This window comes from Scyliorhinus canicula, chromosome 5, assembly GCF_902713615.1.
Source record: "Scyliorhinus canicula chromosome 5, sScyCan1.1, whole genome shotgun sequence".
Classification (NCBI taxonomy): domain Eukaryota; kingdom Metazoa; phylum Chordata; class Chondrichthyes; order Carcharhiniformes; family Scyliorhinidae; genus Scyliorhinus; species Scyliorhinus canicula.
Genome location: NC_052150.1, coordinates 232351753 through 232422894, shown reverse-complemented (window position 1 = coordinate 232422894; position 71142 = coordinate 232351753). Strand labels below are relative to the sequence as shown.

General features: G+C 51.8%; 1 protein-coding gene across 3 annotated transcripts; it reads right to left on the bottom strand.

Moving 5' to 3' along the window:
• Positions 1-23465: 23465 nt before the first annotated feature.
• LOC119966675 (protein scribble homolog) lies at positions 23466-61972 on the bottom strand. 3 transcript variants are annotated; one of them, XM_038798737.1, is made up of 6 exons: positions 61826-61972; positions 57446-57483; positions 56418-56492; positions 31002-31053; positions 30833-30853; positions 23891-24024 (listed from the first exon to the last, which is right to left on the bottom strand). In XM_038798737.1, exons 1-5 carry the CDS (start codon positions 61962-61964, stop codon positions 30837-30839), a joined length of 321 nt encoding a protein of 106 aa, XP_038654665.1. In that variant the 5' UTR covers positions 61965-61972; the 3' UTR covers positions 23891-24024; positions 30833-30836. The 3 variants fall into 3 exon arrangements, with proteins under 3 accessions (XP_038654662.1, XP_038654664.1, XP_038654665.1); XM_038798734.1 differs by lacking the exon at positions 30833-30853 and having other exon boundaries at positions 23466-24024; XM_038798736.1 differs by lacking the exons at positions 30833-30853; positions 56418-56492 and having other exon boundaries at positions 23466-24024.
• Between the last annotated feature and the right edge of the window lie 9170 nt (positions 61973-71142).

The following is a 71142-nucleotide window of genomic DNA, read 5'->3' as shown; positions in this document are numbered from 1 at the left end:
CAGTACTGAGGGAGTGCCAGGGTCTGTACTGAGGGAGTGTCGAGTGTCTGTACTGAGGGAGTGTCGAGGGTCAGTACAGAGGGAGTGTCGAGGGTCTGTACTGAGGGAGTGTCGAGGGTCAGTACTGAGGGAGTGCCGAGGGTCTGTACTGAGGGAGTGTCGAGGGTCAGTACTGAGGGAGTGCCGAGGGTCTGTACTGAGGGAGTGTCGAGTGTCTGTACTGAGGGAGTGTCGAGGGTCAGTACTGAGGGAGTGCCGAGGGTCAGTACTGAGGGAGGGCCGAGGGTCAGAGCTGAGGGAGTGCCGAGGGTGAGCAGCTGAGGGAGTGCCGAGGGTCAGTACTGAGGGAGGGCCGACGGTCTGTACTGAGGGAGGGCCGAGGGTCAGTACTGAGGGAGTGCCGAGGGTCAGTATTGAGGGAGGGTCGAGGGTCAGAGCTGAGGGTGCCGAGGGTCAGTACTGAGGGAGTGCCGAGGGTCAGAGCTGAGGGAGGGCCAAGGGTCAGTACTGAGGGGAGGGCCGAGGGTCAGTACTGAGGGAGGGCCGAGGGTCAGAGCTGAGGGAGTGTCGAGGGTCTGTACTGAGCGCGCCGTACTGTCAGAGGGTCAGTACTGAGGGAGGGCCGAGGGTCAGAGCTGAGGGAGTGTCGAGGGTCTGTAACTGAGCGAGCGCCGTACTGTCAAGGGTCATTACTGAGGGAGTGCTGCACTGTCAGAGGGGTCAGTACTGAGGGAGTGCCGCACTGTCAGAGGGTCAGTACTGAGGGAGTGCCGCATTGTCGGAGGGTCAGTACTGAGGGAGTGCCCCACTGTCAGAGGGTCAGTACTGAGGAGTGCCGCACTGTCAGAGGGTCAGTACTGAGGGAGTGCGCACTGTCAGAGGGTCAGTACTGAGGGAGGGCCGACTGTCAGAGGGTCCAGTACTGAGGGAGTGCTGCACTGTCAGAGGGTCAGTACTGAGGGAGTGCCGCACTGTCAGAGGGTCAGTACTGAGGGAGTGCTGGCACTGTCAGAGGGTCAGTACTGAGGGAGTGCTGCACTGTCAGAGGGTCAGTAATGAGGGAGTGCTGCACTGTCAGAGGGTCAGTACTGAGGGAGTGGCCGCACTGTCAGAGGGTCAGTACTGAGGGAGTGCCGCACTGTCAAAGGGTCAGTACTGAGGGAGTGCTGCACTGTCAGAGGGTCAGTACTTGAGGGGAGTGCCGCACTGTCAGAGGGTCAGTACTGAGGGAGTGCCGCACTGTCAGAGGGTCAGTACTGAGGGGGTGCTGCACTGTCAGAGGGTCAGTGCTGAGGGAGTGCTGCATTGTCAGAGGGTCAGTAATGAGGGAGTGCCTGCACTGTCAGAGGGATCAGTACTGAGGAGCGCCGCACTGTCAGAGGGTCAGTACTGAGGGAGTGCTGCACTGTCAGAGGGTCAGTACTGAGGGAGTGCCGCGCTGTCAGAGGGTCAGTACTGAGGGAGTGCTGCATTGTCAGAGGGTCAGTACTGAGGGGTGCTGCACTGTCAGGGGGTCAGTACTGAGGGAGTGCTGCACTGTCAGAGGGTCAGTACTGAGGGAGTTCCGCACTGTCAGAGGGTCAGTACTGAGGGAGTGCTGCACTGTCAGAGGGTCAGTACTGAGAAAGTGCCGCACTGTCAGAGGGTCAGTACAGAGGGAGTGCTGAACTGTCGGAGGGTCAGTTCTGAGGGAGCACCATACTGTCAGAGGGTCAGTACTGAGGGAGCACAGCACTGTCAGAGGGTCAGTACAGAGGGAGTGCCGCACTGTCAGAGGGTCAGTACTGAGGGAGCGCTGCACTGTCAGAGGGTCAGTACTGAGGAAGTGCCGCACTGTCAGAGGTCAGTACTGAGGGAGTGCTGCACTGTCAGAGAGTCAGTACTGTGGGAGTGCTGCACTGTCAGTGGGTCAGTACTGAGGGAGTGCTGCACTGTCAGAGGGTCAGTACTCAAGGAAGTGCTGCACTGTCAGAGGGTCAGTACTGAGGGAGTGCTGCACTGTCAGAGGGTCATACAGAAGGAGCGCTGCACTGTCAGAGGGTCAGTACTGAGGGAGTGGCGCACTGTCAGAGGGTCAGTACTGAGGGAGTGCTGCACTGTCAGAGGGTCAGTACTGAGGGAGTGCTACACTGTCAGAGGGTCAGTACAGAGGGAGTGCCGCACTGTCAAGGGTCAGTACTGAGGGGCCGCACTGTCAGAGGGTCAGTACTGAGGGAGTGCCGCACTGTCAGAGGGTCAGTACTGAGGGAGTGCTGCACTGTCAGAGGGTCAGTACTGAGGGAGTGCCGCAGTGTCAGAGGGTCAGTACTGAGGGAGTGCTGCACTGTCAGAGGGTCAGTACTGAGAGAGTGCCGTACTGTCAGAGGGTCAGTACTGAGGGAGTGCTGCACTGTCAGAGGGTCAGTACTGAGGGAGTGACGCACTGTCAGAGGGTCAGTACTGAGGAGTGCTGCACTGTCAAGGGTCAGTACTGAGGGAGTGCTGCACTGACAGAGGGTCAGTACTGAGAGAGTGCTGCACTCAGAGGGTCAGTACTGAGGGAGTGCCGCACTGTCAGAGGGTCTGTACTGAGGGAGTGCTGCACTGTCAGAGGGTCAGGACTGAGGGAGTGCTGCACTGTCAGAGGGTCAGTACTGAGGAAGTGCTGCAATGTCAGAGGGTCAGTACTGAGGAACGCTGCACTGACAGAGGGTCAGTACTGAGGGAGTGCTGCACTCAGAGGCTCAGTGCTGAGGGAGGGCTGCACTGTCAGAGGGTCAGTACTGAGGGAGTGCTGCACTGTCAGAGGGTCAGTACTGAGGGAGTGCTGCACTGTCAGAGGGTCAGTACTGAGGGAGTGCTGCACTGTCAGAGGGTCAGTACTGAGGGAGTGCTGCACTGTCAGAGGGTCAGTACTGACGGAGCGCCGCACTGTCAGAGGGTCAGTACTGAGGGAGTGCCGTACTGTCAGAGGGTCAGTACTGAGGGAGTGCTGCACTGTCAGAGGGTCAGTACTGAGGGAGTGCTGCACTGTCAGAGCGTCAGTACTGAGGGAGTGCTGCACTGTCAGATGGTCAGTACTGAGAGAGTGCTGTACTGTCAGAGGGTCAGTACAGAGGGAGTGCGGCACTGTCAGAGGGTCAGTACAGAGGGAGTGCCGCACTGTCAGAGGGTCAGCACTGAGCGTGTGCTGCACTGTTAGAGGGTCAGTACTGAGGGAGTGCTGCACTGTCAGAGGGTCAGGACTGAGTGAGTGCTGCACTGTCAGAGGTCAGTACTGAGGGAGTGCCGCACTGTCAGAGAGTCAGGACTGAGGGAGTGCTACACTGTCAAGAGGGTCAGTACTGAGGGAGTGCGGCACTGTCAGAGGGTCAGTACAGAGGGAGTGCCACACTGTCAGAGGGTCAGACAGAGGAGTGCTGCGCTGTCAGAGGGACAGTGTTGAGGGAGTGCCGCACTGTCAGAGGGTCAGTACTGAGGGAGTGCCGCACTGTCAGAGGGTCAGTACTGAGGGAGTGCCGCACTGTCAGAGGGTCAGTACTGAGGGAGTGTCGAGGGTCTGTACTGAGGGAGGGCCGAGGGTCTGTACTGAGGGAGTGTCGAGGGTCTGTACTGAGGGAGTGTCGAGGGTCAGTACTGAGGGAGGTCGAGGTCAGTACTGAGGGAGGGCCGAGGGTCAGTACTGAGGGAGGGCCGAGGGTCTGTACTGAGGGAGGGCCGAGGGTCTGTACTGAGGGAGTGTCGAGGGTCAGTACTGAGGGAGGGCCGAGGGTCTGTACTTAGGGAGTGTCGAGGTCTGTACTGAGGGAGTGTCGAGGGTCTGTACTGAGGGAGGGCCGAGGGTCTGTACTGAGGGAGTCGAGGGTCTGTACTGAGGGAGGGCCGAGGGTCAGTACTGAGGGAGTGTCGAGGGTCTGTACTGAGGGAGTGTCGAGGGTCAGTACTGAGGGAGGTCGAGGGTCTGTACTGAGGGAGGGACAGGGTCTGTACTGAGGGATGTCGAGGGTCAGTACTGAGGAGTGTCGAGGGTCTGTACTGAGGGAGGGCCGAGGGTCTGTACTGAGGGAGGGCCGAGGGTCTGTACTGAGGGAGGGCCGAGGGTCTGTACTGAGGGAGTGTCGAGGGTCAGTACTGAGGGAGTGTCGAGGGTCAGTACTGAGGGAGGGTTGAGGTCAGTACTGAGGGGGGCCGAGGGTCAGTACTGAGGGAGGGCCGAGGGTCTGTACTGAGGGAGGGCCGAGGGTCTGTACTGAGGGAGTGTCGAGGGCAGTACTGAGGAGGGCCGAGGGTCTGTACTTAGGGAGTGTCGAGGGTCTGGACTGAGGGAGTGTCGAGGGTCTGTACTGAGGGAGGGCCGAGGTCGTACTGAGGGAGTATCGAGGGTCTGTACTGAGGGAGGCCGAGGGTCAGTACTGAGCGAGTGTCGAGGGTCTGTACTGAGGGAGTGTCGAGGGTCAGTACTGAGGGAGGTCGAGGGTCTGTACTGAGGGAGGCGAGGGTCTGTACTGGGGGTGTCGAGGGTCAGTACTGAGGGAGTGTCGAGGGTCTGTACTGAGGGAGTGGCGAGGGTCAGTACTGAGGAGTGTCGAGGGTCAGTACTGAGGGAGTGTCAGGGTCTGTACTGAGGGAGGGCCGAGGGTCAGTACTGAGGGAGTGTCGAGGGTCAGTACTGAGGGAGTGTCGAGGGTCTGTACTGAGGGAGGGCCGAGGGTCAGTACTGAGGGAGTGTCGAGGGTCTGTACTGAGGGAGTGTCGAGGTCAGTACTGAGGGAGCATCGAGGGTCAGTACTGAGGGAGGGCCGGGGTCAGTACTGAGGGGTGTCGAGGGTCTGTACTGAGGAGGGCGAGGGTCAGTACTGAGGAGGCCGAGGGTCTGTACTGAGGGAGTATCGAGGGTCTGTACTGAGGGAGGCCGAGGGTCTGTACTGAGGGAGTGTCGAGGGTCAGTACTGAGGGAGGGCCGAGGGTCTGTACTGAGGAGTGTCGAGGTCTGTACTGAGGGTGTCGAGAGTCTGTACTGAGGGAGGGCCGACGGTCTGTACTGAGGGAGTATCGAGGGTCTGTACTGAGGGAGGGCCGAGGGTCAGTACTGGGGGTCGTACTGAGGGAGTGTCGAGGGTCAGTACTGAGGGAGTGTCGAGGGTCAGTACTGAGGGATGTCGAGGGTCTGTACTGAGGGAGGGCCGAGGGTTTGTACTGAGGGAGTGTCGAGGGTCAGTACTGAGGGAGTGTCGAGGGTCTGTACTGAGGAGGGCCGAGGGTCAGTACTGAGGGAGGCCGAGGGTCAGTACTGAGGGAGTGTCGAGGGTCTGTACTGAGGGAGTGTCGAGGGTCAGTACTGAGGGAGTGTCGAGGGTCAGTACTGAGGGAGGGCCGAGGGTCAGTACTGAGGGAGTGTCGAGGGTCTGTACTGAGGGAGGCCGAAGGTCAGTACTGAGGGAGCATCGAGGGTCAGTACTGAGGGAGTGTCGAGGGTCTGTACTGAGGGAGGGCCGAGGGTCTGTACTGAGGGAGTGTCGAGGGTCAGTACTGAGGGAGTGTCGAGGGTCAGTACTGAGGGATGTCGAGGGTCAGTACTGAGGGAGTGTCGAGGGTCTGTACTGAGGGAGTGTCGAGGGTCTGTACTGAGGGAGTGTCGAGGGTCAGAACAGAGGGAGTGTCGAGGGTCAGTACTGAGGAGTGTCGAGGGTCTGTACTGAGGGAGCCGAGTCTGTACTGAGGGAGTGTCGAGGGTCAGTACTGAGGGAGTTCGAGGGTCTGTACTGAGGGAGGGCCGAGGGTCAGTAATGAGGGAGGGTCGAGGGTCTGTACTGAGGGAGGGCCGAGGGTCAGTACTGAGGGAGTGTCGAGGGTCTGTACTGAGGGAGTGCCGAGGGTCTGTACTGAGGGAGGGCCGAGGGTCAGTACTGAGGGAGCATCGAGGGTCAGTACTGAGGGAGGGCCGAGGGTCAGTACTTAGGGAGTGTCGAGGGTCTGTACTGAGGGAGTGTCGAGGGTCTGTACTGAGGGAGGGCCGAGGGTCTGTACTGGGGGAGTATCGAGGGTCTGTACTGAGGAGGCCGAGGGTCAGTACTGAGGGAGTGTCGAGGGTCTGTACTGAGGGTCGAGGGTCTGTACTGAGGGAGTGTCGAGGGTCTGTACTGAGGGAGCCGAGGGTCAGTACTGAGGGTGTCGAGGGTCTGTACTGAGGGAGTGTCGAGGGTCAGTTCTGAGGGAGTGCCGAGGGTCTGTACTGAGGGAGTGTCGAGGGTCAGTACTGAGGGAGTGCCGAGGGTCTGTACTGAGGGAGTGTCGAGTGTCTGTACTGAGGGAGTGTCGAGGGTCAGTACAGAGGGAGTGTCGAGGGTCTGTACTGAGGGAGTGTCGAGGGTCATACTGAGGAGTGCCGAGGGTCTGTACTGAGGGAGTGTCGAGGGTCAGTACTGAGGGAGTGCCGAGGTCTGTACTGAGGGAGTGTCGAGTGTCTGTACTGAGGGAGTGTCGAGGGTCAGTACTGAGGGAGTGCGAGGGTCAGTACTGAGGGAGGGCCGAGGGTCAGAGCTGAGGGAGTGCCGAGGGTCAGAGCTGAGGGAGTGCCGAGGGTCAGTACTGAGGGAGGCCGAGGGTCTGTACTGAGGGAGGGCCGAGGGTCAGTACTGAGGGAGTGCCGAGGGTCAGTACTGAGGGAGTCGAGGGTCTGTACTGAGGGAGTGTCGAGGGTCTGTACTGAGGAGGCCGAGGGTCAGTACTGAGGGAGTGTCGAGGTCTGTACTGAGGGAGTGTCGAGGGTCAGTACTGAGGGAGTGCCGAGGGTCTGTACTGAGGGAGTGTCGAGGGTCAGTACTGAGGGAGTGCCGAGGGTCTGTACTGAGGGAGTGTCGAGTGTCTGTACTGAGGGAGTGTCGAGGGTCAGTACTGAGGGAGTGTCGAGGGTCTGTACTGAGGGAGTGTCGAGGGTCAGTACTGAGGGAGTGCCGAGGGTCTGTACTGAGGGAGTGTCGAGGGTCAGTACTGAGGGAGTGCCGAGGGTCTGTACTGAGGGAGTGTCGAGTGTCTGTACTGAGGGAGTGTCGAGGGTCAGTACTGAGGGAGTGCCGAGGGTCAGTACTGAGGGAGGGCCGAGGGTCAGAGCTGAGGGAGTGCCGAGGGTCAGAGCTGAGGGAGTGCCGAGGGTCAGTACTGAGGGAGGGCCGAGGTCTGTACTGAGGGAGGGCCGAGGGTCAGTACTGAGGGAGTGCCGAGGGTCAGTACTGAGGAGGGTCGAGGGTCAGAGCTGAGGGAGTGCCGAGGTCAGTACTGAGGGAGTGCCGAGGGTCAGAGCTGAGGAGGGCCAAGGTCAGTACTGAGGAGGGCCGGGGTCAGTACTGAGGGAGGGCCGAGGGTCAGAGCTGAGGGAGTGTCGAGGGTCTGTACTGAGCGAGCGCCGTACTGTCAGAGGGTCAGTACTGAGGGAGTGCTGCACTGTCAGAGGGTCAGTACTGAGGGAGTGCCGCACTGTCAGAGGGTCAGTACTGAGGGAGTGCCGCACTGTCAGAGGGTCAGTACTGAGGGAGTGCCGCACTGTCAGAGGGTCAGTACTGAGGGAGTGCCGCACTGTCAGAGGGTCAGTACTGAGGAGGGCCGTACTGTCAGAGGGTCAGTACTGAGGGATGCTGCACTGTCAGAGGGTCAGTACTGAGGGAGTGCCGCACTGTCAGAGGGTCAGTACTGAGGGAGTGCCGCACTGTCAAAGGGTCAGTACTGAGGAGTGCTGCACTGTCAGAGGGTCAGTACTGAGGGAGTGCCGCACTGTCAGAGGGTCAGTACTGGGAGTGCCGCACTGTCAGAGGGTCAGTACTGAGGGTGCTGCACTGTCAGAGGGTCAGTGCTGAGGGATGCTGCATGTCAGAGGGTCAGTACTGAGGGAGTGCTGCACTGTCAGAGGGACAGTACTGAGGGAGCGCCGCACTGTCAGAGGGTCAGTACTGAGGGAGTGCTGCACTGTCAGAGGGTCAGTACTGAGGGAGTGCTGCACTGTCAGAGGGTCAGTTCTGAGGGAGTGCCGCACTGTCAGAGGGTCAGTACTGAGGGAGTGCTGCACTGTCAGAGGGTCAGTACTGAGGGAGTGCCGCACTGTCAGAGGGTCAGTACTGAGGGAGTGCTGCACTGTCAGAGGGTCAGTACTGAGGGAGTGCCGCGCTGTCAGAGGGTCAGTACTGAGGGAGTGCTGCATTGTCAGAGGGTCAGTACTGAGGAGTGCTGCACTGTCAGGGGGTCAGTACTGAGGTAGTGCTGTACTGTCAGAGGTCAGTACTGAGGGAGTTCCGCACTGTCAGAGGGTCAGTACTGAGGGAGTGCCGCACTGTCAGAGGGTCAGTACTGAGGGAGTGCTGCACTGTCAGAGGGTCAGTACTGAGGGAGTGCTGCACTGTCAGAGGGTCAGTACTGAGGGAGCACCGCACTGTCAGAGGGTCAGTACTGAGGGAGTGCCGCACTGTCAGAGGGTCAGTACAGAGGGAGTGCCGCACTGTCAGAGGGTCAGTACTGAGGGAGTGCCGCACTGTCAGTGGGTCAGTACTGAGGGAGTGCTGCACTGTCAAGGGTCATACTGAGGGAGTGCCGCACTGTCAGAGGTCAGTACTGAGTGAGTGCTGCACTGTCAGAGGGTCAGTACTGAGGGAGAGCCGCACTGTCAAGGTCAGTACTGAGGGAGTGCTGCACTGTCAGAGGGTCAGTACTGAGGGAGTGCCGCACTGTCAGAGGGTCAGTACTGAGGGGGTGCTGCACTGTCAGAGGGTCAGTACTGAGGGAGTGCTGCACTGTCAGAGGGTCAGTACTGAGGGAGTGCTGCATTGTCAGAGGGTCAGTACTGAGGATACTGCACTGTCAGAGGGTCAGTACTGAGGGAGTGCTGCACTGTCAGAGGGTCAGTACTGAGGGAGTGCTGCACTGTCAGATGGTCAGTACTGAGGGAGTGCTGCACTGTCAGACGGTCAGTACTGAGGGAGTGCTGCACTGTCAGAGGGTCAGTACTGAGGGAGTGCCGCACTGTCGAGGGTCAGTACTGAGGGTGCCGCACTGTCAGAGAGTCAGTACTGAGGGGTGCCGCACTGTCAGAGGGTTAGTACTGAGGGAGTGCCACACTGTCAGAGGGTTAGTACTGAGGGAGTGCCACACTGTCAGAGGGTTAGTACTGAGGGAGTGCCCACTGTCAGAGGGTCCGTACTGAGTGAGTGCCGCACTGTCAAGGGTCAGTGCTGAGGGAGGCTGCACTGTCAGAGGGTCAGTACTGAGGGAGTGCCGCACTGTCAGAGGGTCAGTACTGAGGGAGTGCTGCACTGTCAGAGGGTCAGTACTGAGGGAGTGCTGCACTGTAAGAGGGTCAGTACTGAGTGAGTGCTGCACTGTCAGAGGGTCAGTCCTGAGGGAGGGCTGCACTGTCAGAGGGTCAGTACTGAGGGAGTGCTGCACTGTCAAGGGTCAGTACTGAGGGAGTGCTGCACTGTCAGAGGGTCAGTACAGTACTGAGGAGTGCCGCACTTCAGAGGGTCAGTACTGAGGGAGTGCCGCATTGTCAGAGGGTCAGTACTGAGGAGTGCTGCGCTGTCAGAGGGTCAGTACTGAGGGAGTGCCGCACTGTCAGAGGGTCAGTACTGAGGGAGTACCGCACTGCCAGAGGGTCAGTACTGATGGAGTGCTGCACTTTCAGAGGCTCAGTACTGAGGGAGTGCAGCACTGTCAGAGGGTCAGTACTGAGGGAGCGTCGCACTGTCAGAGGGTCAGCACTGTTGGAGATCCGCACTGTCAGAGGGTCAGTACTGAGAGATTGCTGCACTGTCAGAGAGTCAGTACTGAGGGAGTGCTGCACTGTCAGAGGGTCAGTACTGAGGGAGTGCCGCACTGTCAGAGGGTCAGTACTGAGGGAGTGCCGCACTGTCAGTGGGTCAGTACTGAGTGAGTGCTGCACTGTCAGAGGGTCAGTACTGAGGGAGAGCCGCACTGTCAGAGGGTCAGTACTGAGGATTGCTGCACTGTCAGAGGGTCAGTACTGAGGGAGCGCCGCACTGTCAGAGGGTCAGTACTGAGGGAGTGCTGCACTGTCAGAGGGTCAGTACTGAGGGAGTGCCGCACTGTCAGAGGGTCAGTACTGAGGGGGTGCTGCACTGTCAGAGGGTCAGTACTGAGGGAGTGCTGCACTGTCAGAGGGTCAGTACTGAGGAGTGCTGCATTGTCAGAGGGTCAGTACTGAGGGAGTACTGCACTGTCAGAGGGTCAGTACTGAGGGAGTGCTGCACTGTCAGAGGGTCAGTACTGAGGGAGTGCTGCACTGTCAGAGGGTCAGTACTGAGGGAGTGCTGCACTGTCAGATGGTCAGTACTGAGGGAGTGCTGCACTGTCAAGGGTTTGTACTGAGGGAGTGCTGCACTGTCAGAGGGTCAGTACTGAGGGAGTGCCGCACTGTCAGAGGGTCAGTACTGAGGGAGTGCCGCACTGTCAGAGTGTCAGTACTGAGGGAGTGCTCCACTGTCAGAGGGTCAGTACTGAGGTGCCACACTGTCAGAGGGTCAGTACTGAGGGAGTGCCGCACTGTCAGAGGGTCTGTACTGAGGGAGTGCCGCACTGTCAAGGTCAGTACTGAGTGAGTGCTGCACTGTCAGAGGGTCAGTACTGAGGGAGGGCTGCACTGTCAGAGGGTCAGTACTGAGGGAGTGTCGCACTGTAAGAGGGTCAGTACTGAGTGAGTGCTGCACTGTCAGAGGGTCAGTACAGTACTGAGGGAGTGCCGCACTGTCAGAGGGTCAGTACTGAGGGAGTACCGCACTGTCAGAGGTCAGTACTGAGGGAGTACCGCATTGTCAGAGGGTCAGTACTGAGGGAGTGCCGCACTGTCAGAGGGTCAGTACTGAGGGAGCTCTGCACTGTCAGAGGGTCAGTACTGAGGGAGCGCCGCACTGTCAGAGGGTCAGTACAGAGGGAGTGCTGCACTGTCAGAGGGTCACTACACAGGGATCACGGCACTGAACAGACACAAATACAGGCATTGGAGTTTTGAGAGTGAGCGGGGTCATAGAAACGTACTAAATTAGGGTGTCGCAGTGGGTTCGCACGTGAGGGGCCTCACGGTAGCATGGTGGTTAGCATCAATGCTTCACAGCTCCAGGGTCCCAAGTTCGAGTCCCGGCTGGGTCAATGTCTGTGTGGAATCTGCACGTCCTCCCCATGTGTGCTCCGGTTTCCTCCCACAGTCCAAATGTGTGCGGGTTAGGTGGATTAGCCATGCTAAATTGCCCGTAGTGTAAGGTTAATGGGGGGATTGTTGGGTTACGGTGTACGGGTTACGTGGGTTAAGTAGGTGAGCATTGCTCGGCACACATCGAGGGCCGAAGGGCCGTGCTGTACTGTTCTATGTTCTATGCTGCCTCACCGAGCTGAGATCCCGTGTTCGGTACCGGCTCTGGGTCACTTCCGTGTGGAGTCTCTGTGCGTCTCACCCCCACAACACGAAGATATGCAGGTTAGGTGGATTGGCCACGCTAAATTGGCCCTTAATTGGAGAATAAAAATAATTGGGTAATCTAAATGTATAAAAAAAAGAACTTACAAAATTCTAACAGGATTAGACAGGGTAGATTCAGAAAGAATGTTCCCCATGGTGGGAGCCCAGAAACTAGGGGCCATAGTTGAGGATAGTGTGAGGACAGCTGAATGTTGGAGGATATAGATGCTTCAGGAGAGATAGAGGGGGTGTAAAAGGGGTGGGGGAGTAGCGTTACTGGCTCAGGAGAATATTGTAGCCGTACTGTGGGAGGAAACCTCGGAGGGCTCATACAATGAGGCATTCTGGGTAGAGCTCAGGAACAGGAAGGGGGCAATCACAATGTTGGGGTTATTACAGGCCCCCCGACAGCCAGCGAGAGATAGAGGAACAGATAGGTGAGAGATTTTGGAAAGGTGCCATAGTAACAGGTGTGGTGGTAGGGGTTTTAATTTCCCCTAGATTGACCTAGACTCACTTAGTGCTGGGAGTTTGAACAAAGAACAAAAAGTACAGCACACCCGTGCCGACCATGCTGCCCGTCTAAACTAAAATCTTCTACACTTCCGGGGTCTGTGTCCCTCTATTCCCATCTATTCATGTATTTGTCAAGGTCCCTTAAATGTCACTATCGTCCCTGCTTCCACCACCTCCTCCGCAGCGATCCAGGCACCCACTACCCTCTGGGTAAAAAACTTGCCTCGTACATCTTCTCTAAACCTTGTCCCTCGCACCTTAAACCTATGCCCCCGAGTAATTGACCCCTCTACCCTGGGGAAAAGCCTCTGACTGTCCACTCTGTCTATGCCCCTCATAATTTTGTAGACCCTATCATGTCGCCCCTCAACCTCCTTCGTTCCAGTGAGAACAACCGAGTTTATTCAACCGCTCCTCATAGCTAATGCCCTCCATACCAGGTAACATCCTGGTAAATCTCTTCTGCACCTCTCTAAATCCTCCATATCCTTCTGGTAGTGTGGCGACCAGAATTGAACACTATACTCCATGTGTGGCCTAACTAAGGTTCTATACAGCTGCAGCATGACTTGCCAATTCTTATACTCAATGCCCCGGCCAATGAAGGCAAGCATGCCGTATGCCTTCTTGACCACCTTCTCCACCTGTGTTTCCCCTTTCAGTGACCTGTGGACCTGTACACGAAGATCTCTCTGACTGTCAATACTCGAGGGTTCTACCATTCACTGTATATTCCCGACCTGTATTAGACCTTCCAAAATGCATCACCTCACATTTGTCCGGATTAAACTCCATCTGCCATCTCTCTGCCCAAGTTTCCAAACGATCTAAATCCTGCTGTAGCCTCTGACAGTCCTCATCGCTATCCGCAATTCCACTAACCTTTGTGTCGTCTGCAACTTACTAATCAGACCAGTTACATTTTCCTCCAAATCATTTATACTACGAACAGCAAAGGTTCCAGCACTGATCCCTGCGGAACACCACTAGTCACGCCCTCCAATCAGAAAAGCACCCTTCCATTGCTACTCTCTGCCTTCTATGACCTAGCCAGTTCTGTATCCATCTTGCCAGCTCACCTCTGATCCCGTGTGACTTCACCTTTTGTACCAGTCTGCCATGAGGGACCTTGTCAAAGGCCTTACTGAAGTCCATATAGACAACATCCACTGCCCTACCTGCATCATCTTTGACCTCTTCAAAAACTCTTATCAAGTTAGTGAGACACGACCTCCCCTTCACAAATGTGCTGCCTCTCGCTAACACGTCCACTGTCTCGAAGAATTCTCTGCAGTTTCCCTACCACTGACGTAAGGCGCACCGGCCTGTAGTTCCCTGGATCATCCTTGCTCCCCTTCTTAAACAAAGGAACAACATTGGCTATTCTCCAGTCCTCCGGGACATCAGCTGAAGACAGTGAGGATCCAAAGATTTCTGTCAAGGCCTCAGCAATTTCCTCTCTTTCCTCCTTCAGTATTCTGGGGTAGATCCCATCCGGCCCTGTGGACTTATCCACCGTAATATTTTTCAAGACGCCCAACCCTCGTCTTTTTGGATCTCAATGTGCCTCAGCTTATCTACACATCCTTATCCAGACTCAACATCCACCAATTCCTTCTATTTGGTGAATACTGATGCAAAGTATTCATTTAGTACCTCACCCATTTCCTCTGGCTCCAGACATAGATTCCCTCACCGATCCTTCAGTGGGCCAACCCTTTCCCTGGCTACCCTCTTGCTTTTTATGTACGGTTAAAAAGCCTTGGGATTTTCCTCAACCCAATCTGCCAATGACTTTTTGTGACCCCTTCTAGCCCTCCTGACTCCTTGCTTAAGTTCCTTCCGACTTTCCTTATATTCCACACAGGTGTCGTCTGTTCCCAGCCTTTTGCCCTGACAAATGCCTCCTTTTTCTTTTTGACGAGGCCTACAATCTCTCATTATCCAGGGTTCCCGAAATTTGCCATATTTATCCTTCTTCCTCACAGGAACATGCCGGTCCTGAATTCCTTTCAACTGACATTTGAAAGCCTCCCACATGTCAGATGTTGATTTACCTCAAACATCCGCCCCCAATCTAGGTTCTTCAGTTCCTGCCTAATATTGTTATAATTAGCCTTCCCCCAATTTAGCACATTCACCCTAGGACCACTCTTATCCTTGTCCACCAGCACTTTAAAACTTAGTGAATTGTGATCACTGTTCCCAAAATGCTCCCCTACTGAAACTTCTACCACCTGGCCGGGCTCATTCCCCCAATACCAGGTCCAGTACAGCCCCTTCTCTAGTTGGACTGTCTACATATTGTTTTAAGAAGCCCTCCTGGATGCTCCTTACAAACTCTGCCCCGTCTAAGCCCCGAGCACTAAGTGAGCCCCAGTCAATATTGGGGAAGTTAAAGTCTCCCATCACAACAACTCCTCTTCCAAAATGCTGTTCCTCTCCAAAATCTGTCTCCCTATCTGCTCCTCTATTGGCTGTTGGGAGGCCTGTAGTAAACCCCAACATTGTGACTGCACCCTTCCTATTCCTGATCTCTACCCATATAGTATCGCTGCCCTCTGAGGTGTCCTCCCGCAGTACAGCTGTGATATTCTCCCTAGCCTGTAGCGCAACTCCTCCACCCCTTTTACATCCCCCTCTATCCCCCTGAAACATCTATATCCTGGAATGTTTAGCTGCCAATCCTGTCCTTCCCTCAACCAGGTCTCTGTAATGGCAACAACATTATCGATCCTAGTACTAATCCAAGCTCTGAGTTCATCTGCCTTACCCATAATACTTCTTTACATTAAATATATGCACTTCAGGCCACCAGACCCGCTGTGTTCAGCAACATCTCCCTGTCTGCTCTGCCTCAGGGCCACTGGCCCTATTCCCTTGTTCTCCCTCAATGCTTTCACCTTCTGACCTATTGTTCTGGTACCCACCCACCTGCCATACTAGTTTAAATCCTCCGTGTGACACTAGCAAACCTCGCGGCCAGGATATTATGCCTCTCCAGTTTAGATGCAACCTGTCCTTCTTATACAGGTCACACCTGCCCCGGAAGAACTCCCAGTGGTCCAGATAACTGAAACCCTCCCTCCTACACCGGCTGTTTAGCCACGTGTTTAGCTGCTCTATCTTCCTATTTCTAGCCTCACTGGCACGTGGCACAGGGAGTAATCCTGAGATTACAACCCTCGCGGTCCTGTCTTTTAACTTTCTGTCTAGCTCCCTGAACTCCTGCTGCAGGACCTCATCCCCCTTCCTGCCTATGTCGTTAGTACCAATATGTACAACGACCTCTGCCTGTTTGCACTCCCCCTTCAGGATGCCTGCTACCCGTTCGGAGACATCCTGGACCCTGGCACCAGGGAGGCAACATACCATCCTGGGGTCTCTTTCATGTCCACAGAAGCACCTATCTGTGCCCTGACTATAGAGTCCCCTATGACTATTACTCTTCTGCGCTTTGACCCTCCCTTCTGAACATCAGAGCCAGCCGTGGTGCCACTGCTCTGGCTGCTGCTGTTTGCTCCTGATAGGCTATCGCCCCCGACAGTATCCAAAGGGGTATACCTGTTAGAGAGGGGGACAACCACAGGGGATTCCTGCACTGACTGCCTGCCCCTTCTGGTGGTCACCCATTTCTCTGCCTGCACCTTGGGTGTGACCACATCTATATAACTGCATTGCCTTCCTAACTGCCGACTGAACCTGCACCTTAACCTTAAGGTTCTCTTAACCTTAACCTTAAGAGAATCGTGAACATAGACTCCCAAGTCCCTTTGTGCTCTGATTTCTTAACCATTTCCCCATTTAGAAAAGTCTATGCTTAAATTCCTCCTTCCAAAATGCATAACCTAATTTTCCACATTGTATTTCATTTGGCACTTCATTGTCCACTCTCTAGCTTGTCCAAGTCCTTCTGCAGCCCCCTTGCTTCCTCAATCCTACCTGTCCCTCTACAGATCTTTGTATCACCTCCGCACTTAGCAACAGTGCCTTCAGTTCCTTCTTCCAGATCATTAATGTATATTGTGAAAAGTTGTGGTCCCAGCACAGACCCCTGAGGCACACCACTAGTCACCGGCTGCCATCCTGGAAAAGACCCCTTCATCCCCACTCTCTGCCTTCTGCCAGTCAGCCAATCCTCTATCCATGCCAGGATCTTACCCTGAACACCATGGGCTTTTAACTTATTCAACAGTCTCCTCTGCAGCACCTTGTCAAAGGCCTTCTGGAAATCTAAATAAATCACGTCTGCTGGTTCTCCTTTGTCTAACTTCCTTGTTACTTCCTCAAAGAACTCTAACAGTTTTGTCAGACATGACATGACCTCCCTTTGACAAAGCCGTGCTGACTCAGTCCTATTTTACCATGCACGTCCAAGTACTTTGCAATCTCATCTTTAAGGAGTGGTGATCCTGTGGAATTCATTACCACAGGAAGTGGTTGATGCTAATAACGCATGAAAAGCCCTGACCTGTCTACCTGATCCCATTTGCCAGCACTTGGTCCATAGCCTTGAATTTAAGACGTGCTAAGTACTCAAAGGATGTGAGGCACCCTCCCAGGCAGTGCATTTCAGACTGTCACCACCCTCTGGGTAAAAGCATTTTTCCTCAAATCCCTCTGAACCTCCCACCCCTCACCTTGAACTTGTGTCCCCCTTGTAACTGACCCTTCAACAAAGGGAAACAGCTGCTCCCTACCCACCCAGTTCATGCCCCTCAGAATCTTGTCCACCTCGATCAGGTCACCCCTCAGTCTTCTCTGCTCCAGAGAAAACAACCCAAGCCTATCCAACCTCTCCATAACTTAAATGTTCCACCCCAGGCAACATCCTGGTGAATCTCCTCTGCACCCCCTCCAGTACAATCACATCCTTCCTATAATGTGGTGACCAGAATTACACACAGTGCTCCAGCTGTGGCCTCACCAAAGTTCTCCAACTCCAACATGGCCTCCCTGCTTTTGTAATCTATGCCCCAATTGATAAAGGCCAGTGTCCCACATGCCTTTTTCACCCCCCCCTATTAACCTGCCCTTCAGCCTTCAGAGATCTATGGACAAACACACCAAGGTCCCTTTGTTCCTCAGAATTTCCCAGTGTCAGACCTTCCATTGAATATTTCCTTGTTAAATTGCTCCTTCCAAAGTGTAACACCTCACACTTTTCAGGATTAAATTCCATCTGCTACTTTTCTGCCCATTTGACCATCCCGTCGATACCTTCCTGTGACCGAAGACTCTCACTGTTACCCACCCGGCCAGTCTTTGTGTCATCTGCAAACTTACTAGTCATAGATGTTTACAGCATGGAAACAGGCCCTTCGGCCCAGCTTGTCCATGATACCCTGTTTCTATCACTTGCCGCATTTGGCCCATATCCCTCTATACCCCCCCTGCCCATGTAATGGTCTAACTGCTTTTTAAAAGACAAAATTGTACCCGCCTCTACCACTGCCTCTGGCAGCCCGTTCCAGACACTCACCACCCTCTATGTGAAGAAATTTCCCCTCTGATCTCTTTTGTATCTCTCCCCTCACCTTAAACCTATGCCCTCGTTTTAGACTCCTCTACCTTTGGGAAAAGATGTTGACTATCTACCATATCTATGCCCCTCATTATTTTATAGACCTCTATAAGATTACCCCCAAGCCTCCTGCGCTCCAGGGAAAAAAGTCCCAGCCTATCCAGCCTCCCTGAACAGGTTCCGGAATGTGGCGACTAGGGGCTTTTCACAGTAACTTCATTTGAAGTCTACTTGTGATAGACCATCAAGTCCTGGTACCATCTTTGTAAATCTCTTCTACACTCTTTCTCGTTTAACAATATCCTTCCTATAATAGGGTGACCAGAACTGAACACAATATTCCAAGTGTGGTCTTGTACAACTTCAAGACGTCCCAACTCCTGTATTTAATATTCTGACCAATAAAACCCAGCCTGCTGAATGCCTTCTTCACCACCCTGTCCACCTGCCACTCCACCTTCAAGGAGCTATGAACCTGTACCCCTAGATCTCTTTGTTCTGTAACTCTCCCCAAGTCCCATTAACTGAGTCGGTCCTGCCCTGATTTGATTCGACCAAAATGCAGCACCTGACATTTATCCACTTTTCCACATTGTATTCCATCTGCCACTTCTTTGCCCACTCTCCCAGCCTGGCCAAGTCCTTCTGCAGCCCCCCTGCCTCCTCAATGCTACCTACTTGTCCTCCTACAGATCTCTGTATCATCTGCACTTAAACAATTTCCTCAGTTCGTTCTTCCCGATCTTTCATGTATATCATGAATGGTTGTGGTCCCAACGCTGACCCCCTGTGGAAAGCTAGTCACCGACTGCCATCCTGAAAAAGACCCCTTTATCCCCACTCTCTGCCTTCTGCCAGTCAACTAGTCCTCTATCCATGCTAGTACCCTGTCCTTAACACCATGGACTCTTATTTAGCAGCCATCTGTATGGCACCTAAATAGACCACATCCACTGGTTCTCCTTTGTCTAACTTCCTCAAAGAATTCTGATAGATTTGTCAGGCATGACTCCCCATGTCGAATCTGTGCTGACTCAGTCCCATTTTATCATGCACCTCTTAGTACTCCGCAATCTTATCCTTAATAATACTCTAAAATCTTACCAATGACAGAAGTCTGGCTAACTGGCTTATAATTTCCTGCCTCCCTTCTTAAACAGCACTGTTACATTAGCCACTTTCCAATCCTCTGGGATTCCTGCCTCCAGTAATTCCTAAAAGATCATCACAATGCCTCCACAATCTCCTCAGCTATCTCTTTTAGAACCCTGGGGTGCAGTCCATCCGGTCCAGGTGATTTACCCACCTGTTTCCCCAGCACCATCTCCTTTGTGATGGCCACTATGCTTACCTCTGCCCACTGGTTCTCCTGGAGTTCTGGCATCCTACTGGTGTCTTCCACCGTGAAGTCTGACGTAAAGTAACTATTCAGTTCCTCTGTCATTTCTTTGTTTCCTATTATTTCTCTTCCAGCCTCATTTTCCAGTGGTCCAATGTCCATCCATGCCTCGCTTTTACCTTTTCTATATGAACAAACCTCTTCCTATTTTCCTATATATAACTAGCTAGCTTGCACTCATCTTTCATCTTCTCCCCCTTATTGCTTTTTTAGTTGTCCTCCGCTTGTGCGTCGGTGGTGGAGGGTTTGAATATTTGTGAAAGGAGGAGTAATCAAGTGGGCTGCTTTGTCCTGGATGGTGTTGAGCTTCTTGATTGTTGTTGGAGCTGAACTCACCCTGGCAAGTGGAGAATATTCCATTCCACTCCTGCCTTGTGCTTTGTAGATGGTGGACAGGCTTTGGGGGTCACGAGATGAGATACTTTCCGTAGGATTCCTAGCCTCTGATCTAGTTTCCTGATTAATTTTAGTTACTATAAACGACGCTTACTCCGCAGTAACCTGCTCACTGATGCGTATTTTAGGTGCAAGTGGACCTTGGCTCCAATCCTCATTTCAGATTTGGTCCAAACGTGGAGAAAAGAGAAGTGAGAGTGTCTGCCCTTGATATAAACACAGCAGCAAATCTGGTATAACATCGAGGAGCTCCAATAAAACTGATTGGGGATCAGTGGGAAACTCCACACTGATTAGGGTCATGCCCGGCACAAAGGAAGATGGTGTGGTCATTGGAAATCATCATCTCAGTTCAAGACATCACTGCAGGAGTGTCAATGACCTCCCTTCCATCATTAGGCAAGAAGTGGGGATATTTGTGGATGGCTGCACAATGTTCAGCACCATTTGCAACCCCTCAGATAATGAAGCTGTCCGTGTCCAAATGCAGCAAGACCTGGACAATATCCAGGCTTGGGGCTGACAAGGGGCAAGTTACATTCATGCCACACAAGTGCCAGGCAATGACCATCTTGCTACAAGAGAAGATCTAACCTCCACCCCTTCAATGGCATTCCCATCGCTGAATCCCCCACTATCAATATCCTGGGGGTTACCATTGATCAGAAACTGAACTGGACCCAGCCACATTCATACTGGGCTACCAAGGCAGTTAAGAAGCCGGAAATTTTGCAATGGGGAACTAACCTACTGACCCCCCCCCAAAGCCTGTCCAAGGCACAAGTCAGGAGTGTAATGGAATACTCTCCACTTGCCTGGATGAGTGCAACTCCAACAACACTCAAGGAGCTCGACGTCATCAAGGACAAAATAGTCCGCTTGCTTGGTACCCCCTCCACCACTAACATACAGTAGCAACAGTGTGTACCATCCACAAAATGCACTGCAGGACTCCATAGAATCCTTATGGTGGAACAGTAGGCCATTCGGCCCATCAGGTCTGCACGGACCCTCTGAAAGAGCACCCTACCTAAGTCCACTCCCACCACAGTCCTATAGCTCCACCTAACCTGCACATTAAAGGGTTGCCAATCCACCTAACGCACACATCTTTGGACTGTGGGAGGAAACCCACACAGACACGGGGAGAACTTGGAAACTCCACAGTTACCCGAGGCCGGAATTGAACCCGGGTCCCTGGCGCTGTGAGGGAGCAGTGTTATCCACCTTACTCATCAAGGTTCCTTCAACAGCACCTTCTAAATGTACGGCCACCAGGACAGAGGACAAGGGCAGCAGACACACTGCCTACCAGAGATATACATGGTAACTTGTGAATCAATTCAGATGTGGAAAGGCTTTTTAATGAGTACTTTGGATCTGTCTTCACTGAGGAGAAGCATCATTCAGACATTCTAATTAAAGAGGGTGTGAAATATTAGATAGAATAAGCATAGTGACAGAGGAAGTACGGGCAGCCTTGAAGGTGAATAAGTTACCAGGGTCAGATGTATTGTATCCCAGGCTGTTGAAGGAAGCGAGGAAGGAAATAGCAGATGCTCTGAGAATAATTTTCCAACCCTCATTCGATACAGGCGAAGTCACAGAGGGTGGAAGGGTGCGAGGGACAGGCCAGAAAACCATAGGTCGGTCAGTCTGACTTCACTAGTAGGAAAATGATTACAAACGATTCCGAGAGACAGAATAAACTCCTTCAGTGCTCCACAGGGCTCAGTGTTGGGCCCTTGCTGTTGCATATATTAATTCAGACTTAAATATCCCGGCCTTTTGGCTAAGATCGAGGGTGAGGTCAGGTGTGGTGTCTGTCTCTCTTGTGGGGACCATGAATTGGATTCAATTTGAATTTGAATTGATTTTTGGAGCAGGCAAGGAGCTGGATTCGGAGTTTGCCCCTGTCCATTCTGCGCTTTGACTTTGTAACTCTGAGAAAGGAATAAAAAGTTTTTTTTTAAAATATGGGCGGCAGAATTGGGAAGTTTGAAGATAAAATTGTCCGTGTAATTGATAGTGAAGAGGATAGATTTTTAAATAAATTTAAGAGGACCCAATTATTTTTCTTTTCCAATTAAGGGGCAATTTAGCGTGGCCAATCCACCTACTCTGCACATCTTTGGCTTATGGGGGTGAGACCCACGCAAACACGGGGAGAATGTGCAAACTCCACAAGGACAGTGACCCAGAGCCGTGATTCGAATCTGGGTCCTTGGCGCAATGGGGCAGCAGTGCTAACCACTGCGCCACCGTGCTGCCCCTAACTTGGAAATATATCGGTGTTACATAGGCGGCACAGTAACACAGTGGTTAGCACGGTTGCTTTACAGCGCCACAGTCCTGGGTTCAATTCCCTGCTTGGGTCACTGTCTGTGTGGAGTCTGCACGTTCTCCCTGTGGGTTTCCTCCGGGTGCTCCAGGTTTCCTCCCACAAGTCCCGAAAGACGTGTTGTTAGGTGAATTGGACATTCTTAATTCTCCCTCTGTGTCCCCGAACAGGCACCGGAGTGTGGCGACTGAGGGGATTTTCACAGTGACCTCATTGCCAGCTGGCAGGGGCAATGCCAGGTTGGCATTTTTGGCACAGCATCTTGACTTGGAACTATATCACTATTCCCTCACCAGGCGGGCTGCCGCGGTTCATGAAGACAGCTCACCATCACCGTCTCAAGGCTCCCGGCCTGTTCAATTTTTTCTGATATATATACCCTTTGGATTCTGGGACCATCCTTGTTAAATCTTCTTCACATTTTCTCCAGTGCCTCGATAACTTCATTCATTTTTGAGATGTGAACGTTGTGGGAAGGCATTTCCATTCCTAATTTCAGTCTAAATTGCTGCAGTTCTAACAGCTGCATGTTAGAAGTACTTTTTGACTCAAAAACACTTGTACTTTGGGATGTCCTTGTGAAAGTTGCTATATAAATGCAAGTCACAATCAGATAAACGCAGGGAAACACTGAAAAATGGCACGGTAATTTATAAAATGAAAAGTAAACTTTAATGAACCCTGGAGCACAAAATATACTTCTTTGGTTGTAGAAATTCACTAGTTCCAGTCTGAGGTGAGCTGTCAGCCCAGGGAAGCAGCAAGCTGTTCCTGTTGAATGTAGTGACTGAGGCTCTCTCCTGTTCCAGGGATCGCCACTGATGTCCAAGGATAACTCCGTCCAGTTTCATAATTTATAATCAAACCCAGCGGGAAGATTTTCAGACTGTCCCGATCACTTTCATTCCCCATCCCATTAGTGATTTCAAAAACCCGACCGCAAATAACCCCAAATCATTTCTACCAAATTCACCTCATTAGCAGCACATTCAAAACCTGTGTGGATCTGGGAGAAGGTTTCTACAAAGAACATCAGTAAATATAATTTACACCCCCTCACTGGGAAAGGGGTGATAGGGAGATGGGGGAGGGCGTTGTACAGAGGTCACAACAATCCATTGCCCGTGACGTACCTCGTCAAGAGGGAGGTGTGGCTGCTCCAGGGACTCCGCCTCCTCAGCCCTAATGTCCAATCACTTAGAGGAGAGGATCAGACACAGATCCCAAGACCACCTATCACAACCTGCCCCACCCACTCTGGGAGCAACCTGGACCTCCCTCATTCCCCGTCTCTAGATCCAATTCTCAGACTAAAATCCGTGCTTGTTAAGAGAATTCTCCCCTCTTACCAGCCTGTCTGTCAAGGCCGCAGCTCGGTGACCCCAGTGAGGGAGGTGCCTGTGGGATTGATGACACCCACCCCATTTGTTGCTGAATGCAGACTCTTGTCCCTGATTTCAGCACACCCATCCTGGATAATCTGGGATGTCAGCTTCCTCGGACCCGGGATATGTTTTTAGTGTTAATTTAGTATCTTGCCCACACCCACCCCTCTGTGGAAGACAGACTGCCACAGGTCAGAATTAGTCCGTCCATCAGTTCTCCTGCCCTCCTCGATGCAGAGAGGGTGGGGGAGGGGGAAAACCACTTCCTGGGTCGAATATAATTCCCGATTCGCAGTTCCATCAGTCTCGCTCTCATCTGCTGTTGATTCATTTCTCTCTTTCGGGGTTTGGTGACTTCAACACAAAGTTGAGTCGAATGTTTGGCTGTGAAACCCGTGGTTCATGCTGCCTCCGTTACCACCGTCCTGTCATCACCGTGACTACCCGGTCATCCCCCCCCCCCCCCCCCCCCCCCCCCTCCCCTCCCCACCCACGAGGTTCCAGCTGGGAACCCCCTTCTCCATGCAATGCTTTCATTCCCGACAGTTTATTAACTACACCCCAAGATGCACAATCTGCCACCACTATGAAGCGCTAGGATCAGACTGCAGGTCCACACGCAGCCCCTAACCCTCTGGCAAGCTGAGGGGGGGGATCTGCAGCCCAGTATTTAACTACCAGGGGTGGTTTTGGGCCTGGAAACACCTCCCAGCCCCACCCCACTTTCTCATTAAAAACCGTATAAAATCCTACAGGATTAGTCTCTGCCACAAATTAAAATCCAATTCACCTAAAAACAGAAAAGAACACAGAGTCTGTGAGATGTGAAGTGCGAGTGAAGGCACGGTACTGGGAGGGCAATGGCTCCTTGCCAACACTCTTCTCACGTGGGCACCGTACTCTCTGTGCTCCGCACAGGAGGCTGTAATGAACGTTTGTGGCTGTATGTGGCCGGATTGCCCAGCGCCGTCAGTGTTGGCAACCGCCTGGTGTCTCCCATCCCCTCGCTGTCTTCACCAAGCCGGCTGACTGAGAGAGGGAGAGAGAGAGAATCCGTTAGAGGAGGTCAAAGGGCAAATCAAGTCAACCAGTGGCCAAGGAGCAGGACGGGCCAGCTATGGGATAGAAGGTTCCAGTCACTGACCCTGCTCCCAGAGCACTGTGATTATAAATGTCACTCCAGATTAAACTACAGAATCCATCAAAACATCACACAAGCAATTAAATAAGTTGAAGGTTATGTGATTATAGCAGCCATTTCACAAAGTTAATCAGTCCGTTTAATATCAGGCAGTTGGTAAGTTTTAAAAACAATAAACAAACAGCTGGCATTTGGAGAATTTAATTAAGGATGGGTAAGGCGTCCAGATTAATAAAAGGCATTCCCAACCAATCTCATCCCATTATTAATAAAAGTTTGGAGAACAGAAACAAGGCTCGATCAGGAGGACCTGAGTCAACTTGCTACGAGGACGGATAATTTTTCAGCTTGGACGATGTGGCCAATCCCAGCTCCAGGAGGGTCTAACGGTGGCCAATCCCAGCTCCAGGAGGGTCTGACGGTGGCCAATCACAGCTCCAGGAGGGTCTGACGGTGGCCAATCACAGCTCCAGGAGGGTCTGACGGTGGCCAATCACAGCTCCAGGAGGGTCTGACGGTGGCCAATCACAGCTCCAGGAGGGTCTGACGTTGGCCAATCACAGCTCCAGGAGGGTCTGACCGTGGCCAATCCCAGCTCCCCGAGGGTCTGACCGTGGCCAATCCCAGCTCCAGGAGTGTCTGACGGTGGCCAATCCCAGCTCCAGGAGGGTCTGACGGTGGCCAATCACAGCTCCAGGAGGGTCTGACGGTGGCCAATCCCAGCTCCAGGAGGGTCTGACCGTGGCCAATCACAGCTCCAAGAGGGTCTGGCGGTGGCCAATCACAGCTCCAGGAGGGTCTGACCGTGGCCAATCACAGCTCCAGGAGGGTCTGGCGGTGGCCAATCCCAGCTCCCAGATGGCCTGACGATGGCCAATCCCAGCTCCAGGAGGGTCTGACGGTGGCCAATCCCAGCTCCCCGAAGGTCTGACGGTGGCCAATCCCAGCTCCCCGAAGGGCTGACGGTGACCAATCCCAGCTCCCAGAGGGTCTGATGGTGACCAATCCCAGCTCCCAGAGGGTCTGACCGTGGTCAATCCCAGCTCCAGGAGGGTATGACGGTGACCAATCCCAGCTCCAGGAGGGTCTGACGGTGACCAATCCCAGCTCCAGGAGGGTCTGACCGTGGCCAATCACAGCTCCAGGAGGGACTGGCGATAGCCAATCCCAGCTCCAGGAGGGTCTGACGGTGGCCATCCCAGCTCCCCGAGGGTCTGACCGTGGCCAATCCCAGCTCCCAGAGGGATTGACGGTGGCCAATCCCAGCTCCAGGAGGGTCTGACGATGGCCTATCCCAGCTCCAGGAGGGTCTGACCGTGGCCAATCCCAGCTCCAGGAGGGTCTGACAGTGGCCAATCCCAGCTACAGGAGGGTCTGACGATGGCCTATCCCAGCTCCAGGAGGGTCTGACGGTGGCCAATCCCAGCTACAGGAGGGTCTGACAATGGCCACTCCCAGCTCCCCAAGGGTCTGACGGTGGTGAATCCCAGCTCCCAGAGGGTCTGACGGAGCCCAATCCCAGCTCCCCGAGGGATTGACGGTGGCCAATCCCAGCTCCAGGAGGGTCTGACGATGGCCAATCCCAGCTCTAGGAGGGTCTGACGATGGCCAATCCCAGCTCCCCGAGGCTCTGACGGTGGTGAATCCCAGCTCCCAGAGGGTCTGACGGAGCCCAATCCCAGCTCCAGGAGGGATTGACGGTGGCCAATCCCAGCTCCCCGAGGGATTGACGGTGGCCAATCCCAGCTCCAGGAGGGTCTGACGATGGCCAATCCCAGCTCCCCGAGGCTCTGACGGTGGCCAATCCCAGCTCCAGGAGGGTCTGACGATGGCCAATCCCAGCTCCAGGAGGGTCTGACCGTGGCCAATCCCAGCTCCAGGAGGGTCTGACGATGGCCAATCCCAGCTCCAGGAGGGTCTGACGATGACCAATCCCACCTCCCTGAGGGTCTGACGATGGCCAATCCCAGCTCCCAGAGGGTCTGACGATGGCCAATCCCAGCTCCCAGAGGGATTGCCGGTGACCAATCCCAGCTCCAGGAGGGTCTGACGATAGCCAATCCCAGCTCCCAGAGGGTCTGACGGTGGCCAATCCCAGCTCCCAGAGGGTCTGACGATGACCAATCCCAGCTCCCAGAGGGTCTGACGGTGGCCAATCCTAGCTCCCCGAAGGTCTGACGATGTGCCCAATCCCAGCTCCCAGAGGGTCTGACGGTGACCAATCCCAGCTCCCAGAGGGTCTGACGGAGCCCAATCCCAGCTCCTAGAGGGACTGACGGTGGAGAATCCCAGATCCCAGAGGGTCTGACAGTGGCCAATCCCAGCTCCAGGGGGTCTGACAGTGGCCAATCCCAGCTCCCAGAGGGATTGACGATGGCAAATCCCAGCTCCCAGAGGGTCAGACGGTAGAGAATCCCAGCTCCCAGAGTGTCTGACGGTGGCCAATCCCAGCTCCCAGAGGGTCCCCAACTCCAAATCATCTATGTAGATTGTGAACAATTGTGGGCCCAACACGGATCCCTGAGGGACACCACTAGCTACTGAATGCCAACCAGAGAAACACCCATTAATCCCCACTCTGCTTTCTATTAATTAACCAATCCTCTATCCATGCTACTACTTTACCCTTAATGCCATGCATCTTTATCTTATGCAGCAACCTTTTGTGTGGCACCTTTTCAAAAGCTTTCTGGAAATCCAGATATACCACATCCATTGGCTCTCCGTTATCTACTGCACTGGTAATGTCCTCAAAAAATTCCACTAAATTAGTTAGGCACGACCTGCCCTTTATGAACCCATGCTGCGTCTGCCCAATGGGACAATTTCTATCCAGATGCCTCGCTATTTCTTCCTTGATGATAGATTCCAGCATCTTCCCTACTACCGAAGTCAAGCTCACTGGCCTATAATTTCCTGCTCTCTGCCTACCTCCTTTTTTAAACAGTGGTCTCACGTTTGCTAATTTCCAATCCACCGGGACCACCCCAGAGTCTAGTGAATTTTGGTAAATCATCACTAGTGCATCTGCAATTTCCCTAGCCATCTCTTTTAGCACTCTGGGATGCATTCCATCAGGGCCAGGAGACTTGTCTATCTTTAGCCCCATTAGCTTGCCCATCACTCCCTCCTTAGTGATAACAATCCTCTCAAGGTCATCACCTGTCATAACCTCATTTCTATCAGTCACTGGCATGTTATTTGTGTCTTCCACTGTGAAAACCGACCCAAAAAACCTGTTCAGTTCCTATCAGGGGAAAACAGCAGCAGCCAGAGCAGTGGCACCACGGCTGGCTCTGATGTTCAGCAGGGAGGGTCAAAGTGCAGAAGAGCAATAGTCATAGGGGACTCAATAGTCAGGGGCACAGATAGGCGCCTCTGTGGACATGAAAGAGACCCCAGGATGGTATGTTGCCTCCCTGGTGCCAGGGTCCAGGATGTCTCAGAACGGGTAGCAGGCATCCTGAAGGGGGAGGGCAAACAGGCAGAGGTCATTGTACATATTGGTACTAACGACATAGGCAGGAAGGGGCATGAGGTCCTGCAGCAGGAGTTCAGGGAGCTAGGCAGAAAGTTAAAAGACAGGACCTCGAGGGTTGTAATCTCGGGATTACTCCCTGTGCCATGTGCCAGTGAGGCTAGAAATAGGAAGATAGAGCAGCTAAACACGTGGCTAAACAGCTGGTGTAGGAGGGAGGTTTTCTGTTATCTGGACCACTGGGAGCTCTTCCGGGGCAGGTGTGACCTGTATAAGAAGGACGGGTTGCATCTAAACTGGAGAGGCATAAATACCCTGGCTGCGAGGTTTGCTAGTGTCACACGGGAGGGTTTAAACTAGTATGGCAGGGGGGGTGGGTACCGGAGCAATAGGGCAGAAGGTGAAAGCATTGAGGGAGAACTAGGGAATAGGGCCAGTGTGGCTCTGAGGCAGAGCAGACAGGGAGATGTTGCTGAAAACAGCGGGTATGGTGGCCTGAAGTGCATATATTTTAATGTAAAGAAGTATTATGGGTAAGGCAGATGAACTTAGAGCTTGGATTAGTACTTGGAACTATGATGTTGTTGCCGTTACAGAGACCTGGTTGAAGGAAGGACAGGATTGGCAGCTAAACGTTCCAGGATTTAGATGTTTCAGGCGGGATAGAGGGGGATGTAAAAGGGGTGGCGGAGTTGCGCTACTGGTTAGGGAGAATATCACACCTGTACTACGGGAGGACACCTCAGAGGGCAGCGAGGCTATATGGGTAGAGGTCAGGAACAAGAAGGGGGCAGTCACAATGTTGGGGGTTTATTACAGGCCTACCAACAGCCAGCAGGAGATAGAGGAGCAGATAGGTAGACAGAGTTTGGATTGAGTAGGGGGATTGAGTTTCGGAGCCACAAGGTCATGCTGCAGCTGTACATAACTCTGGTGCGGCCGCACCTGGAGTACTGCGTGCAGTTCTGGTCACCACATTATAGGAAGGATGTGGAAGCTTTGGCAAGGGTTCAGAGGAGATTTACTAGGATGTTGCCTGGTATGGAGGGAAGGTCTTACGAGGAAAGGCTCAGGGACTTGAGGTTGTTTTCGTTAGAGAGGAGTAGGCTGAGAGGTGACTTAATAGAGACATATAAGATAGTCAGAGGGTTAGATAGGGTGGACAGTGAGAGTCTCTTTCCTCGGATGGTGATGACCAACACGAGGGGACATAGCTTTAAATTGAGGGGTGATAGATATAGGACAGATGTCAGAGGCAGTTTCTTTACTCAGAGAGTAGTAGGGGTGTGGAACGCCCTGCCTGCAACAGTAGTAGACTCGCCAACTTTAAGGGCATTTAAGTGGTCACTGGATAGACATATGGATGAAAATGGAATAGTGTAGATCAGATAGGCTTCAGATGGTTTCACAGGTCGGCGCAACATCGAGGGGCGAAGGGCCCGTACTGCGCTGTAATGTTCTATGTTCTATGAGTAAAAACAACAGGGTTTTTACTGTTTTTACAGGAGGTCCTGTCTTTTAACTTTCTGCCTAGGTCCCTGAGCGCCTGCTGCAGGATCACATCTCCAATACTGACTGGGACTCACTTAGTGCGAGGGGCCTGGACGGGGCAGAGTTTGTAAGAAGCATCCAGGAGGGGTTCTTAAAACAATATGTAGACAATCCAACTAGGGAAGGGGCTGTACTGGACCTGGTATTGGGGAATGAGCCCGGCCAGGTGGTAGAAGTTTCAGTAGGGGAGCATTTTGTGAACAGTGACCACAATTCAGTAAGTTTTAAAGTGCTGGTGGACAAGGATAAGAGTGGTCCTAGGGTGAATGTGCTAAATTGGGGGAAGGCTAATTATAACAATATTAGGCGGGAACTGAAGAACCTAGATTGGGGGTGGATGTTTGAGGGTAAATCAACATCTGACATGTGGGAGGCTTTCAAATGTCAGTTGAAAGGAATTCAGGACCGGCATGTTCCTGTGCGGAAGAAGGATAAATATGGCAAATTTCGGGAACCTTGGATAACGAGAGATATTGTAGGCCTCGTCAGAAAGAAAACGGAGGCATTTGTCAGGGCTGGAAGGCTGGGAACAGACGAAGCCTGTGTGGAATATAAGGAAAGTAGGAAGGAACTTAAGCAAGGAGTCAGGAGGGCTAAAAGGGGTCACAAAAAGTAATTACCAAATAGGGTGCAGGAAAATCCCACGGCTTTTTACACGTACATAATAAGCAAGAGGGTAGCCAGGGAAAAGGTTGGCCCACTGAAGGATAGGCAAGGGAATCTATGTGTGGAGCCAGAGGAAATTGGCGAGGTACTAAATGAATACTTTGCATCAGTATTCACCAAAGAGAAGGAATTGGTGGATGTTGAGTCTGGAGAAGGGCGTGTAGATAGCCTGGGTCACATTGAGATCCAAAAAGACGAGGTGTTGGGCGTCTTGAAAAATATTAAGGTGGATTAGTCCCCAGGGCCTGATGGAATCTACCCCAGAATACTGAAGGAGGCGAGAGAGGAAATTGCTGAGGCCTTGACAAAAATCTTTGGATCCTCACTGTCTTCAGGTGATGTCCTGGAGGACTGGAGAATAGCCAATGCTGTTCCTTTGTTTAAGAAGGGTAGCAAGGATAATCCAGGGAACTACAGGCCAGTGAGCCATACGTCAGTGGTAGGGAAATTACTGGAGAGAATCCTTCAAGACAGGATCTACTCCCATTTGGAAGCAAGTGGTCATATTAGTGAGAGGCAGCATGGTTTTGTGAAGGGGAGGTCATGTCTCAGTAACTTGATAGAGTTTTTCGAAGAGGTCACAAAGATGATTGATGCAGGTAGGGCAGTGGATGTTGTCTATATGGACTTCAGTAAGGCCTTTACGACCCCTTGCTCATCGGCCTGTAGTTCCCTGGATTATCCTTGCTACCCTTCTTAAACAAAGGAACAACTGAATGTTAAAGGGGAATGTTAAAAGCGAGATTCTTCCTGTTGGAGATGATCAATGCCCGGCAGGAATGCTGATTGCCACTTGGATTGAATATTACACAGAAGACCAGCATTTATTGTCTATTTCTTGGGCCAACATTATCCCCGTCACCTCTTTTAATTGTGGATTGGGTGCATGCTGAAGTTAGTGTCCAGGTGACACTCCACATGGCTCATCAGCTCAATCACAATCTCACCACAGGTATTGTGCAAACAGCAGGGTGATTACCAAACCCCATGTCCATCCATACCTCCTTAAAGCAGCGATTCTCCTGAATTAAAAGATCAAAGTGTCAGAGGGACATATGATCAGAGTGAGCAGAAAGACTGACTGTGAGCATACAAATCCAGAGGCAACAGGCCGCACTCACAGGGCATACCCAGCCATCCGACACCCTTCGGAGAGGGAGGAACACTCACCTGAAGTGCTGCCATCATCCACATACATCAGATCATCGATCAGGTCTGGAGACTGAAAGGAGAAAGGCACAGCTTTAATTCATTACCCACAGCAGCAGCAGCAGCAGCAGCAGCGTCGTGGTCTGGTCCCTGGGCCTCGACACAGCAGCAGATAAACAGAGACAGAACAGGGACAGACTGCGCTTCATACACACACAGTGCAGAGCCAACACCACTGTTCCCAGCTGCAGATCAATGTGAGGCACAGCCACTGTGAAAATGAAAAATGAAAATCGCTTATTGTCACGAGTAGGCTTCAATGAAGTTACTGTGCAAAGCCCCTAGTCGCCACATTCCGGCGCCTGTCCGGGGAGGCTGGTACGGGAATCAAACCGTGCTGCTGGCCTGCTTGGTCTGCTTTAAAAGCCAGCGATTTAGCCCAGTGAGCTAAACCAGCCCCTGCCGAGAACTGTTTTGAACAAATTATTTCCTCACTATTCGCTTCACAGGTTTCCCATCGCAGGTCAGGTCACGACGATACTGAACACCATTCCAGACGTTTCTGCGCAGTTGTTCGCTGAACAGATTTGTTAGAATGGTCGCACTTAAATCAATAGATTGATGGGGCAGTTCCTCACCTTTTGATTGACTGATTTCAGGGAAGAAACTGTGATTCTGGGTCACTGGACCATTGCTTTGTTTCAAAAACTCAGTCAAATCTAAAACACTGCCAAACTGTTAAACCGTGACTCGGTGCGGCACTCCCTCAGTACTGACCCTCTGACAGTGCAGCACTCCCTCAGTACTGACCCTCTGACAATGCAGCACTCCCTCAGTACTGACCCTCTGACAATGCAGCACTCCCTCAGTACTGACCCTCTGACAGTGCAGCGCTCCCTCAGTACTGACCCTCTGACAGTGCGGCACTCCCTCAGTACTGACCCTCTGACAGTGCGGCACTCCCTCAGTACTGACCCTCTGACAGTGCGGCACTCCCTCAGTACTGACCCTCTGACAGTGCGGCACTCCCTCAGTACTGACCCTCTGACAGTGCGGCACTCCCTCAGTACTGACCCTCTGACAGTGCGGCGCTCCCTCAGTACTGACTCTCTGACAGTGCGGCACTCCCTCAGTACTGACTCTCTGACAGTGCAGCACTCCCTCAGGACTGACCCTCTGACAGTGCGGCACTCCCTCAGTACTGACTCTCTGACAGTGCGGCGCTCCCTCAGTACTGACCCTCTGACAGTGCGGCACTCCCTCAGTACTGACCCTCTGACAGTGCGGCACTCCCTCAGTACTGACCCTCTGACAGTGCGGCACTCCCTCAGTACTGACCCTCTGACAGTGCGGCGCTCCCTCAGTACTGACTCTCTGACAGTGCGGCACTCCCTCAGTACTGACTCTCTGACAGTGCGGCACTCCCTCAGGACTGACCCTCTGACAGTGCGGCACTTCCTCAGGACTGACCCTCTGACAGTGCGGCACTCCCTCAGTACTGACCCTCTGACAGAGCGGCACTCCCTCAGTACTGACCCTCTGACAGTGCAGCACTCCCTCAGTACTGACCCTCTGACAGTGCAGCACTCCCTCAGTACTGACCCTCTGACAGTGCAGCACTCCCTCAGTACTGACCCTCTGACAGTGCGGCACTCCCTCAGTACTGACCCTCTGACAGTGCGGCTCTCCCTCAGTACTGACCCTCTGACAGTGCAGCACTCCCTCAGTACTGACCCTCTGACAGTGCGTTACTCCCTCAGTACTGACCCTCTGACAGTGCGGCACTCCCTCAGTACTGACCCTCTGACAGTGCGGCATTCCCTCAGTACTGACGCTCTGACAGTGCAGCGCTCCCTCAGTACTGACCCTCTGACAGTGCGGCACTCCCTCAGTACTGACCCTCTGACAGTGCGGCACTCCCTCAGTACTGACCCTCTGACAGTGCGGCACTCCTTCAGTACTGACCCTCTGACAGTGCAGCTCTCCCTCAGTACTGAACCTCTGACCCTGCAGCACTCCCTCAGTACTGACCCTCTGACAGTGCGGCGCTCCCTCAGTACTGGCCCTCTGACAGTGCAGCACTCCCTCAGTACTGACCCTCTGACAGTGCAGCACTCCCTCAGTACTGACCCTCTGACAGTGCAGCACTCCCTCAGTACTGACCCTCTGACAGTGCGGCACTCCCTCAGTACTGACCCTCTGACAGTGCGGCACTCCCTCAGTACTGACCCTCTGACCCTGCAGCACTCCGTCAGTTCTGACTCTGATATAGGAACAAAAATAGAAATTAGGAGCAGGAGGAGGCCATTCGGCCCTTTGAGCCTGCTCTGCCATTCATTCTGATCGTGGCTGATCATCAGATTCAATACCCTGATCCCGCCTTCCCCCATATCCCTCGATCCCTTTATCCCCAAGAGCTGTATCTAATTCCTTCCTGACATTACACAACGTTTTGATCCCAACTACTTTCTGTGGGAGTGAATTCCACAGATTCCCCGCTCTCTGGGTGAAGACATTTCTCCTCAGCTCAATCCTAAAAAGTTTACCCCTTATCCTCAAACTATCACCCCTAGATCTGCCCCCCCCCCCCCCCCCCCCTCTCCCACCACCATCGGGAACATTCTTTCTGAATCTACCCTGTCTAATCCTGTTAGAATTTTAGAAGTTTCTATGAGATCCCCTCTCACTCTTCCAAACTCCAATGATATAGTCTCTTGACAGATTATTGATTTATTCATGGTTTTAGGTGGTAATTGAATCCATATCTAAAGAGTGAAATTATTAACAGTGTCTTGACTGTGAAAATGCAGTAATTGTTTTAGGTAATGGCTCAACTATTGAACTCTAGTGTCTTAACTCTGGCAATGTAGATATTGTTTCAGTGAATGTTTCAGATAATAATTGACTATTGTATTTCAGTGTATTCAGCAGTAAGAATGGATCAACTAACTAGTTACAGCAATGTATACGGCCAGCAGTGGCTTCAGAAATCTAGTTTCATGAGACTGCGCATGTAGACACTGAGCTAACTTTGATGGACACCAGTCAATCTTAAGTAATGGGCAATGTTTGATTGATAAATCATCCCCTAAGTAAGAGGGACAATTAGAAGCCAATGAGAGTAAATGAGGGATTAGACCAGAGATCAGGATTCCCTTAAAAGTAGGACCTTGTGGTCTAAGTCTTGTTCCTGTATTTCTGCCTTCCTGAATTCTTGAATCATCTATCCATTTGTTTAAAAGTGATTTCTTATGCTTATGTTTAATGCTTTTTTTGCCATGTATGTGTATTTGACCCGTTTTTGTATTGTTTAATTCTTTGACGAGGTGACCAAGCATGTGGATGAAGGTAAAGCAGTGGATGTAGTGTACATGGATTTTAGTAAGGCATTTGATAAGGTTCTCCATGGTAGGCTTATCCAGAAAGTAAGGAGGCATGGGATAGTGGGAAATTTGGCCAGTTGGATAACAAACTGGCTAACCGATAGAAGTCAGAGAGTGGTGGTGGATGGCAAATATTCAGCCTGGAGCCCAGTTACCAGTGGCGTGCCGCAGGGATCAGTTCTGGGTCCTCTGTTGTTTGTGATTTTCATTAATGACTTGGATGAGAGAGTTGAAGGGTGGGTCAGTAAATTTGCAGACGATACGAAGATTGGTGGAGTTGTGGATAGTGAGGAGGGCTGTTGTCGGCTGCAAAGAGACATAGATAGAATGCAGAGCTGGGCTGAGAAGTGGCAGATGGAGTTTAACCCTGAAAAGTGTGAGGTTGTCCATTTTGGAAGGACAAATATGAAAGCGGAATACAGGGTTAACGGTAGGGTTCTTGGCAATGTGGAGGAGCAGAGAGATCTTGGGGTCTATGTTCATAGATCTTTGAAAGTTGCCACCCAAGTGGATAGAGCTGTGAAGAAGGCCTATGGTGTGCTAGCGTTCATTAGCAGAGGGATTGAATTTAAGAGCCGTGAGGTGATGATGCAGCTGTACAAAACCTTGGTCAGGCCACATTTGGAGTACTGTGTGCAGTTCTGGTCGCCTCATTTTAGGAAGGATGTGGAAGCTTTGGAAAAGGTGCAAAGGAGATTCACCAGGATGTTGCCTGGAATGGAGAGTAGGTCTTACGAGGAAAGGTTGAGGGTGCTAGGCCTTTTCTCATTAGAACGGAGAAGGATGAGGGGCGACTTGATAGAGGTTTATAAGATGATCAGGGGAATAGATAGAGTAGGCAGTCAGAGACTTTTTCCCCAGGTGGAACAAACCATTACAAGGGGACATAAATTTAAGGTGAATGGTGGAAGATATAGGGGGGATGTCAGAGGTAGGTTCTTTACCCAGAGAGTAGTGGGGGCATGGAATGCACTGCCTGTGGAAGTAGTTGAGACGGAAACATTAGGGACCTTCAAGCGGCTATTGGATAGGTACATGGATTACGGTAGAATGATGGAGTGTAGATTAATTTGTTCTTAAGGGCAGCACAGTAGCATTGTGGATAGCACAATTGCTTCACAGCTCCAGGGTCCCAGGTTCGATTCCGACTTGGGTCACTGTCTGTGCGGAGTCTGCACATCCACCCCGTGTGTGCGTGGGTTTCCTCCAGGTGCTCTGGTTTCCTCCCACAGTCCAAAGATGTGCAGGTTGGGTGGATTGGCCATGATAAATTGCCCTTAGTGTCCAAAATTGCCCTTAGTGTTGGGTGGGGTTACTGGGTTATGGAGATAGGGTGGAGGTGTTGACCTTGGGTTGGGTGCTCTTTCCAAGAGCCGGTGCAGACTCGATGGGCCGAATGGCCTCCTTCTGCACTGTAAATTCTATGATAATCTATGATTAATCTCGGACAAAGGTTCGGCACAACATCGTGGGCCAAAGGGCCAGTTCTGTGCTGTATTTTTCTATGTTCTATGTTCTTAATATTTTGTTTCTAAGAATTGACTCAGTTCTTATGCGAGTGTATTAAAGTGAAATTAGCAATAAAGTTGTATTGGAGACACCTCCAATCAACTGGACAATTAACTCTTATTAAAAGGTAAAACAAGAGCCCCAACATCTCTAATCATAGATGATAGAATTTACAGTGCAGAAGGAGGCCATTCAGCCCATTGAGTCTGCACCGGCCCTTGGAAAGAGCACGCTACTTGAGCCCACGCCTCCACTCTAGCCCCATAACCCAGTAACCCACCCTGACCGATTGGGCACTGAGGGGCAATTTCACATAGCCAATCCACCTAACCTGCACAGATTTGGACTGTGGCAGGAAACCGGAGCACCCGGAGGAAACCCACGCAGGCACGGGGAGAACATGCAGACTCCGCACAGACAGTGACCCAAGGCCAGAATTGAACCCGGGACCCGGAGCTGCTAACCACTGAGCCACCATCTCCTCATATCACGGTCAGCCTGGAATCAGCTTGGTAAACCTTCGCTGCACTCCATCGAGAGCAAGAACATTCTTCCTCACTAACGAGTCTTACAACACCAGGTTAAAGTCCAACAGGTTTGTTTCATACACGAGCTTTCGGAGCTGCGCTCCGAAAGCTCGTGTTTGAAACAAACCTGTTGGACTTTAACCTGGTGTTGTAAGACTTCTTACTGTGCCCACCCCAGTCTAACGCCGGCATTCTTCCTCAGAGAAGGAAACCAAAACTGCACACAATACTCCAGGTGTGACCTCACCAATGCCCGATACAATTGCAGTAAAACATCTCTATTCCTATACACAAATCCTCTCGCTATGAAGGCCAACGTCCCACTTGCCTTCTTGACTGCCTGCTGTACCTGCCGCTTACTTTCAGCGACTGATGTACGAGGACACCAAGGTCTCGCTCAGTATCCACATTCTAAATTTATGCCCATTCAAATAATAATCTGCCTTCCGATTTTTCCTACCAAAGTGGATAACCTCACATTTATCCACATTGTACTGGACCTGCCGTGCACGTGCCCACTCACTCAGTCTGTCCAAATCCCGCTGAAGCATCTCTGCATCCTCCCCACAGCTCACCCTCCCATGCGGGATGATATAGTTTGGTATCTGACTAATGAAGTGTACATGTTGTTTGGGAAGGACAGGCAGCTATGAAAAGGTGGAGGGGCAACTCTGTTAACTGTGCAGAAGCGATTCGGGTTGAGATGAGAAATTATAAAAGCAAGGAGTCACTTGTGGATGTGGTATACAGGCCCTCTAACAGTACCCAGAGCATACAGGCCCTCTAACAGTAACCACAGGCCCCCTAACAGTACCCAGAGAGTACAGGCCCTCTAACAGTACCCAGAGAGCATACAGGCCCCCTAACAGGACCCAGAGTATACAGGCCCTCTAACAGTAACCAGAGAGCATACAGGCCCTCTAACAGTACCCAGAGTATACAGGCCCCCTAACAGTACCCAGAGTGTACAGGCCCTCTAACAGTACCCAGAGAGCATACAGGCCCCCTAACAGTAACCACAGAGTGTACAGGCCTCCTAACAGTACCCACAGAGTGTACAGGCCCTCTAACAGTACCCAGAGAGCATACAGGCCCCCTAACAGTAACCACAGAGTGTACAGGCCTCCTAACAGTACCCACAGAGTGTACAGGCCCTCTAACAGTACCCAGAGAGCATACAGGCCCCCCAACAGTAACCACAGAGTGTACAGGCCTCCTAACAGTAACCACAGAGTATACAGGCCCCCTAACAGTAACCACAGAGTATACAGGCCTCCTAACAGTAACCACAGAGTATACAGGCCCCCTAACAGTAACCACAGAGTATACAGGCCTCCTAACAGTAACCACAGAGTATACAGGCCCCCTAACAGTAACCACAGAGTATACAGGCCTCCTAACAGTAACCACAGAGTATACAGGCCTCCTAACAGTAACCACAGAGTATACAGGCCTCCTAACAGTAACCACAGAGTGTACAGGCCCTCTAACAGTACCCAGAGAGCATACAGGCCCCCTAACAGTAACCACAGAGTACACAGGCCTCCTAACAGTAACCACAGAGTGTACAGGCCCTCTAACAGTACCCAGAGAGCATACAGGCCCCCTAACAGTACCCACAGAGTGTACAGGCCCCCTAACAGTACCCAGAGAGCATACAGGCCCCCTAACAGTACCCAGAGAGCATACAGGCCCTCTAACAGTACCCACAGAGTGTACAGGCCCTCTAACAGTACCCAGAGAGCATACAGGCCCCCTAACAGTAACCACAGAGTATACAGGCCTCCTAACAGTAACCACAGAGTGTACAGGCCCTCTAACAGTACCCAGAGAGCATACAGGCCCCCTAACAGTAACCACAGAGTATACAGGCCTCCTAACAGTAACCACAGAGTATACAGGCCCCCTAACAGTAACCACAGAGTATACAGGCCTCCTAACAGTAACCACAGAGTATACAGGCCCCCTAACAGTAACCACAGAGTATACAGGCCTCCTAACAGTAACCACAGAGTATACAGGCCCCCTAACAGTAACCACAGAGTATACAGGCCTCCTAACAGTAACCACAGAGTATACAGGCCCCCTAACAGTAACCACAGAGTATACAGGCCTCCTAACAGTAACCACAGAGTATACAGGCCTCCTAACAGTAACCACAGAGTGTACAGGCCCTCTAACAGTACCCAGAGAGCATACAGGCCCCCTAACAGTAACCACAGAGTACACAGGCCTCCTAACAGTAACCACAGAGTGTACAGGCCCTCTAACAGTACCCAGAGAGCATACAGGCCCCCTAACAGTACCCACAGAGTGTACAGGCCCCCTAACAGTACCCAGAGAGCATACAGGCCCCCTAACAGTACCCAGAGAGCATACAGGCCCTCTAACAGTAACCACAGAGTGTACAGGCCCCATAACAGTACCCAGAGAGCATACAGGCCCTCTAACAGTAACCACAGAGTGTACAGGCCTCCTAACAGTAACCACAGAGTGTACAGGCCTCCTAACAGTACCCAGAGAGCATACAGGCCCCCTAACAGTAACCACAGAGTATACAGGCCTCCTAACAGTACCCACAGAGTGTACAGGCCCTCTAAAAGTACCCAGAGAGCATACAGGCCCCCTAACAGTAACCACAGAGTATACAGGCCTCCTAACAGTAACCACAGAGTATACAGGCCCCCTAACAGTAACCACAGAGTATACAGGCCTCCTAACAGTAACCACAGAGTATACAGGCCCCCTAACAGTAACCACAGAGTATACAGGCCTCCTAACAGTAACCACAGAGTATACAGGCCCCCTAACAGTAACCACAGAGTATACAGGTCTCCTAACAGTAACCACAGAGTATACAGGCCTCCTAACAGTAACCACAGAGTGTACAGGCCCTCTAACAGTACCCAGAGAGCATACAGGCCCCCTAACAGTAACCACAGAGTACACAGGCCTCCTAACAGTAACCACAGAGTGTACAGGCCCTCTAACAGTACCCAGAGAGCATACAGGCCCCCTAACAGTACCCACAGAGTGTACAGGCCCCCTAACAGTACCCAGAGAGCATACAGGCCCCCTAACAGTACCCAGAGAGCATACAGGCCCTCTAACAGTAACCACAGAGTGTACAGGCCCCCTAACAGTACCCAGAGAGCATACAGGCCCCCTAACAGTAACCACAGAGTGTACAGGCCTCCTAACAGTACCCAGAGAGCATACAGGCCCTCTAACAGTAACCACAGAGTGTACAGGCCTCCTAACAGTAACCACAGAGTGTACAGGCCTCCTAACAGTACCCAGAGAGCATACAGGCCCTCTAACAGTACCCAGAGAGCATACAGGCCCCCTAACAGTACCCACAGAGTGTACAGGCCCCCTAACAGTAACCACAGGCCCCCTAACAGTAACCACAGAGTACACAGGCCCCCTAACAGTAACCACAGAGTATACAGGCCCCCTAACAGTAACCAGAGTGTACAGGCCCCCTAACAGTACCCAGAGAGCATACAGGCCCCCTAACAGTAACCACAGAGTGTACAGGCCTCCTAACAGTAACCACAGAGTGTACAGGCCCTCTAACAGTAACCACAGAGTGTACAGGCCCCCTAACAGTAACCAGAGTGTACAGGCCCCCTAACAGTAACCACAGAGTATACAGGCCCCCTAACAGTAACCAGAGTGTACAGGCCCCCTAACAGTAACCACAGAGTACACAGGCCCCCTAACAGTAACCACAGAGTATACAGGCCCCCTAACAGTAACCACAGAGTATACAGGCCCCCTAACAGTAAACACAGGCCCCCTAACAGTAACCACAGAGTATACAGGCCCCCTAACAGTAAACACAGGCCCCCTAACAGTAACCACAGAGTGTACAGGCCCCCTAACAGTAACCACAGGCCCCCTAACAGTAACCACAGAGTGTACAGGCCCCCTAACAGTAACCACAGGCCCCCTAACAGTAACCACAGAGTATACAGGCCCCCTAACAGTAACCACAGAGTATACAGGCCTCCTAACAGTAACCACAGAGTGTACAGGCCTCCTAACAGTAACCACAGAGTATACAGGCCCCCTAACAGTAACCACAGAGTATACAGGCCTCCTAACAGTAACCACAGAGTATACAGGCCCCCTAACAGTAACCACAGAGTATACAGGCCTCCTAACAGTAACCACAGAGTATACAGGCCCCCTAACAGTAACCACAGGCCCCCTAACAGTAACCACAGAGTATACAGGCCCCCTAACAGTAACCACAGAGTATACAGGCCCCCTAACAGTAACCACAGGCCCCCTAACAGTAACCACAGAGTATACAGGCCCCCTACCAGTAACCACAGGCCCCCTAACAGTAACCATAAGAACATAAGAACTAGGAGCAGGAGTAGGCCATCTGGCCCCTCGAGCCTACTCCGCCATTCAATTAGATCATGGCTGATCTTTTGTGGACTCAGCTCCACTTTCCGGCCCGAACACCATAACCCTTAATCCCTTTATTCTTCAAAAAACTGTCTATCTTTACCTTAAAAACATGTAATGAAGGAGCCTCAACTGCTTCACTGGGCAAGGAATTCCATAGATTCACAACCCTTTGGGTGAAGAAGTTCCTCCTAAACTCAGTCCTAAATCTACTTCTCCTTATTTTGAGGCTATGCCCCCTAGTTCTGCTGTCACCCGCCAGTGGAAACAACCTGCCCGCATCTATCCTATCTATTCCCTTCATAATTTTAAATGTTTCTATAAGATCCCCCCTCATCCTTCTAAATTCCAACGAGTACAGTCCCAGTCTACTCAACCTCTCCTCATAATCCAACCCCTTCAGCTCTGGGATTAACCTAGTGAATCTCCTCTGCACACCCTCCAGCGCCAGTACGTCCTTTCTCAAGTAAGGAGACCAAAACTGAACACAATACTCCAGGTGTGGCCGCACTAACACCTTATACAATTACAACATAACCTCCCTAGTCTTAAACTCCATCCCTCTAGCAATGAAGGACAAAATTCCATTTGCCTTCTTAATCACCTGTTGCACTTGTAAACCAACCTTCTGTGACTCATGCACTAGCACACCCAAGTCTCTCTGAACAGCGGCATGCTTTAATATTTTATCGTTTAAATAATAATCCCGTTTGCTGTTATTCCTACCAAAATGGATAACCTCACATTTGTCAACATTGTATTCCATCTGCCAGACCCGAGCCCATTCACTTAACCTATCCAAATCCCTCTGCAGACTTCCAGTATCCTCTGCACTTTTCGCTTTACCACTCATCTTAGTGTCATCTGCAAACTTGGACACATTGCCCTCGGTCCCCAACTCCAAATCATCAATGTAAATTGTGAACAATTGTGGGCCCAACACGGATCCCTGAGGGACACCACTAGCTACTGATTGCCAACCAGAGAAACACCCATTTATCCCAACTCTTTGCTTTCTATTAATTAACCAATCCTCTATCCATGCTACTACTTTACCCTTAATGCCATGCATCTTTATCTTATGCAGCAACCTTTTGTGTGGCACCTTGTCAAAGGCTTTCTGGAAATCCAGATATACCACATCCATCGGCTCCCCGTTATCTACTGCACTGGTAATGTCCTCAAAAAATTCCACTAAATTAGTTAGGCATGACCTGCCTTTTACGAACCCATGCTGCGTCTGCCCAATGGGACAATTTCTATCCAGATGCCTCGCAATTTCTTCCTTGATGATAGATTCCAGCATCTTCCCTATTACCGAAGTTAAACTCACTGGCCTATAATTTCCTGCTTTCTGCCTACCTCCTTTTTTAAACAGTGGCGTCACGTTTGCTAATTTCCAATCCACCGGGACCACCCCAGAGTCTAGTGAATTTCGGTAAATTATCACTAGTGCATCTGCAATTTCCCTAGCCATCTCTTTCAGCACTCTGGGATGCATTCCATCAGGGCCAGGAGACTTGTCTACCTTTAGCCCCATTAGCTTGTCCATCACTCCCTCCTTAGTGATAACAATCCTCTCAAGGTCCTCACCTGTCATAGCCTCATTTCTATCAGTCGCTGGCATGTTATTTGTGTCTTCCACTGTGAAGACCGACCCAAAAAACCTGTTCAGTTCCTCAGCCATTTCCTCATTTCCCATTATTAAAACTCCCTTCTCATCCTCTAAAGGACCAATATTTACCTTAGCCACTCTTTTTTGTCTTATATATTTGTAAAAACTTTTACTGTCTGTTTTTATATTCTGAGCAAGTTTACTCTCATACTCTATCTTACTCTTCTTTATAGCTTTTTTAGTAGCTTTCTGTTGCCCCCTAAATATTTCCCAGTCCTCTAATCTCCCAGCAATCTTTGCCACTTTATATGCTTTTTCCTTCAATTTGATACTCTCCCTTATTTCCTTAGATATCCACGGTCGATTTTCCCTCTTTCTTCCGTCCACACCACAGAGTATACAGGCCCCCTAACAGTAACCACAGAGTATACAGGCCCCCTAACAGTAACCACAGAGTGTACAGGCCCCCTAACAGTAACCACAGGCCCCCTAACAGTAACCACAGAGTATACAGGCCCCCTAACAGTAACCACAGGCCCCCTAACAGTAACTACAGAGTATACAGGCCCCCTAACAGTAACCACAGAGTATACAGGCCCCCTAACAGTAACCACAGAGTGTACAGGCCCCCTAACAGTAACCACAGGCCCCCTAACAGTAACCACAGAGTATACAGGCCCCCTAACAGTAACCACAGGCCCCCTAACAGTAACTACAGAGTATACAGGCCCCCTAACAGTAACCACAGAGTATACAGGCCCCCTAACAGTAACCACAGAGTGTACAGGCCCCCTAACAGTAACCACAGGCCCCCTAACAGTAACCACAGAGTATACAGGCCCCCTAACAGTAACCACAGGCCCCCTAACAGTAACCACAGGCCCCCTAACAGTAACCACAGGCCCCCTAACAGTAACCACAGAGTATACAGGCCCCCTAACAGTAACCACAGAGTATACAGGCCCCCTAACAGTAAACACAGGCCCCCTAACAGTAACCACAGAGTATACAGGCCCCCTAACAGTAACCACAGAGTATACAGGCCCCCTAACAGTAACCACAGGCCCCCTAACAGTAACCACAGAGTATAAAAAAGACAGTGAGGTTTGCGCACAAACAGTTTGAAAGAGCACATCCGAAGTGAGGCACAGACGGAGTGGATGTGAACGTAGAACATACAGTGCAGGAGACCATTCGGCCCATCGAGTCTGCACCGACCCACTTAAGCCCTCACTTCCCCCTATCCCCGTAACCCCTCCTAACCTTTTTGGTGATTTAGAGCAATTTATCATGGCCAATCCACCTAACCTGCACATCTTTGGACTGTGGGAGGAAACCGGAGCACCCGGAGGAAACCCACGCAGACATTGGGAGAACGTACAGACTCCGCACAGACAGTGACCCAGTGGGGAATCGAACCTGAGACCCTGGCGCTGTGAAGCTACAGTGCTATCCAATTGTGCTACTATTTTGGATACTGTTGAGGGGAATGACCCCTCGGGAAAGCAGCAACAGCCAAACTCGTGGCACCAAGGTTGGTTCTGCTGCAGAGGGGAGGAGTGAAAAGTGTGGGACTGCAATAGTTATAGAGGATTCGATTATAAGGGGAATAGATAGACGCGAGTCACAGAAACATAAAGTTTATAGCATGGAGAGACGCCCTTTGGCCCATCGTGTCGGAGCGGACATTAATACCTGTCTACTCTCATCCCATTTTCCAACACGTGGTCCGTCGCCTCCGGAATGTGGCGACTAGGGGCTTTTCACAGTAACTTCATTTGAAGCCTACTTGTGACAATAAACAATTTTCATTTCATTTTCATTTCATTTCCAGCGCTCCCCTAAATACTTCTTTAAAATTGGGAGGGTTCCCGTCTCCACCGCCCTTTAGAGCAGATTCCCACCAACCCCAGGGTGAAAAACGTTTTCTTCACATCCCCTTGAAACCTCCTGCCCCTCACTGTAAATCTATGCCCCCTGGTCATTGATCCGTCCTCTGAGGAGTAAAGTATCTTCCTATCCACCCTGTGTGTTCCTCACAATTTTATTTACCCCAATCCTCCTCAGTCTTCTCTGCTCCAGGGAAAACAACCGCAGCCTAACCAGCCTCTCTTCACAGCCGGAACACTCCAGCCCAGGCACCATCCTGGTGAATCTTCTCTGCACCCCCCAGTGCAATCACATCCTTCCTATATCCTTCCAGAACTGCACACAGTGCTCCAGCTGTGACCTAACCAGCTCCAGCATAACTTCACTGCTCTTACATTCAAATCCTCGATTAATAAAGCCAAGAAACCCATTGGCCTGCTTAACCACCTCTCTAGGTTAAGGGGGGGTTATTGGGTTACGGGTATAGGGTGGATACGTGGGTTTGAGTAGGGTGATCATGGCTCGGCACAACATCGAGGGACGAAGGGCCTGTTCTGTGCTGTACTGTTCTATGTTCTACCTGTTCTGCTGACTTCAAAGATAACAGCAATGTAGGTGTGCCTACAGCACGCGGACTGCAGGGGTTCCAGAAGGCAGCTCGTCTGCAAGGACAATTTGGGATTTGAGAAGACTGCTTCAGCCAGTGAAGCACAGATCCCCTGTACAAATTGACACAAAATCATTTTGCCAGGGCATCTTCTAGCCCATTCTTGCTCTGATTTTCCCAGTCTACAGGAAGCTCAAGCTCCATAAAATGATTACATTAACAGCATTAATTGACCTTGAAAATGTTGTGTTGAACCGTTGCATTCATTCAGCTGCAGGTATACCCACAGTGCTGTGAGACCGAGAGTTCTAACATTGTGAGCCAGTGACAGTGAAGGAATGGCGATATCTTTCCAAGTCAGGATAGTGAGTGGCTTGGAGGGGAACCTCCAGGTGGCGGGGATCCTGCTGTCTTCATTCCTTCTAGTCAGGAGAGGTTGCGGGCCTGGAAGGTGCTGTCAAAGTGGTCATGGTGAGTTGCAGCAGGGCATGTGGAGGTGGATGTGATGGTGGTACTAATTTCAGATTTACAGTATTGTATATGTGCAGTGAGGGGCAAAATGCTGGGTTACTGTGTATGACTGCTGTTTTTAAAAATCCTGGTTTGCAAGATAGCTGGGATTTTTGAAGCCAGAGGTACAATTAAAGCATTGTAAAAGCTTGGCCGAATGGACTTTTATTTATATTAAGAGGGTTCCCTGTGGGGTAGATAATTAGAGACATTGTGCTCAGTTAGGAATATGATGCGGTTAATGGGCGGGGCCTGGGGCTGAAGCAGTCAGGTATGGAGGTGTCAGTTTAGTTTTAGATTCATAGAATTTACAGGGAAGAAAGAGGCCATTCGGTCCATCAAGTCTGCACCGGCCCTTGGAAAGAGCATCCTACTTAAGCCCATGCCTCCACCCTATCCCCAGTAACCCCAACTAACCTTTTTGGACACTCAGGGCAAGTTAGCATGGCCAATCCAGCTAACCTGCACATCTTTAGATGGTGGGAGGAAACCAGAGCACCCGGAGGAAACCCACGCAGACACGGGGAGAACGTGCAGACTCTGCAGGATGCGAACAGAAGTCAAGCAGCTTCTCCCACTACAGTTCAATTAAAAATCTGGCTGCAGGGCAGCACGGTGGTGCAGTGGTTAGCACTGCTGCCTCACGGCACCGAGGTCCCAGGTTCGATCCCGGCCCTGGCTCACTTCTCATGTGGAGTTTGCACATTCTCCCCGTGTTTGCATGGGTTTCGCCCCCACAACCCAAAAATGTGCAGGGTAGGTGGATTGGCCACGCTAAATTGCCCCTTAATTGGAAAAAATTAATCGCGTACTCTAAATTTATTAAAAAACTATCTGTCTGTAGACAGACCAGCAATATCTTTCTAAACACTTCAGTTAGTTTTGGCTGGAAGCTGAGCTGAGATTCAGAGATTCCGCATTATTCTGACAGCGAGTCAGATCACTTTCTTTAAGCATTCTCAGAAGATCTCTTTCTCAAAGAGGAGCATTAAAGACATCTCTGTCCAGAGAGTATTGTTGAGTACTAACTGTATTTCAAAGTGGATTGAGAGCTAAGATAGTTTTATTGTTTGAGTGGGATTAAAGATAGCAGTTAAGGTTTATCGTGTCACTGCATTGATGTATTGTTTAAGGGGTAATTGTCAGCTATTTTCTGTGTGATATTAAAGATATTTTAATCCTGTGTTAGTAATAAAGTTTCTTTAATATTCCCTCTCCCTATTTTCTTTAATATTCCCTCTCCCTATTTACTTTAATATTCCCTCTCTATGTTCTTTAATATTCCCTCTCCCTATTTTCTTTAATATTCCCTCTCCCTATTTACTTTAATATTCCCTCTCCCTATTTTTTTAAATATCCCCTCTCCCTATTTTCTTTAATATTCCCTCTCTCTATTTACTTTAATATTCCCTCTCCCTATTTTCTTTAATATTCCCTCTCCCTATTTACTTTAATATTCTCTCTCCCTATTTTTTAAAATATTCCCTCTCTCTATTTACTTTAATATTCCCTCTCTATGTTCTTTAATATTCCCTCTCCCTATTTTCTTTAATATTCCTTCTCTATTTACTTTAATATCCCCCTCCCTATTTTCTTTAATATTCCCTCTCTATTTACTTTAATATTCCCTCTCCCTATTTTCTTTAATATTCCCTCTCCATGTTCTTTAATATTCCCTCTCCCTATTTTCTTTAATATCCCCTCTCTCTTTTTACTTTAATATTCCCTCTCCCTATTTTCTTTAATATTCCCTCTCCCTATTTTCTTTAATATTCCCTCTCTCTATTTACTTTAATATTCCCTCTCCCTATTTTCTTTAATATTCCCTATCCCTATTTTCTTTAATATTCCCTCTCCCTATTTACTTTAATATTCCTTCTCCCTATTTTCTTTAATATTCCCTCTCTCTATGTTCTTTAATATTCCCTCTCTCTATGTTCTTTAATATTCCCTCTCCCTATTTTCTTTAATATTCCCTCTCTCTATTTACTTTAATATTCCCTCTCTATGTTCTTTAATATTCCCTCTCCGTTTTCTTTTATACCATATTCCCTCTCCCTATTTACTTTAATATTCCCTCTCTCTATTTACTTTAATATTCCCTCTCCCTATTTTCTTTAATATTCCCTCTCTCTATTTACTTTAATATTCCCTCTCCCTATTTTCTTTAATATTCCCTCTCTCCATTTTCTTTAATATTCCCTCTCTATTTTCTTTAATATTCCCTCTCCCTATTTACTTTAATATTCCCTCTCTCTATTTACTTTAATATTCCCTCTCCCTATTTTCTTTAATATTCCCTCTCCCTATTTTCTTTAATATTACCTCTCCATGTTCTTTAATATTCCCTCTCTCTATTTACTTTAATATTCCCTCTCCCTATTTTCTTTAATATTCCCTCTCTATGTTCTTTAATATTCCCTCTCTCCATTTTCTTTAATATTCCCTCTCTATTTTCTTTAACATTCCCTCTCTCTATTTTCTTTAATATACACTCTCTCTATGTTCTTTAATATTCCCTCTCCCTATTTTCTTTAATATTCCCTCTCTCTATTTTCTTTAATATACACTCTCTCTATGTTCTTTAATATTCCCTCTCCCTATTTTCTTTAATATACCCTCTCCCTATTTACTTTAATATTCCCTCTCCCTATTTACTTTAATATTCCCTCTCTCTATTTTCTTTAATATTCCCTCTCCCTATTTACTTTAATATTCCCTCTCTCTATTTTCTTTAATATTCCCTCTCCCTATTTACTTTAATATTCCCTCTCCCTATTTTCTTTAATATTCCCTCTCTCTATTTTCTTTAATATTCCCTCTCCCTATTTTCTTTAATATTCCCTCTCCCTATTTACTTTAATATTCCCTCTCCCTATTTACTTTAATATACCCTCTCTATTTACTTTAATATACCCTCTCCCTATTTACTTTAATATTCCCTCTCCCTATTTTCTTTAATATACCCTATCCCTATTTTGCAGAAAGTTACTCCTGGAGCGAGGTCTCCTTTCCTCACAGGCTGACAAAAACAGGGCGACACGGTGATTAGCACTGCTGCCTCATATCTCCAAGGAGGCATCGTGACACATTGGTTAGCACTGCTGCATCACAGCTCCAGGGTCCCAGGTTCGATTCCCGGCTTGGGTCACTGTCTGTGCGGAGTCTGCACATTCTCCCCGTGTCTGCGTGGGTTTCCTCCGGGTGCTCCAGTTTCCTCCCACAGTCCAAAGATGTGCAGTGGTATGACAATGGTAAATTTCCCCTTAGTGTCCAGGAATGTGCAGGGTATGTGGGGTTATGGGTTCACGGAGATAGGGCAGGGGTGTGGGTCTAGGTAGGGTGTCCTATCAGAGGGTGGGTGCAGACTTAATGGGCCGAATGGCCTCCTGTACTGTGGGAATTCTATGGCTCAAAATAAGATCTTAAGGTCACTGTCCAGTAATGTAGAAGCTGTTGGGTCTGATCTGGGATTGTAATATGGTACACACTGTGTGTCAGTGATATGGGAGTGAATGTTATAGATGGGGTCCTAATCAAGGGGACCTGGATGTTGTCAAGTGTTGATGGAGCCGCATTGATCAGGGCAATTACTCTAAGAATGATCTTTCACTGGAACAGTTGGTAGTTGTCGGGATACTAACTAGAAGCAGTGGACACAATCTTAGACTAAAGGGTCCTTTAAAACAGAGATGAGGAGGGATTTCTTCAGCCAGAGGGTGGTGAATCTGTGGAACTCTTTGCCGCAAAAGGCTGTGGAGACCAAATCACTGAGTGTCTTTAAGACAGAGATAGATAGGTTTTTGATCAATAAGGGGATCAGGGGTTATGGGGAGAAGGCAGGAGACTGGGGATGGGCCGAGTGGCCTAATTCAGATCCTATGTCTTATGGGATTGTGGGCAAATATGAAATTGTCCATTTTGGTCGGAAGAATAAAAAAGCAGCTCATTATCGAAATGGTGAGAGATTCCAGCGGTGTGAGGTACAGAGGGATCTGGGTGTCCTAGTGCATGAATCACAAAAGGTGAGTATGCAGGTGCAGCAAGTAATTAGGAAAGCTAATACAATGTGATCATTTATTGCCAAGAGAATTCAATACAAGAGTCAGGAGGTTAAGGTTAAGTTGTACAGGACGTTGGTGAGACCACATCTGGAGTATTGTATTTATCTTATTTAAGGAAAGATGCCAATGTGTTAGAAACAGTTCAGAGAAGGTTTACCGGACTAACACCAGGAATGGGCGGCTTGTCTGACGAGGAAAGGTTGGGGAGGTTGGGTTTGTACCCACTGGAGTTTAGAGGAGTGAGAGCAACTTGATCAAAACCTTTCCAGTGCCAATGGAACTCCGGGCCCTGCCTCTCTTCTAGTGCCTGTACAATTGCAATCAATCCTGAGGGTGTTGACGGGGTGGGTACGGAGAGGATGTTTTCTCTTGTCGACGATTCTACAACTCGGGGTCACTGTTTAAAAATAAAGCAGAGGTGAGACATCTTTTCTCCGGGGGCGGGGGGTGAGTCTCTGGAACTCTCTTCCTCAAAGGGCAGTGGAAGCAGGATCTTTGAATATTGTTGAGGCAGAGCTGGATAGATTATTGATTAACAGGAGGGTGAAAGGTTATTGGGGGTCGGCGGGAATGTGGGGGTGAGGTTACAATCAGATCAGCTGTGATCTATTGAATGGGACAGTATTTTGGAAAGCCAAATCAAGGTAGGACTTTCACAGTGAATGGTCAGACCTTGGGGAGTATCGTGGAACAGAGGGACCTTGGAGTTCAGACGCACGGTTCTCTAAAGGTGGAATCACAGGTAGAGAGGGCAGTGAAGGTGGCTTTTGGCATGCTGGCCTTCACCAGTCAGGCCATTGAGTATAGACGTTGGGAAGTTATGTTGCAGTTGTACAGGACGTTGGTGAGGCCCCACCTGGAGTATTGTGTTCAGTTTTGGTCGCCTTGCTATCGGAAAGATGTTATTAAACTGGAGAGAGTGTGGAGGAGATTTACAAGGATGTTGCCAAGGACTCGAGGGACTGAGTTACAGGGAGAGATTGGACAGGCTGGGACAGGGACTGAGTTACAGGGAGGGATTGGACAGGCTGGGACAGGGACTGAGTTACAGGGAGAGATTGGACAGGCTGGGACACAGGGACTGAGTTACAGGGAGGGATTGGACAGGCTGGGACAGGGACTGAGTTACAGGGAGAGATTGGACAGGCTGGGACAGGGACTGAGTTACAGGGAGGGATTGGACAGGCTGGGACACAGGGACTGAGTTACAGGGAGGGATTGGACAGGCTGGGACAGGGACTGAGTTACAGGGAGGGATTGGACAGGCTGGGACACAGGGACTGAGTTACAGGGAGGGATTGGACAGGCTGGGACAGGGACTGAGTTACAGGGAGGGATTGGACAGGCTGGGACAGGGACTGAGTTACAGGGAGGGATTGGACAGGCTGGGACAGGGACTGAGTTACAGGGAGGGATTGGACAGGCTGGGACAGGGACTGAGTTACAGGGAGAGATTGGACAGGCTGGGACACAGGGACTGAGTTACAGGGAGAGATTGGACAGGCTGGGACAGGGACTGAGTTACAGGGAGGGATTGGACAGGCTGGGACAGGGACTGAGTTACAGGGAGGGATTGGACAGGCTGGGACAGGGACTGAGTTACAGGGAGGGATTGGACAGGCTGGGACACAGGGACTGAGTTACAGGGAGAGAGTGGACAGGCTGGGACAGGGACTGAGTTACAGGGAGGGATTGGACAGGCTGGGACAGGGACTGAGTTACAGGGAGGGATTGGACAGGCTGGGACAGGGACTGAGTTACAGGGAGGGATTGGACAGGCTGGGACACAGGGACTGAGTTACAGGGAGGGATTGGACAGGCTGGGACAGGGACTGAGTTACAGGGAGGGATTGGACAGGCTGGGACAGGGACTGAGTTACAGGGAGGGATTGGACAGGCTGGGTCACAGGGACTGAGTTACAGGGAGGGATTGGACAGGCTGGGACAGGGACTGAGTTACAGGGAGGGATTGGACAGGCTGGGACAGGGACTGAGTTACAGGGAGGGATTGGACAGGCTGGGACACAGGGACTGAGTTACAGGGAGGGATTGGACAGGCTGGGACAGGGACTGAGTTACAGGGAGGGATTGGACAGGCTGGGACAGGGACTGAGTTACAGGGAGGGATTGGACAGGCTGGGACAGGGACTGAGTTACAGGGAGGGATTGGACAGGCTGGGACAGGGACTGAGTTACAGGGAGGGATTGGACAGGCTGGGACAGGGACTGAGTTACAGGGAGGGATTGGACAGGCTGGGACAGGGACTGAGTTACAGGGAGGGATTGGACAGGCTGGGACAGGGACTGAGTTACAGGGAGGGATTGGACAGGCTGGGACAGGGACTGAGTTACAGGGAGGGATTGGACAGGCTGGGAAAGGGACTGAGTTACAGGGAGAGATTGGACAGGCTGGGACAGGGACTGAGTTACAGGGAGGGATTGGACAGGCTGGGACAGGGACTGAGTTACAGGGAGGGATTGGACAGGCTGGGACAGGGACTGAGTTACAGGGAGGGATTGGACAGGCTGGGACTTTTCTCTAGAGGGTAGAAGACTGAGGGGTGATCTTATAGAGATGAATAAGATCATGAGAGGCATGGATAGGGTGAATGCACTCTCTTTTTCCCAGGTTTGGGGAATGGAGAACTAGACGGTGTAGGTTTAAGTTAAGAGGGGAAAGAATTAATGGGAACCTGAGGAGCAACTTGTTTCCACAGAGGGTGGTAGGTATGTGGAATGAGCTGTCGGAGGGAGTGGGTGAGGCAGAGGCATTGACAACATTTAAAAGGGTTTAAACTAATGTGGCAGGGGGATGGGAACCAATGCTGGAAGTTGGAAGGTAGTAAAACAGGGACAGAAACAAAAGGAAGTAAGGGGCAAAGTGCAAGGCAGAGAAGACATAGTCAGAAATCCATAAGGGCGACAGTACAAGGTACAGTGACTGAGGGGAGCACAGTGAATAGGCCCAGTAATAACAAAAGGAATAAAACTGGAGATGTTAAGATTCAAAACAGAGGTAAAAAAACCAACATAAGTGTACTTTACCTGAATGCTCGTAGTATTCGGAATAAAGTAAATGAGTTGGTGGCACAAATCATCGTGAAGGACTATGATTTAGTGGCCATTACTGAAACATGGTTAAAGGATGGTCACGACTGGGAGTTAAATATCCGAGGGTATCAAACTATTCGGAAGGACAGAGTGGATGGTAAGGGAGGTGGTGTTGCTCTGTTATTTAAGGATGACATCCGGGCAATAGTAAGGGATGACATCGGTGCTATTGGGGATAAGGTTGAATCCATTTGGGTGGAAATCAGGAATAGTAAGGCGAAAAAGTCACTGAAAGGAGTAGTCTATCGGCCACCAAATAGTAACGAGATGGTGGGGCAGGCAATAAACAAAGAAATAACTGATGCATGTAGAAATGGTACAGCAGTTATCATGGGGGATTTTAATCTACATGTCGATTGGTTTAACCAGGTCGGTCAAGGCAACCGTGAGGAGGAGTTTATAGAATGTATCCGCGATAGTTTCCTAGAACAGTATGTAATGGAACCTACGAGGGAACAAGCGGTCCTAGATCTTGTCCTGTGTAATGAGACAGGATTGATTCATGATCTCATAGTTAGGGATCCTCTCGGAAGGAGCGATCACAATATGGTGGAATTTAAAATACAGATGGAGGGTGAGAAAGTAAAATCAAATACTAGTGTTTTGTGTTTAAACAAAGGAGATTACAAGGGGATGAGAGAAGAACTAGCTAAGGTAGACTAGGAGCTAAGACTTTATGGTGGAACAGTTGAGGAACAGTGGAGAACCTTCCAAGCGATTTTTCACAGTGCTCAGCAAAGGTTTATACCAACAAAAAGGAAGGACGGAAGAAAGAGGGAAAATCGACCGTGGATATCTAAGGAAATAAGGGAGAGTATCAAATTGAAGGAAAAAGCATATAAAGTGGCAAAGATTGCTGGGAGATTAGAGGACTGGGAAATCTTTAGGGGGCAACAGAAAGCTACTAAAAAAGCTATAAAGAAGAGTAAGATAGAGTATGAGAGTAAACTTGCTCAGAATATAAAAACAGACAGTAAAAGGTTTTACAAATATATAAGACAAAAAAGAGTGGCTAAGGTAAATATTGGTCCTTTAGAGGATGAGAAGGGAGTTTTAATAATGGGAAATGAGGAAATGGCTGAGGAACTGAACAGGTTTTTTGGGTCGGTCTTCACAGTGGAAGACACAAATAACATGCCAGTGACTGATAGAAATGAGGCTATGACAGGTGAGGACCTTGAGACGATTGTTATCACTAAGGAGGGAGTGATGGGCAAGCTAATGGGGCTAAAGGTAGACAAGTCTCCTGGCCCTGATGGAATGCATCCCAGAGTGCTAAAAGAGATGGCTAGGGAAATTGCAGATGCACTAGTGATAATTTACCGAAATTCACTAGACTCTGGGGTGGTCCCGGTGGATTGGAAATTAGCAAACGTGACGCCACTGTTTAAAAAAGGAGGTAGGCAGAAAGCAGGAAATTATAGGCCAGTGAGTTTAACTTCGGTAATAGGGTAGATGCTGGAATCTATCATCAAGGAAGAAATTGCGAGGCATCTGGATAGAAATTGTCCCATTGGGCAGACGCAGCATGGGTTCGTAAAGGGCAGGTCATGCCTAACTAATTTAGTGGAATGTTTTGAGGACATTACCAGTGCAGTCGATAACGGGGAGCCGATGGATGTGGTATATCTGGATTTCCAGAAAGCCTTTGACAAGGTGCCACACAAAAGGTTGCTGCATAAGATAAAGATGCATGGCATTAAGGGTAAAGTAGTAGCATGGATAGAGGATTGGTTAATTAATAGAAAGCAAAGAGTTGGGATAAATGGGTGTTTCTCTGGTTGGCAATCAGTAGCTAGTGGTGTCCCTCAGGGATCCGTGTTGGGCCCACAATTGTTCACAATTTACATTGATGATTTGGAGTTGGGGACCAAGGGCAATGTGTCCAAGTTTGCAGATGACATTAAGATGAGTGGTAAAGCGATTAGTGCAGAGGATACTGGAAGTCTGCAGAGGGATTTGGATAGGTTAAGTGAATGGGCTCGGGTCTGGCAGATGGAATACAATGTTGACAAATGTGAGGTTATCCATTTTGGTAGGAATAACAGCAAACGGGATTATTATTTAAACGATAAAATATTAAAGCATGCCGCTGTTCAGAGAGACTTGGGTGTGCTAGTGCATGAGTCACAGAAGGTTGGTTTACAAGTGCAACAGGTGATTAAGAAGGCAAATGGAATTTTGTCCTTCATTGCTAGAGGGATGGAGTTTAAGACTAGGGAGGTTATGTTGCAATTGTATAAGGTGTTAGTGCGGCCACACCTGGAGTATTTTGTTCAGTTTTGGTCTCCTTACCTGAGAAAGGACGTACTGGCGCTGGAGGGTGTGCAGAGGAGATTCACTAGGTTAATCCCAGAGCTGAAGGGGTTGGATTATGAGGAGAGGTTGAGTAGACTGGGACTGTACTCGTTGGAATTTAGAAGGATGAGGGGGGATCTTATAGAAACATTTAAAATTATGAAGGGAATAGATAGGATAGATGCGGGCAGGTTGTTTCCACTGGCGGGTGAAAGCAGAACTAGGGGGCATAGCCTCAAAATAAGGGGAAGTAGATTTAGGACTGAGTTTAGGAGGAACTTCTTCACCCAAAGGGTTGTGAATCTATGGAATTCCTTGCCCAGTGAAGCAGTTGAGGCTCCTTCATTACATGTTTTTAAGGTAAAGATAGATAGTTTTTTGAAGAATAAAGGGATTAAGGGTTATGGTGTTCGGGCCGGAAAGTGGAGCTGAGTCCACAAAAGATCAGCCATGATCTCATTGAATGGCGGAGCAGGCTCGAGGGGCCAGATGGCCTACTCCTGCTCCTAGTTCTTATGTTCTTATGTTCTCTTATGTTCTTATGTTCTAAAAGGCATTTGGACAGATACATGGATAGGAAAGGTCTGGAGGGATATGGTCCAAATGCAGGAAAATGAGGTGAGCGTAAATGGGCCGTTTGGTTGGCATTGAGCAGTTTGGCCGAAGGGCATGTCTCCACGCCGTAGATTCCATAGTTCTAGCAGGCTGGAGGGGTCGAGTGGCCTATTTCTGTCCCTAATTCATAAGTCTGTTATGTAATATTGCATCCTAAAATACTGTGTGAGAAAGTAGAAAGTTGTACTGAACCTCTATAAAGCTCTGGTTAGGTTACAACTCGAGTATCGTGTCCAGCTCTGGTTCCCAGGATGCGAGGGTCCTCGAGAGGGAAGATAAGGTAGACAAAGAAGAAGAGTTTGCAATGGAAATTGGATAGGCTTTTGAGGGAAATAATCCTGCAGGGCTATGGGGACAGTGTGGGTGAACAGAACTGACATTATACAGAGCTGGCACAGATTAGATGGGCTGAATGGTGTCCTTTGTGCCATAGTTACTGTATGTCATTGAGCATACAGATGAGAAACATACTGGAACGAACGCCAGATTCTTGGGGGACACCAGAGAGATCCATTGAAGCTAACTCTCTGCTTCCAACGAGATAAATAAGAACAGAACCAGGCATGGACCAATCCCACCTCGGAGTTATCTTCGACAAGACAAGTCTCCCAGCCTTTTGAGCATCCCGATAGGCAGAGCTTCAGTCCAAGCCCTTAGTATCTGCTCGACAAGAGCCTCAAGAAACACAACACCAAAAAGCACATGCCAATTCAACTCACAGGATAGGAGGTCCCTCCACAAAGCAGCAGCGAATAGCAAGACCCTGACCCCATGCTTCCCCTTAGCAGCATGCTGATAGACGTGATGTCCCCTCCATGTAACACAGCACACCGGACAATGCAACAACTAAGAGGCAGCTGGTTGGAACAACAATGGCACTGGTGGGGAGACAGCATGCAGCCTGTACCTGGATATCGTAAACTGGTTTAGAAGATGGGATAGCTGCAAACTGACGGTAATCAAACTTCTTTTCTGACCAGGACTGTAAGGTACAGTAAAGAAGAGTGAGAAAAGGACGGAGAAATATCCAACACTGCTCTGTAAGGGTGTAAGAAATTAGGAAGATGCAATATCACAGGCAGTCGTGCGCAGTCACGCCAGGAATTGCCAAACACCCAGGCACACAATCACACACAAACATACAAACAAAAAGATACTTCCGTACACGCATGTAGAAATCAAGCACACGCACAAACCTGTGCACGCACACATGCACAAGTAGGCACATACGTAAAGACACACAACCACACACAATTCTTGGCGTCCAGCATGAATATTGATTGCAGGATGACACAGTTAAACCCAGGCAGGGATACAGCTGAACTCAGCAGACACGGGCAGCACGGTAGCATGGTGGTTAGCATAAATGCTTCACAGCTCCAGGGTCCCAGGTTCGATTCCCGGCTGGGTCACTGTCTGTGCGGAGTCTGCACATCCTCCCCGTGTGTGCGTGGGTTTCCTCCGGGTGCTCTGGTTTCCTCCCACAGTCCAAAGATGTGCGGGTTAGGTGGATTGGCCATGCTAAATTGCCCGTAGTGTCCTAAAAAGTAAGGTTAAGGGGGGGGGGGGGGTTATTGGGTTACGGGTATAGGGTGGATACCTGGGTTTGAGTAGGGTGATCATGGCTCGGCACAACATCGAGGGCCGAAGGGCCTGTTCTGTGCTGTAATGTTCTATGTAGGGGGTGAGGATTGCTGGGAAAAGGGTACAGAGGGGGAATGGGGAGAGAAAGAGTGGGGGGGGGTTGATAAAAGAGCTGAGGGGGGGGCGGAGTGAAGAGAGGAGGGGAGGGGGAGACCACGTGGGGGGGGGGTTAAGCTGGACACCGGGTGGAGACGATCCTGCAGGGGGTGGAGGGGGGGAATCAATGATGTTAAACGAGGGAATGGGACTTTTACCAGAAGCATATTCTTTTTAAATGGAAAGTGGACTCACCAGGCGCCCAGGCGATGTGACACTGCGAGGACTGTGATCTGTAACACACACAATTAACACTCAGCGGTAATTACAGCAAATTACTGCCGACACTGGAATCGGAAACTAAACTGAAAATGCGGGACAATTTTAGCAGGTCGGACAGCCTATGTGGAGAGAGAAGGAAGTTCATGTTTCCAGTCTGGATTACTCTTCCAGAAAGCTTTCACAACGAGTCATTGACCCTTCTCTCCACAGGAGTCAATGAGGATGTGAAACTGACGCAGGAAACTGGGCACAAAAATACATTGAACATTGTGAAGCTCACCAGCATCTAGACTCTTTCCCCACCCACAGCAAAGGAGAGAGAGGGAAGCAGTGGAAGGCATGGGGATTGTGGAGTGTGTGTGTGTGGGGGTGTGTGTGTGGGGGTGTGTACACACTGTCCATGGAGTGTGTGTGTGTGGGGGTGTGTGTGTGTGGGGGTGTGTACACACTGTACATGGAGTGTGTGTGTGTGGGGGTGTGTGTGTGGGGGTGTGTACACACTGTCCATGGAGTGTGTGTGTGGATGTGTGTGTGGGGGGGGGGGGTGTACACACTGTCCATGGAGTGTGTGTGTGGGGGTGTGTACACACTGTCCATGGAATGTGTGTGTATGGGTGTGTACACACTGTCCATGGAGTGTGTGTGTGGGGGTGTGTGTGTGGGGGTGTGTACACACTGTCCATGGAGTGTGTGTGTGGGGGTGTGTACACACTGTCCATAGAGTGTGTGTGTGGATGTGTGTGTGTGGGGGGGGGGGGTGTACACACTGTCCATGGAGTGTGTGTGTGTGGGGGTGTGTGTGGGTGTGTACACACTGTCCATGGAGTGTGTGTGTGTGGGTGTGTACACACTGCCCATGGAGTGTGTGTGTGTGTGGGGGTGTGTACACACTGTCCATGGAGTGTGTGTGTGTGGGTGTGTACACACTGCCCATGGAGTGTGTGTGTGTGTGGGGGTGTGTACACACTGTCCATGGAGTGTGTGTGTGTGGGGGTGTGTGTGTGTGTGGGGGTGTGTGTGTGGGGGGTGTACACACTGTCCATGGAGTGTGTGTGTGGGGGTGTGTGTGTGTGGGTGTGTACACACTGTCCATGGAGTGTGTGTGTGTGGGGGTGTGTGTGTGTGGGGGTGTGTGTGTGGGGGGTGTACACACTGTCCATGGAGTGTGTGTGTGGGGGTGTGTGTGTGTGGGGGTGTGTGTGTGGGGGGGTGTACACACTGTCCATGGAGTGTGTGCGTGGGGGTGTGTGTGTGTGGGGGGGTGTGTGTGGGGGGGGTGTACACACTGTCCATGGAGTGTGTGCGTGGGGGTGTGTACACACTGTCCATGGAGTGTGTGCGTGTGGGTGTGTACACACTGTCCATGGAGTGTGTGTGTGTGGGGGTGTGTACACACTGTCCATGGAGTGTGTGTGTGTGGGGGTGTGTGTGTGTGGGGGTGTACACACTGTCCATGGAGTGTGTGTGTGGATGTGTGTGGGGGGGGGGGGGTGTACACACTGTCCATGGAGTGTGTGTGTGTGGGAGTGTGTGTGTAGGGGTGTGTACACACTGTCCATGGAGTGTGTGGGGGTGTGTGTGTGGGGGTGTGTGTGTGGGGGGGTGTGTACACACTGTCCATGGAGTGTGTGTGTGGATGTGTGTGGGGGGGGGGGTGTACACACTGTCCATGGAGTGTGTGTGGTGGGGGGGGTGTACACACTGTCCATGGAGTGTGTGTGTGGGGGTGTGTACACACTGTCCATGGAGTGTGTGTGTGTGGGGGTGTGTACACACTGTCCATGGAGTGTGTGTGGTGGGTGTGTGTGTGTGGGGGGGGGGGGGTGTGGGTGTGTGTATGGGGGTGTGTACACACTGTCCATGGAGTGTGTGTGTGGGGGTGTGTGTGGGGGGGGTGTACACACTGTCCATGGAGTGTGTGTGTGTGGGGGTGTGTGTGTGGGGGTGTGTACACACTGTCCATGGAGTGTGTGTGTGGGTGTGTGTGTGTGGGGGGGGGGGGTGTGGGTGTGTGTATGGGGGTGTGTACACACTGTCCATGGAGTGTGTGTGTGGGGGTGTGTGTGGGGGGGGTGTACACACTGTCCATGGAGTGTGTGTGTGGGGGTGTGTACACACTGTCCATGGAGTGTGTGTGTGGGTGTGTGTGTGTGGGGGGGGGGGGGTGTGGGTGTGTGTATGGGGGTGTGTACACACTGTCCATGGAGTGTGTGTGTGGGGGTGTGTGTGGGGGGGGGGGGGGGTGTACACACTGTCCATGGAGTGTGTGTATGGGGGTGTGTACACACTGTCCATGGAGTGTGTGTGGGGGGGGGGGGTGTACACACTGTCCATAAAGTGTGTGTATGTGGGTGTGTGTGTGGGGGGGGGGGGGGTGTGTACACACTGTCCATGGAGTGTGTGTGTGGGGGTGTATGTGGGTGTGTGTGTGGGGGGGGGGGGGGGTGTACACACTGTCCATGGAGTGTGTGTGTGGGGGTGTGTACACACTGTCCATAGAGTGTGTGTGAGGGGGTGTGTACACACTGTCCATGGAATGTGGGGGAGGGGGCTGTACGTACTGTTCAGCGGTGTGGGGGAGGGGGCTGTACGTACCGTCCAGCGGTGTGGGGGGGGGGGGGGGGGGCTGTGGGGGAGGGGGCTGTACGTACCGTCCAGCGGTGTGGGGGAGGGGGCTGTACGTACCGTCCAGCGGTATGGGGTAGGGGGCTGTACGTACCGCCCAGCGGTGTGGAGTAGGGGGCTGTACGTACCATCCAACGGTGTGGGGTAGGGGGCTGTACGTACCGCCCAGCGGTGTGGGGTAGGGGGCTGTACGTACCGTCCAGCGGTGTGGGGGTCTGGGCTGTACGTACCGTCCAGCGGTGTGGGGGAGGGGGCTGTACGTACCGCCCAGCGGCGTGGGGTAGGGGGCTGTACGTACCGTCCAGCGGTGTGGGGGAGGGGGCTGTACGTACCGTCCAGCGGTGTGGGGTAGGGGGCTGTACGTACCGTCCAGTGGTGTGGGGGAGGGGGCTGTACGTCCCGCCCAGCGGTGTGGGGGAAGGGGCTGTACGTACCGTCCAGCGGTGTGGGGGAGGGGGCTGTACGTACCGTCCAGCGGTGTGGGGGAGGGGGCTGTACGTACCGTCCATTTGTGTGGGGGAGGGGGCTGTGGGGGTGGGGGCTGTACGTACCGCCCAGCGGTGTGGGGGAGGGGGCTGTACGTACCGTCCAGCGGTGTGGGGGGAGGGGGCTGTACGTACCGTCCAGCGGTGTGGGGTAGGGGGCTGTACGTACTGTCCAGCGGTGTGGGGGAGGGGGCTGTACGTACCGCCCAGCGGTGTGGGGGAGGGGGCTGTACGTACCGCCCAGCGGTGTGGGGGAGGGGGCTGTACGTACCGTCCAGCGGTGTGGGGGTCTGGGCTGTACGTACCGCCCAGCGGTGTGGGGGAGGGGGCTGTACGTACCGTCCAGCGGTGTGGGGGAGGGGGCTGTACGTACTGTCCAGCGGTGTGGGGGAGGGGGCTATACGTACCGTCCAGCGGTGTGGGGTAGGGGGCTGTACGTACTGTCCAGCGGTGTGGGGGAGGGGGCTGTGGGGGAGGGGGCTGTACGTGCCGCCCAGCGGTGTGGGGGTAGGGGGCTGTATGTACCGTCCAGCGGTGTGGGGGAGGGGGCTGTGGGGGAGGGGGCTGTACGTGCCGCCCAGCGGTGTGGGGGTAGGGGGCTGTATGTACCGTCCAGCGGTGTGGGGGAGGGGGCTGTACGTACTGTCCAGCGGTGTGGGGGAGGGGGGCCAGCGGTGTGGGGGAGTGGGCTGTACGTGCCGCCCAGCGGTGTGGGGGGTAGGGGGCTGTATGTACCGTCCAGCGGTGTGGGGGAGGGGGCTGTACGTACTGTCCAGCGGTGTGGGGGAGGGGGGCCAGCGGTGTGGGGGAGGGGGCTGTAAGTGCCGCCCAGCGGTGTGGGGGTAGGGGGCTGTATGTACCGCCCAGCGGTGTGGGGGAGGGGGCTGTGGGGGAGGGGGCTGTACGTACCGTCTAGCGGTGTGGGGGAGGGGGCTGTACATACCGTCCGGCGGTGTGGGGGAGGGGGCTGTATGCACCGCCCAGCGGTGTGGGGGAGGGGGCTGTACGTACCGTCCAGCGGTGTGGGGGAGGGGGCTGTACGTACCGCCCAGCGGTGTGGGGGAGGGGGCTGTACGTACCGTCCAGCGGTGTGGGGGAGGGGGCTGTACGTACCGCCCAGCGGTGTGGGGGAGGGGGCTGTACGTACCGTCCAGCGGTGTGGGGGAGGGGGCTGTACGTACCCAGCGGTGTGGGGGAGGGGGCTGTACGTACCCAGCGGTGTGGGGGAGGGGGCTGTACCTACCGTCCAGCGGTGTGGGGGAGGGGGTAGCGGCAGGTGATGGCGACTCCGACAGCTGGTCCAGCGGGCTGCGTTTCCGCGGCTCCTTCGATTTGGCGATCACCATCTGTGCTTTGAGTGCATCCTGTTCGAGCGACTTCATCCTGTGAAAGGCAGGTGACAATGTTCAGTGGGGTGTGGGAGGGGGGGTAGTTGCAATGGAGGAAGGGCCCCAGACTCCCAGCTGCCATATTCAATCTGGTCCTACTCCTGACTCAGGAAAGGACAACCCTCAATAGGGGATTGGCCAGTACAGAAAACAGTATCCTGTCCAATAAAGACCAAATCTGTGTTTTTGGAGAATTCCTGATGTCCAGCTGTAGTGAGGAATGTTAAAGAATATGCTTTCAAATGGAGCTGCCTCACTAACAGTTCAGTACGGAGTAATTCGGGACCTAAGCTCCTCACTCTGTCATTTTCTATAACCTGCATCCAGCGATTGTAAACAGAGATTGTCCACACAGGCCGAAAGCTGTGAAGTACCACAGTCAGCAGAGCGCTCCACCCTCAGTCTGGTCAGAGTCACCCCTCACAATCACACCCCCACAGCTGAATCACAAATTCACACCCCCCACAAGGCGGAATGTCACTGTAGGGAGCCCCCAGCAAATCTACTGACTGTTGACCTTACAGTCCGGTCTCTACCCAACACACACACACACACACACACACACACACACACACTAAAACACTGACTATTTCAATCCTGCTGACCCAAAACAGCAGGATTCATCACCAGGATTCATATACCCAAACCACACGGAGGGCCAGAACCCAGGAGCTTCACATTAATTCCTTCACACTTCACAAACACTGGACCCCGCTAATGGCAGACAGTTGGCTCCAATCTGCCAAATTCCACCAGAAGTGAAGAGGTACAGGTACAGGTACAGGTACAGGTACTGAAGAAACCATTTTGGTCCATTGTGTCTGCGTTGGCCCTTTGCTTGTGTGATCCAAGAGTAATGTCCCCCCTGCTTCCCACATCACTCCCTTCCCATATCAGCCCTGTCCCCTTCCCACAGCAGCCCTGTCCCCTTCCCACAGCAGCCCTGACCCCTTCCCACAGCAGCCCTGTCCCCTTCCCACAGCAGCCCTGTCCCCTTCCCACAGCAGCCCTGACCCCTTCCCACAGCAGCCCTGACCCCTTCCCACAGCAGCCCTGACCCCTTCCCACAGCAGCCCTGTCCCCTTCCCACAGCAGCCCTGTCCCCTTCCCACAGCAGCCCTGTCCCCATCCCATATCAGCCCTGTCCCCTTCCCACAGCAGCCCTGTCCCCTTCCCACATCAGCCCTGTGCCCTTCCCACAGCAACCCTGTCCCCTTCCCACATCAGCCCTGTGCCCTTCCCACAGCAGCCCTGTCCCCTTCCCACATCACTCCCTTCCCATATCAGCCCTGACCCCTTCCCACAGCAGCCCTGACCCCTTCCCACAGCAGCCCTGTCCCCTTCCCACAGCAGCCCTGACCCCTTCCCACAGCAGCCCTGACCCCTTCCCACAGCAGCCCTGACCCCTTCCCACAGCAGCCCTGACCCCTTCCCACAGCAGCCCTGTCCCCTTCCCATATCAGCACTGTCCCCTTCCCACAGCAGCCCTGACCCCTTCCCACAGCAGCCCTGACCCCTTCCCACAGCAGCCCTGACCCCTTCCCACAGCAGCCCTGTCCCCTTCCCATATCAGCACTGTCCCCTTCCCACAGCAGCCCTGACCCCTTCCCACAGCAGCCCTGACCCCTTCCCACAGCAGCCCTGTCCCCTTCCCACAGCAGCCCTGACCCCTTCCCACAGCAGCCCTGTCCCCTTCCCATATCAGCACTGTCCCCTTCCCACAGCAGCCCTGACCCCTTCCCACAGCAGCCCTGACCCCTTCCCACAGCAGCCCTGACCCCTTCCCACAGCAGCCCTGTCCCCTTCCCATATCAGCACTGTCCCCTTCCCACAGCAGCCCTGACCCCTTCCCACAGCAGCCCTGACCCCTTCCCACAGCAGCCCTGACCCCTTCCCACAGCAGCCCTGTCCCCTTCCCACATCACTCCCTTCCCATATCAGCCCTGCTCCCTTCCCACATCAGTCCTGTCCCCTTCCCATATCAGCACTGTCCCCTTCCCACAGCAGCCCTGTCCCCTTCCCATATCAGCACTGTCCCCTTCCTACATCTCCCCTGCTTCCCACATCCCCCCTGCTTCCCACAGCAGCCCTGTCCCCTTCCCACAGCAGCCCTGTCCCCTTCCCACAGCAGTCCTGTCCCCTTCCCATATCAGCCCTGACCCCTTCCCACAGCAGCCCTGACCCCTTCCCACAGCAGCCCTGTCCCCTTCCCACAGCAGCCCTGTCCCCTTCCCACAGCAGCCCTGTCCCCTTCCCACAGCAGCCCTGTCCCCTTCCCACAGCAGCCCTGTCCCCTTCCCACAGCAGCCCTGTCCCCATCCCATATCAGCCCTGACCCCTTCCCACAGCAGCCCTGACCCCTTCCCACAGCAGCCCTGTCCCCTTCCCATATCAGCACTGTCCCCTTCCCACATCCCCCCTGCTTCCCACAGCAGCCCTGTCCCCTTCCCACAGCAGCCCTGTCCCCTTCCCACAGCAGCCCTGACCCCTTCCCACAGCAGCCCTGACCCCTTCCCACAGCAGCCCTGACCCCTTCCCACAGCAGCCCTGTCCCCTTCCCATATCAGCACTGTCCCCTTCCCACAGCAGCCCTGACCCCTTCCCACAGCAGCCCTGTCCCCTTCCTACATCTCCCCTGCTTCCCACATCCCCCCTGCTTCCCACATCAGTCCTGTCCCCTTCCCACATCTCCCCTGCTTCCCACATCCCCCCTGCTTCCCACATCCCCCCTGCTTCCCACATCTCCCGTGCTTCCCACATCCCCCCTGCTTCCCACATCCCCCCTGCTTCCCACATCCCCCCTGCTTCCCACATCCCCCCTGCTTCCCACATCAGCCCCTCCCCTTCCCACATCCCCCCTGCTTCCCACATCAGCCCTGTCCCCTTCCCACATCCCCTCTGCTTCCCACATCTCCCCTGTCCCCTTCCCACATCCCCCCTGCTTCCCACATCCCCCCTGCTTCCCACATCCTCCCTGCTTCCCACATCCCCCCCTGCTTCCCACATCTCCCTTGCTTCCCACATCAGCCCTGCTTCCCACATCCCCCCTGCTTCCCACATCCCCCGTTTCCCACATCCCCCCTGCTTCCCACATCTCCCCTGCTTCCCACATCTCCCCTGCTTCCCACATCCCCCCTGCTTCCCACATCCGCCCTGCTTCCCACATCCCCCCTGCTTCCCACATCCCCCCTGCTTCCCACATCCCCCCTGCTTCCCACATCTCCCTTGCTTCCCACATCCCCCCTGCTTCCCACATCAGCCCCTCCCCTTCCCACATCCCCCCTGCTTCCCACATCTCCCCTGCTTCCCACATCAGCCCTACTTCCCACATCCCCCCCTTCCCACATCCCCCCTGCTTCCCACATCTCCCCTGCTTCCCACATCCCCTCTGCTTCCCACACCCCCCCTTCCCACATCTCCCCTGCTTCCCACATCAGCCCTGTCCCCTTCCCACATCCCCCCTGCTTCCCACCTCACCCCTGCTTCCCACATCAGCCCCTCCCCTTCCCACATCTCCCTTGCTTCCCACATCTCCCCTGCTTCCCACATCCCCCCTGCTCCCCACATCCCCCCTGCTTCCCATATCCCCCCCCTGCTTCCCACATCCCCCCTGCTTCCAACATCTCCCCTGCTTCCCACATCTCCCCTGCTTCCAACATCAGCCCCTCCCCTTCCCACATCCCCCCTGCTTCCCACATCAGCCCCTCCCTTTCCCACATCTCCCCTGCTTCCCACATCTCCCCTGCATCCCACATCCCCCTGCATCCCACATCTCCCCTGCTTCCCACATCCCCCCTGCTTCCCACATCCCCCCTGCTTCCCACATCTCCCCTGCTTCCCACATCCCCCCCTTCCCACATCCCCCCTGCTTCCCACATCTCCCCTGCTTCCCACATCCCCCCCCTTCCCACATCAGCCCTGCTTCCCACATCTCCCCTGCTTCCCACATCCCCCCTGCTTCCCACATCCCCCCTGCTTCCCACATCCCCCCTGCTTCCCACATCCCCCTTGCTTCCTACATCAGCCCTGCTTCCCACATCTCCCCTGCTTCCCACATCAGCCTTGTCCCCTTCCCACATCTCCCCTGCTTCCCACATCAGCCTTGTCCCCTTCCCACATCTCCCCTGCTTCCCACATCAGCCTTGTCCCCTTCCCACATCACCCCTGCTTCCCAAATCTCCATCTACAAGTTTGTTGACGATACGACCATAGTGGGCCGGATCTCGAATAACGACGAGTCAGAATACAGGAGGGAGATAGAGAACCTAGTGGAGTGGTGCAACGACAACAATCTCTCCCTCAATGCCAGCAAAACTAAAGAGCTGGTCATCGACTTCAGGAAGCATAGTACTGTACACACCCCTGTCAGCATCAACGGAGCCGAGGTAGAGATGGTTAGCAGTTTCAAATTCCTAGGGGTGCACATCACCAAAAATCTGTCCTGGTCCACCCACGTCGACGCTATCACCAAGAAAGCACAACAGCGCCTATACTTCCTCAGGAAACTAAGGAAATTCGGCATGTCCACATTAACCCTTACCAACTTTTACAGATGCACTATAGAGAGCATCCTATCGGGCTGCATCACAGCCTGGTATGGTAACTGCTCGGCCCAGGACCGCAAGGAACTTCAGAGAGTCGTGAATACCGCCCAGTCCATCACACGAACCTGCCTCCCATCCATTGATTCCATCTACACCTCCCGCTGCCTGGGGAAAGCAGGCAGCATAATCAAAGACCCCTCCCACCCAGCTTACTCACTTTTCCAACTTCTTCCATCGGGCAGGAGATACAGAAGTCTGAGAACACGCACGAACAGACTCAAAAACAGCTTCTTCCCCGCTGTCACCAGACTCCTAAATGACCCTCTTATTGACTGACCTCATTAACACTACACCCTGTCTGCTTCATCCGATGCCAATGCTTATGTAGTTACATTGTATATCTTGTGTTGCCCTATTATGTATTTTCTTGAATTTTGTTTAATTCCCTTTTCTTCCCATGTACTGAATGATCTGTTGAGCTTCCTGCAGAAAAATACTTTTCACTGTACCTCGGAACACGTGTCAATAAATAAATCCAATCCAATCCAATACCTGCTTCCTACATCCCCCCTGCTTCCCACATCTCCCCCTCCCCTTCCCACATCTCCCCTGCTTCCCACATCTCCCCCTCCCCTTCCCACATCTCCCCTGCTTCCCACATCCCCCCCTGCTTCCCACATCAGCCCTGCTTCCCACATCCCCCCTGCTTCCCACATCCGCCCTGCTTCCCACATCAGCCCTGCTTCCCACATCCCCCCTGCTTCCCACATCCCCCCTGCTTCCCACATCCGCCCTGCTTCCCACATCACCCCCTCCCCTTCCCACATCTCCCCCTGCTTCCCACATCTCCCCTGCTTCCCACATCTCCCCCTCCCCTTCCCACATCTCCCCTGCTTCCCACATCTCCCCTGCTTCCCACATCAGCCCTGCTTCCCACATCAGCCCTGCTTCCCACATCCCCCCTGCTTCCCACATCACCCCTGCTTCCCACATCCCCCCTGCTTCCCACATCCCCCCTGCTTCCCACATCCCCCCCCCCCCTTCCCACATCAGCCCTGCTTCCCACATCTCCCCTGCTTCCCACATCCCCCCTGCTTCCCACATCCCCCCTGCTTCCCACATCCCCCCTGCTTCCCACATCCCCCCTGCTTCCCACATCACCCCCTCCCCTTCCCACATCTCCCCTGCTTCCCACATCACCCCCTCCCCTTCCCACATCCCCCCTGCTTCCCACATCACCCCCTCCCCTTCCCACATCTCCCCTGCTTCCCACATCCCCCCCCCTTCCCACATCAGCCCTGCTTCCCCACATCCCCCCTGCTTCCCACATCAGCCCTGCTTCCCACATCCCCCCTGCTTCCCACATCTCCCCCTCCCCTTCCCACATCTCCCCTGCTTCCCACATCAGCCCTGCTTCCCACATCACCCCCTCCCCTTCCCACATCTCCCCTGCTTCCCACATCTCCCCTGCTTCCCACATCCCCCCTGCTTCCCACATCCCCCCTGCTTCCCACATCACCCCTGCTTCCCACATCCCCCCTGCTTCCCACATCCCCCCTGCTTCCCACATCCCCCCTGCTTCCCACATCAGCCCTGCTTCCCACATCTCCCCTGCTTCCCACATCCCCCCTGCTTCCCACATCTCCCCTGCTTCCCACATCTCCCCTGCTTCCCACATCTCCCTTGCTTCCCACATCACCCCTGCTTCAAGTACAAAAACTTGCAAGTTATGCTACAGTTGTATAGAACCTTGATAAGGCCACACTTGGAATATTGCGCACAATTCTGGTCGCTACACTACCAGAAGGATGTGGAGGCTTTGGAGAGGGTGCAGAGGAGGTTTACCAGGATGTTGCCTGGTATGGAGGGTGTTAGCTATGTGGAGAGGCTGAATAGACTCAGACTGTTTTCATTGTAAAATAAGAGACTTATAAAATTCTAACAGGACTAGACAGGGTAGATGCAGGGAAGATGTTACCAATGACGGGTGTGTCCAGAACCAGGGGTCACAGCCTGAGGATTCTGGGTAAACCATTTCGGACAGAGATAAGGAGACATTTCTTCACACAAAGAGTGGGCAGCCTGTGGAATTCATTACCACAGGAAGTAGTTGATATTATAACTTTGAATATATTCAAGAGGCAGCTGGATATAGCACTTGGGGAGAATGGGATCAAAGGCTATGGGGAGAAAGTAGGATTAGGCTATTGAGTTGGATGATCAGCCATGATGGTGATGAATGGCGGAGCAGGCTCGAAGGGCCGAATGGCCTCCTCCTGCTACTATTTTGTCTATGTTTCTAAGATACAGGAGTTAACAGCACAAATCATCGTGAATGAGTCTGATTGAGTGGCCATTACAGAGACATGGTTTCAGGGTGATCACGACTAGGAGTTAAATATCCAGGGGTATCAGACTATTCAGAAGGACAGGCAGGAAGGTGGTGTAGCTCTGATATTTAAGGATGACATCAGGGCAGGAATGAGAGATGATATAGATTCTATAGAGAAAAAAGTTTAATCCATTTGGGTGGAAATCAGGAATAGTAAGGCGAAAAAGTCACTGATAGGAGTAGTCTATTGGCCACCAAATAGTAATGTTATGGTGGGGCAGGCAATAAACAAAGAAATAACTGATGCATGTAGAAATGGTACAGCAGTTATCATGGGGGATTTAAATCTACATGTCGATTGGTTTAACCAGGTCGGTCAAGGCAGCCTTGAGGAGGAGTTTATAGAATGTATCCGCGATAGTTTCCTAGAACAGTATGTAATGGAACCTACGAGGGAACAAGCGGTCCTAGACCTTGTCCTGTGTAATGAGACAGGATTGATTCATGATCTCATAGTTAGGGATCCTCTCTGAAGGAGCGATCACAATATGGTGGAATTTAAAATACAGATGGAGGGTGAGAAGGTAAAATCAAACACTAGTGTTTTGTGCTTAAACAAAGGAGATTACAATGGGATGAGGGAGGCGTTGGCCAGGGTAGATTGGGAACAAAGACTCTGTAGTGGGATAATTGAGGAACAGTGGAGGAGATTTTTCACAGAGCTCAGAAATAGTATATACCAGTGAAAAGGAAGGACTGTAGGAAAAGGGATAATCAGCCAGAGATATCTGAGGAAATAAAGGAGGTTGTCAAATTGAAAGAAAAGACATACAAAGTGGCAAAGATTAGTGAGAAACTAGAGGATTGGGAAATCTTTAAAGGTCATCAGAAAGCCACGAAAAAAGCTATAAAGAAAAGTAAGATAGATTATGAGAGTACATAGAACACAGAACATACAGTGCAGAACGAGGTCATTCGGCCTATCGAGTCTGCACTGATGCACTTAAGCCCTCACTTCCACCCTATCCCCGTAACCCAATAACGCAGGGACCCCCTGCGGTTGTTCCCCTGAGTAACAAGTATACCGTTTTGGATACTTGTGGGGGGGACGACTTACCAGGGGTAAGCCATGGGGTACGGGTCTCTGGCACGGAGTCTGTCCCTGTTGCTCAGAAGGGAAGGGGGGAAAGGAGTAGAACATTAGTAATTGGGGACTCAATAGTCAGGGGCACAGATAGGAGATTTTGTGGGAGCGAAAGGGACTCACGTTTGGTATGTTGCCTCCCAGGTGCAAGGGTACGTGATGTCTCGGATCGTGTTTTCCGGGTCCTTAAGGGGGAGGGGGAGCAGCCCCAAGTCGTAGTCCACATTGGCACTAACGACATAGGTAGGAAAGGGGACAAGGATGTCAGGCAGGCCTTTAGGGAGCTAGGATGGAAGCTCAGAGCGAGAACAAACAGAGTTGTTATCTCTGGGTTGTTGCCCGTGCCACGTGATAGTGAGATGAGGAATAGGGAGAGAGAGCAATTAAACACGTGGCTACAGGGATGGTGCAGGCGGGAGGGATTCAGATTTCTGGATAACTGGGGCTCCTTCTGGGGAAGGTGGGACCTCTATAGACAGGATGGTCTACATCTGAACCTGAGGGGCACCAATATCCTGGGGGGGAGATTTGTTAGTGCTCTTTGGGGGGGTTTTAAACTAATTCAGCAGGGGCATGGGAACCTGGATTGTAATTTTGGGGTACGGGAGATTGAGAGTATAGAGGTCAGGAGCACAAATTTGACTTCGCAGGAGGGTGCCAGTGTTCAGGTAGGTGGTTTGAAGTGTGTCTACTTCAATGCCAGGAGTATACGAAATAAGGTAGGGGAACTGGCAGCATGGGTTGGTACCTGGGACTTCGATGTTGTGGCCATTTCAGAGACATGGATAGAGCAGGGACAGGAATGGTTGTTGCAGGTTCCGGGGTTTAGGTGTTTTAGTAAGGTCAGAGAAGGGGGCAAAAGAGGGGGAGGTGTGGCGCTGCTAGTCAAGGACAGTATTACGGTGGCGGAAAGGATGCTAGATGGGGACTCTTCTTCCGAGATAGTATGGGCTGAGGTTAGAAACAGAAAAGGAGAGGTCACCCTGTTGGGAGTTTTCTATAGGCCACCTAACAGTTCTAGGGATGTAGAGGAAAGGATGGCGAAGATGATTCTGGAAAAGAGCGAAAGTAACAGGGTAGTTGTGATGGGAGACTTTAACTTTCCAAATATTGACTGGAAAAGATATAGTTCGAGTACATTTTTTTTTTTTT

Excerpts from the sequence above, each read along its gene's own strand:
- LOC119966675 (XM_038798734.1), bottom strand. The coding sequence starts at position 61,964 with ATGAAGTCGCTCGAACAGGATGCACTCAAAGCACAGATGGTGATCGCC. Across the intron at positions 57,484-61,825 it reads CTCCCCCACACCGCTGGACG|ATCACAGTCCTCGCAGTGTC; the intron begins GTAGGTACAGCC and ends TGTGTGTTACAG. Across the intron at positions 56,493-57,445 it reads TCACATCGCCTGGGCGCCTG|TCCTGGTCAGAAAAGAAGTT; the intron begins GTGAGTCCACTT and ends TGTACCTTACAG.